General features: G+C 37.5%; 5 protein-coding genes across 6 annotated transcripts; 1 reads left to right on the top strand and 4 right to left on the bottom strand.

Moving 5' to 3' along the window:
* Positions 1-5,059: 5,059 nt before the first annotated feature.
* On the bottom strand, positions 5,060-5,452 carry LOC149402053 (uncharacterized). Its single transcript, XM_089608228.1, has one exon. The coding sequence runs from the start codon at positions 5,450-5,452 to the stop codon at positions 5,060-5,062; it is 393 nt and encodes a 130-aa protein (XP_089464354.1).
* A 20,705-nt stretch (positions 5,453-26,157) lies between these two features.
* Positions 26,158-32,346, top strand: IDD5 (indeterminate(ID)-domain 5). 2 transcript variants are annotated; one of them, XM_089609210.1, is made up of 5 exons: positions 26,158-26,952; positions 27,114-27,510; positions 29,620-30,077; positions 30,576-31,144; positions 31,838-32,346. In XM_089609210.1, exons 1-4 carry the CDS (start codon positions 26,781-26,783, stop codon positions 31,133-31,135), a joined length of 1,587 nt encoding a protein of 528 aa, XP_089465336.1. In that variant the 5' UTR covers positions 26,158-26,780; the 3' UTR covers positions 31,136-31,144; positions 31,838-32,346. The 2 variants fall into 2 exon arrangements, with proteins under 2 accessions (XP_089465336.1, XP_089465335.1); XM_089609209.1 differs by having other exon boundaries at positions 26,158-26,958.
* Positions 32,347-39,933: 7,587 nt separating this feature from the next.
* On the bottom strand, positions 39,934-44,818 carry LOC149402051 (protein indeterminate-domain 6, chloroplastic-like). Its single transcript, XM_089609550.1, has 3 exons — positions 44,041-44,818; positions 43,431-43,827; positions 39,934-41,278 (listed from the first exon to the last, which is right to left on the bottom strand). The coding sequence occupies exons 1-3, from the start codon at positions 44,219-44,221 to the stop codon at positions 40,159-40,161; spliced, it is 1,698 nt and encodes a 565-aa protein (XP_089465676.1). The 5' UTR covers positions 44,222-44,818; the 3' UTR covers positions 39,934-40,158.
* Positions 44,819-55,551: 10,733 nt separating this feature from the next.
* On the bottom strand, positions 55,552-56,700 carry LOC149402050 (uncharacterized). The gene is made up of 3 exons (XM_089608226.1): positions 56,397-56,700; positions 56,218-56,288; positions 55,552-56,130 (listed from the first exon to the last, which is right to left on the bottom strand). The coding sequence occupies exons 1-3, from the start codon at positions 56,698-56,700 to the stop codon at positions 55,552-55,554; spliced, it is 954 nt and encodes a 317-aa protein (XP_089464352.1).
* A 3,292-nt stretch (positions 56,701-59,992) lies between these two features.
* LOC149402049 (uncharacterized) lies at positions 59,993-61,175 on the bottom strand. Its single transcript, XM_089608225.1, has 4 exons — positions 60,548-61,175; positions 60,499-60,502; positions 60,332-60,419; positions 59,993-60,229 (listed from the first exon to the last, which is right to left on the bottom strand). Exons 1-4 carry the CDS (start codon positions 61,173-61,175, stop codon positions 59,993-59,995), a joined length of 957 nt encoding a protein of 318 aa, XP_089464351.1.
* Positions 61,176-72,089: the final 10,914 nt, after the last annotated feature.

Genomic DNA, 72,089 nt, shown 5'->3' with positions numbered 1-72,089 from the left:
ACCCAACCATGAAGCACCAATCTAATCCAAATGTTTGACCAACCAACTCAACTACTCAACTACATCGCACCCCAAATCAACTTAGCTACTCATGATTAAGAATAAACAAAGTAAAATTGAAATAAGTAAAAGAAGTAAAGCAATACAGAACAAGACATTGAATGCTAATCTCAACAACCAAATTAAGATTTCATTAAACTCAAGCAATACTTCAATATTCCACTTAGATAAAGCAATAAAGTTAATATCACAATATTCAATGCTCAAGAGATAAAGGTAGTCAACAAAAACTCAAATAGAATACTTGAAAGCTTAAAATGTGTTCAACAAAGCAATAAATGAAGTAAATAAGTCAAGAACAATAAATAAAAGAGATACAGTTAAGGATGAACAAATGGAGATGATGAGGATGATGAAGGTTGTCACTTCTCCCTCTTCTTCTTCACTCCCAAGCTTAAGAATAAAATGAGAATCAAACCCTAGCTTTCTCTCTCTAACTCTCTCTCTCAAGTGTTCAAACAAAAGTAAAAAGTGTTCTATGATAAAGATGATTTTTTTCCCTTGAACAAGTGTATATGAGGGTTTAAGAGAGATTTTCGGAGCAAATATGGACCTTTGGATGAGATCCAAGGGCCAAAAATTATTTAAAAGACGAGCTCCAAAAAACACCGAAAAAGTAACAGGCGCGGCGCGCCACTCGTAAAATTTTGAAGTCGCGTCGCGCCTCTCTCGCGCGTCGTCTTTTTGAGCTCTCTGTGTAAACTTTAAGCACCAGAGAGCGGCGCGCCATCGAATAGGTGCAGCGCGTCAACATTGAAACGTTGACTTCTTTGTTGACCGTCGTTAACTTTTGTTGACTTGATTTCAAAAGGCCATAACTTCCTCGATTTAGCTCCGATTCAGCCCATTTTCGCACCACAGCCTTCTCTCACTCTCTTTAACCTGTAAACATAATAAAAACTACAAAATAACATCAAAAACACTTAGAACAAGTTCCGATTCTTATCTAAGAGCCATAGATAAGTGTGAATGAATCTGACTTATCAAACCCCCAAACTTGAACCGTTACTTAAACAAGACACAAAGCTATACCAAAGAATAAAAGAAGTTATGCTACGCTAAACTTAAAAAAAATGAGTGTTGAAAGTGCTATGGCCTTGGTTTCGCATGAACTTCTCTCCTAGACAAAATCAACTCTATAGTAAGAAAAATCACATGTAAAGCTCAATTAATACAAGTCTTCAACCAATTCTCGTGTGGCTTTACCTAGCTTGAGGCTTCCCGTGTAAAAGTTTTCATTGAGTCGAAGTCAAGTATCTTCGGAGTTTTTCCCACCTTTTCCTAGCATGCAAACTCAATAAGGATATTCAATGATGAATTAGGAACACCATAAGGCTTTCACCAAACACTCTCCACTCGGTTTAGGAGAGTAAGCATAGTCCAAAGGTCTTTCAAGGCTTGGAACGTTAGGCTTGGGTCAATGGTAAGATATGGAGTTTTTAAGTGACTAAACACGCTACCCTAGCGACTCATACTCACCAAAAGACCAATATTCACAACTTTATTTTACATTCCTTTCTTCATTAGCACTAAGCTTCACAAATACCCCCAAACTTAGACTTTTCAAACTCTAGTCTAGATTATGTGCTTGGTTGTCTAACAAGAAATGTTGCACGGCGCCAAATACAAACAAAAAATAAATAAATAAATAAAATGTAAAAGAATATATGAATATGTACATCTCTTTACTAAGCAAGATTGTGCCTTTTTTATTATATTTTCTTTTTCTTTTCCTCTCTTCTTCTTCTTTTTCTTTATTTTCTCTTTTTTTTTAATTTGAAGAAATAAAGGAAAATAAGAATTTACAAGAGTATATACAAAAGCCGGCGCGGCACAAATTTCGACAAGTAAAGAGAGCACACATTCCACAAGATATAACACACACGCTCAAAGAGTCACTCAAGAGTCGCTAGAGCACGGAGTTCTTTGTGGGAATTTCAATTCATTGGCTAGATTTCTTTGTGACTAGGTAGCAAGAGTTGATTTATGTTCGGCTTTATGTGAATAGGGTTCTAAGTGGAAGTAGAACGGGTTGGCTTTTGGCTCGATTGGCTATTCCTATGTCTTTTTCATCCTAGCGTTCCTCTCCTATGATCATTGAGCATCGAGGAAGGATCAAACGGTTCTAGTGTTCTGAGATGCATTCTTGCTAAGGCTAGACATTCAAATCTCCTAAATACTCTCTATGGGCTCGAAACGTGCAACGTGAGATGAAGATTCATCGGGTCACTAAAAGCTAAGCAAAGTCACCATAGAGTTTTGGTCAAGCACAAGTCTTGTAGCGCAAGAAAGATACATTGCTATTACTCCTAAGTCTCAAGACTCTATGGGTCATCAACATTCATATTCTACAAGCAAAACCAAGGCATTTCACACATCCAAACACTAAAAAAAAAAAAAATAATTATTATGAAATTAAACTACTTAAGATCAATATTCACTAAAATTATGGAAAACCTAAAAAAATAACTAGGTTAAACTAAAAAAACACATAACGCAACAAACTTAAATTATCCAAAACCAAATATGCTACGAAAGCGAAAATAAAGCAATAAAACTTAAATTATCCATAAAAAATGAGAAAAGAGAGCAAATAGAGTACCGACAAGCCCCTGCAATTTGTAGAAACACCCCCCCCCCCCCCCCCCCCAAACTTGAACTCGACATTGTCCTCGATGACGCGCATTGGAGGGGGCGGAGCTAGGTGATCACATGGCGTTGTCACCATCGTTGTCCGGTGGTGGTGTGCTGTAGTAGCTTTGGTATCTGTAGCATGGCGAGAACAGGTCGAAGAAGCCGCCGGGGAGACTTGACAAGGCACCGGATCCACTTGTGTCGGGGTAGCTTCCGAGGCTCCTCCCGGAGTCCATTGGTTGTAAGCGTTGTAGCCGAACTCCCCGTGGTCGAGAACCACGAGTTTGATTCTCGACATAAGTAGCGAGTGAGTTGTGCGCCTCGCCGAGTTGATCTATGCTCCACTCGAGTTGCCCAAATCGAGCCTCCGATTGCTCCTACCTTTGGTCTTCTACACGACGTCGTTCCATCTCCTCGCGCATGAATTGAGAGGTGTACTCTCATCTTTGATTGTCTTGTTGGCGCGCTCGGCTTCTCGACGCGTGAAGTCATCCCACCTTTGGTCCTCGACTTTGTACCGCTCTTGAGAGGCGACACCAAGGTTTTCTATCATTGCAAGCACTTGAGCGTATTGTGGCTCATTGATGTCGGGCTCGGGCATAGGCGCTTCCGAAGCCGCTTGTTAATAGTGGACGGGTTCCTCGGGGTCGGGAGCCATGTTGATGAAGCCCCTTCCATTCGCCTCCGCTAGCCCGGCCATTTGAGGAAGACCGTTGATGAAGGCGGAGTCGATCTTATTCCCTTTCAGCGCCCTCTCTTCGTCATCATATATCTTTACATTGGCCTTCTCACACATCTCCGTGATAAGCCCGCCAAAACCGAGACCGCCGGTTGTTGAACACTTTGCCGCATCGAACATCTTTGCTCGAATTATTTTCCCGACGTTGACACTTCGCCCGGTGATGATGTAATACAAGAGCACTGCTTTAGAGATTGGGAGGCCATGGGCGTACGTGCTTGGCATGATGTTTGAGCTTATGAAATGAGCCCAATTCTTTGCGTACTTGCTCATGTGTGTCGTCTTGAGCTCGAGCGGGTCTCTCGCTTGATTGCGCTTCCACAACGCTCCGGGGCCGTACAATGTAGTCAAGATATCGTCGAATGGAGGGTTGAGGGCTAAGTTGTGGAAGTCGTCATTGGATATGTTAGGGAGGCCGAGATTCTCATTGACTGCCCTCGACGTTACGCTCACGAGAATCCCATGAACCGTTACCGAAGGGCTTGTTTCTTTGGAGGCCCCAAGGTTCGCGTAGAATTCGCGAACAATATCCATGACAGCGCGGGTCTCGATGGTCACTAATTTGTCCATCCGCGCTCCTTGATTTGAGTTTTAAGGCATCTGTTGTCGGGGTTCGGTATGAATTTCCTCTTTGGGATGAAGTTCTTTTCTATAATTTTTGTCCATTTTACTTCGCCTCCTTCGATAAGCCTCAACAACGGAGTACCACGGGATGACGCTGCTCTCGCTTGCTTGCTCGGTGCCATTCCTGAAAATATAACTCGGTACGACATTAGATTCACAACGGACCACGGCGTCTGGGAAAGGGTCATGATATGGAAACATTAAACATCGACCAAACGCCCAAATATTTCTAACCAAAACTCATGTACCACACCACAAACTTACATGAAGACACTTACTATCACAAACGAGACCTAAACACAAAAAAATGTCAACAAACTCTCTCTCGGGAATTTTTACGAACACCTAGAGTGCATAAATTTTACTATGAAAATCACACTATCCTAAAATTTCGATCACCCAAACACATCTACAAACATCCTACACACATTATTCAACCAATATCCAAGCTCAAAACGTACATTAAACTCATAAAAATTCGAAATCACACTCACCTCAAAAGTTGAAATTCGGGTGAAAATATGCCAAAAAGAGTCAAAATCGAAGATGAAATCCGAAGTAAATGCACAATTGATGATGTTGTATGCAAGATTTTGAAGAGATTTTGTGTTTGGAATGAGAAATTTCGAGCAAATATGTGTAGGGTTCGGAGAGAGAGGGACAAAGTTTGAAAAAATTTGAAAAATGAGTGTTTTGGGCCAATTTCGGGCTATAAACACAAGTAGGCGCGCCGCGCCACTTATATGGAGCGCCGCGCTCAAATTCAAAAATGGGAAGGTGCGTCGCGCCGAAGAGCGCGCTTCAACGCGCTAGCTCCCTATATCTTTTTTTTAAATGGTTTCAATTGCGCGGCGTGCCAATGTAATGGCGCAACGCTCCCTGTCATGAGCAGCCTTTTTTTATGAAAAACTTAAGGAAATGAAAACAACGAATGAATCGTGGGTTGCCTCCCACAAGCGCTTAATTTAACGTCTAGAGCTCGACGGGGTACCGATTTGTTGTTCATTGTTCTGGGGCGAGGAGAGTGACTACCCGCTCACTTTCGAATACTCCGCCATAGTATGACTTCACTCGTTGTCCATTCACTTTAAAGGTCGATCCATTGGCGGCCTTGAGTTCCACCGAGCCGTATGGGAATACTTGAATGACTTTGAACGGGCCGGACCATCGAGACTTCAATTTCCCAGGAAAGAGTTTCGATCGAGAGTTGAAGATAAGAACTCTTTGTCCCACTACAAACTCTTTTCGCACGATATGCTTGTCGTGCCATGCTTTAGTCTTCTCCTTGTAGATTTTAGCGTTCTCGTACGCGTCGGTCCTTAGCTCGTCAAGGGCATTGAGGTGAAGAAGTCTTTGTTGCCCCGCCGCTTGGTAGTCAAAATTTAGCTTTTTCATTGCCCACAAAGCCTTGTGCTCAAGTTTCACGGGTAAGTGACAAGTTTTCCCGTAAACAAGTCGATATAGGGACATACCTAAGGGCGTCTTGAACGCGGTTCGGTAGGCCCAAAGAGCATCTTGGAGCTTGTTGGAACAATCCTTCAAGGGCCAAAAATATGGACCCTTGGATGAGATCCAAGGGCCAAAAATGATTTAAAAGACGAGCTCCAAAAAACACCAAAAAAGTAACAGGCGCGGCGCGCCACTCGTAAAATTCTGAAGGCGCGTCGCGCCTCTCTCGCACGTCGTCTTCTCGAGCTCTCGGTGTAAACTTTAAGCACCAGGGAGTGGCGCGCCATCCAATAGGCGCGGCGCGTCAACCTTGAAACGTTGACTTCTTTGTTGACCGTCGTTGACTTTTGTTGACTTGACTTCAAAAGGCCATAACTTCCTCGATTTAGCTCCGATTCAGCCCGTTTTCGCACCACAACCTTCTCTCACTCTCTTTAACCTGAAAACATAATAAAAACTACAAAATAACATAAAAAAAAACACTAAGAACAAGTTTCGATTCTTATCTAAGAGCCATAGATAAGTGTGAATGAATCTCACTTATCAAACTCTCTAAAACATTCATGTTACACTTGATTCTTTTGCAGTCAAATCCGGACATTAATTATATCCAGTTTTCTTCGAGTTCGAGAAAAACCCACGGTAAAAGTGGCATAACTCTTTGCTCAGAATTCTAAATTTAATGATTCTTGAATCAAATGAAAGGTTTGTTTATCCTCTTTCTAATGCCGTTGGTTTTAGGTCAAAAGGATGTTGGAACCGCCAGTTCTGGAGATTTTACTCCAAGGTGTTCGACTGCTCCGAAAGTCCAGTTCTTTTAGAATTTTTGAATTCCGGATTTCGGACCCCACTCCATGAGTTATAGAACTCTAATGAGAAAAATTCCTTGAGAAAAAATGTTTTTCATAAGATAATAAACATTATGTGAAAGATTAAAATGTTTTGATTTTTGAAAAATTTACTTGAATTGAATTTCTTTAAAAACTAGTTTGATTGTTGAAAATCGTTTTGACTTTCAAAACTTGAAATTTTTTGTCATCCAAATCATTTATGTTTTTCAAAAATGTTTTCAAAACTATATCTATATCACATATGTTCAAAATATATATGCTCTTGAAAATTTGAGTGAGAGGTCTCCTCGAAGACAAGCCGAAAAAATAAAGATGTGTAATCTCAAACTTTCAGGTGTTCGAGTGAGTTGAAGTTCACACTTCCCTCATGCATTTTCCCGAATAGAAAATAGGAAAATGTCCGAGTACGTACCTTGTGCTTTTATGCACTAACACTGCTTTTCCTTGAATATGAAGATCTAAGATTCCTTTCTATAATTTCACTCTATCGCTCTATAATTAGGAAATGTGCCAACTCTAAAAACTAAGTGGGAGGGTTATACTTGTTGTTTACAACCCACGATCCCCAACACTAATGAAAAATGTAATTGTCGCCAGACTAAGAGTCACCCTCGTGGTCCACTCTTAAATGAGATTACTCAACAGCGCTTTGCTCTGATCATTGCTCAATGAGCTACGTCCGAGAGTGAGACAATGAGACAAGGCTTCCCCTCGGTGGATTGTTTTTTCAAAGTCGATCTTTTGGACTAAGTGGTTGGTTACACACTTAGACTCCATCCCTAGTAATCCTCCATTGAGGCCCTGCGAAAGGATGTGAGTGATCAAACGCTTTTATAAGGTGGCTAGTCAAATATGATGTATTGACATCTTGACTATGCATTAATGATGAGTCATTTACTTATGAAAGAAGACTCGTTGCGGCCTTCCCTCGAAGGAGTAAAGTGTCATTTCGTTCATAACACATTTGGATTTTCCCTGTCTTGTTCATCCTAAAAACTTAAACAAACTTAAATCCTAAACCAAAAGACTAATCATAAACTTGTTTCAACTTTTCAGCATAATGTCTCTCAACCCTCTCTCAACCATCCTTTCCTCGAATAAACTCGAAGGTGAGAATTACGTCGACTGGAAACGTAACCTCGACATAGTCCTTACCGTGGACAAGCACAAATGGGTACTCACCACCCCTTGTCCTCAAACGAATGATGATTCGACACAAGAGGAAAAAGATGCCTTGGCGGCTTGGCTCTGATCTGATGAGATTGCAAGGTGCTATATCTTGGCAACAATGAACAATGTGTTGCAACAACAACATCATGATATCGAGAGACATGCTCTACAATCTCCATGAGATGTTTGGAGGGCAAGGGCGTCAGGCAAGGTAACAAGCGGTCCGACAATTTATGAACTGTCGCATGAAGGCTGGGACTCCGTTAGAGACCATATGATGTTGATCATTAGTTATCTAAATGAAATGGAGATCCTTGGATCTGAGATTGATGGTGAGACCAAAATAGATATGATATTGGAAACTCTCCCCGAGTCTTTTGATACCTTTAAGCTGAACTACTCCATGAACAAGCTAGAGTACACTGTTACCGAGCTTATGAAGGAGCTTCACACCGCCGAGGGTCTCACTAATCACTAAGAAAAAGAGGACTCAAGGAGAGGTACATGCTACTGCCTCCACTGCAATGAACCTGGTCACTGGCGTAGGAACTGTCCTGCCTACCTCAAGACTAAGGAAAAAGGCATTGTACTTATTACCGAAGCTTACTTAGTAGCTGATAATGTATCAACGTGGATTCTTGACTCCGCTGCTACTAACCATATTTGCTGCTCCTTGACTGGTTTTAGGAAACACAAAATCTTAGAGGAAGGCGACTTCTGCTTCAAGTGGGGTGATGGGAGCTTAGTGTCTACGAAGGCTGTGGGATCCGTCACGTTATCTTTTGAAGACCGCACTTTAAATTCGAATAATGTTTATTATGTTCCTTCCTTTGGGAAACTGTTACTTTTTGAGCAAGATTATTGTTTAAAGTTTTTAAAGAATGGAATTCGTATTTCTTTTTCAAATAAGAATGCTCTCTTTTACATTTATCCCACGCAACCTTCTCTTTTAGACACTGAAATAGATAATGATCTAGTTAGGGAGCCAAAGAGGATCAAACTTTATGATTCCTCCGATCTAATAAAATCAACATATCTCTAGCACTTAAGACTTGGTCATATCAGTCTAGACAGGATTAAGAGACTTGTGAGGGACGATCCACTCCAAGCCTCTGCAATAGGTTCACTACCTACTTGTGAATCTTGTATAGAAGGATAAATGACTAAGCGACCTTTCACTGGTAAGGGTCGAAGAGCCACTGAGTTGCTGGAACTTGTACATTATGATGTATGCGGTCCGCTCAATACACAGGCACGGGGAGGATACGAATACTTCTTTACCTTCACCGATGATACTCAAGATACGGTTTTTTTATTTGCTCAAACACAAATCCGAGACCTTTAACGTATTTAAGGTCTTTCGGGCTTTAGTGGAAAAGCAAACTGGCAAACAGATCAACACCCTTCGATGACTTTCTTAAAGAATAAGGTTTTGCTTCTCAGCTTACAGAACCTGGCACACCTCAACAAAACGGAGTGTCAGAGAGAAGAAACCGAATTCTAATGGAGATGGTGAGATCAATGATGAGTTACTCATCGCTCCATATTTCCTTTTGGGGATATGCCCTCGAAACAGCAGCCTACATTCTGAACCAAGTTTCGTCTAAAACGGTGATCGATACTCCTTATGAACGATGGACTGGCCGTAAAGTAAATCTAGACCACATGTGCTAAGGCAAAAGACTAGCAAGTTGGCTAGTAGGTCAGAATTGTGCCTGTTTGTGGGATATCCAAAGGAAACAAAAGGTGTCACATTCTATAGTCCCGAGGACAACAATTCTTTCGTTAGCACGAACGCTCGTTTCCTTGAGGAGGACTTTATGAAAGATGTAAAACCAAGAAACAAAATTGGGCTTGAAGAAAAGTTGGGTGAGGATGCTTCTACCTCATCTGTAAGAACTGTTCTTACCCCAACTGAAACACAACCTAACTCATCAGAACTTCGTCAAGTAGTACTTCGACGTAGTGGGAGGGCTACTCAAAAGCCTGACAGGTACATGTCATACGGGGATACTCTCGTAGCCGTGTCTGACATGGATGACCCTGCTTCCTACAGCCATGCAACGGCTGGTTCTGAATCAAACCTTTGGCTTGACGCCATGCAAGCTGAAATGCACTCGATGTATGTCAACAAAGTCTGGAAACTTGTAGACCTTCCCAAAAGGATTAAACCCGTAGGGTGTAAGTGGACATAAAAGAAGAAAAGGGGTCTGGATGGGAACGTCGAGACATTCAAAGCACGACTAGTGGCTAAGGGTTATACCAAAAAAGAAGGGATTGACTATGAAGAAACCTTCTCGTCAGTCGCGATGCTTAAATCCATCCGTATGTTTCTATCCATAGCTGCAGCTCTCGATTATGAGATCTGGAAAATGGATGTCAAGACTGCCTTCCTGAATGGCAATCTTGAAGAGCACATTTATATGGCTCAACCAAACGGTTTCGTGAAAGAAGCTCAAGAGACCAAGGTTTGTGAGTTACTTAAGTCCATTTATGGATTAAAGCAAGCATCTAGGTCATGGGTCTATTAAATCAATCCGTACTAGAACTGATATGTTCTTAGAAAGAATTATAATTATATGCAATATTAGATTCGATGAAATTGTGAAGAGCTTCGGCTTTGAGCAGTCAATAGATTAACTGTGTGTTTACAAGTTAATACACGAAGGCAAAGTTGTGTTTTTGGTACTATATGTCGATGATATATTATTCATAGGTAATGATGTGGGTAAGTTATCTGAGGTTAAGATCTGGCTAGAAAAGCAATTTGATATGAAGGATCTAGGAGAAGCCGCGTACGTTCTGGAGATCCAAATCTTTTGAGATCGGAAGAACCGGACTTTGTCGCTCTCTCAAGCATCTTATATTGATAAGGTGATGGATCGCTTCTCGATGCAAGACTCCAAGAAGGGCCAAACACCCTTCAGGCATGGAGTCTCACTCTCTAAGGACCAGTCTCCCTAGACTACACAAGAGATTGAGGACATGAGAAAAATTCCTTACGCCTCAGCCGTAGGAAGTCTCATGTATGCTATGCTTTACACTAGGCCATATATTTGTTTCGCAGTTAGCGTAGTTAGCCGTTTTCAATCCAACCCTGGACCCGAGCACTGGATTGCTGTTAAGCATGTTCTTAAGTATCTTCGGAGAACTAGGAACTTGATGCTTACATATTCAGGTACTGACTTGACTATGACGGGATATACCGACTCCGATTTACAAGCGGATAAGGATTCCAATAAATCCACTTTGGGATCTGTGTTCATCCTTAATGGTGGAGCTGTTGTGTGGATGAGTATTAAACAATCTTGCATTGCTGACTCCACAATAGAAGCAGAATATGTGGCTTCTTGTGAAGCATCCAAGGAGGCTGTATGGCTTAGAAAATTTAAGTATTTTGAAGTTGTTCCAAACGTCGACGAGCCCATGACCCTTTATTGTGATAACAGTGAGGCTGTTGCTAACTCAAAGGAACCTCGAAGCCATAAGCGCTCTAAACATATTGAGAGGAAATACCATTTGATTCGAGAGATCGTGCAACGCGGAGATGTAGAGGTGAAAAAGATCTCAACGATGGACAACTTGGCAGATCCATTCACCAAGGCCCTAGCGAACAAGGTCTTCGACCAGCATCGGGAGGGATTAGGCATGAAGGACTACTTACATCTTCTTTGAGTCAAGTGGGAATTTGTTGTCAATGGTGCCCACAAGAAGAGTAGTAGTCCTTACTTATGTACATTTGATGTAATAAAGTCTCATGAAGACTCTTTCTTCTAACTACTGAATCATTAATAAAAGTTGAAACGTTCATTCATTCTTCCTTGTCTGTTTGAAACTTTATGATTAACTATAGTCTTTAGTCCTTAAACAAACCTAACAACATATGAAGAGACAAATATATATTTGCATGAACAAACTCTTCATGGTTTGCTTAAAACAATATATTCGCAATCTAAGGATCAAAGGACTATTGATCTCAGTACGATTGTTAGGAGAATCAATGATGTATGATTATTGGGTATAGAGAGTTGGAGACTCTATAGTTCTTCTAGGTATCTTCTGAAGGTACTGAATTGACCAGTGCACTTCTAGAGACAGAATAAGAACAAACCATTTAACCTATTATGTCTCGAGGTCACTACGTATGAATTGCATCATGCTTACCTTAATCCTGAAATGAGACATGTCATTTCATAGCTTACTTATTCTCATTTGAGAAAATCAGAGTTTGGACTCACTATGTGATTCTCAACAGGACCTATTGGTGAAATACTAAGTTATGAAGATGTCATGAGTAACTTTGTGAAGATATCATAGATATGGAATTCATGTACAAGATTGTTGAAATGCAATGTATATCACCTCATGCTTTGTTCCTTGGAATGTGAATAAATGAACTGGCCAGTGTCCAAATTGAGTCATAACTCTTTTGGATGAATCAATGTGACTTGTTAGCTCCTCGTCAATACATTGTTTCTAACTTATTCACAAGCGACAAATGAGTTGAGGAAATAACAACTAGAAGGGTAAAATGGTAATTTTGTAAATCTCATCTAGCTGATGATATTCATGAAGGGTAAACATAGATAATATTCAGTGGATCCACTCATCACAATTAAGTTTAATTATTGAGTAGAAAATAAATTCATTTGAACTGAGAGATTCTCAGTGTCAACTCTTTAGTGGAGTCAGTTGACATTAAGCTAAACTTGGTAAAGGTTTGTGAACTTTTGAGTCCAAGTATGTTAGCTCAAGCTTTGTTCATTTGGATCCATGAGGTCACTATCACAAGTCATTTCGAGTAGGATTAGTTAAACTAGAAGCTAAGTCAAAACAAGAACTAGACAAGTTTTACGAAAATTGTCTAAAGGGTATTTGTCTTTTTGGACATAGGATGAAATGAATGTCAATAAATATGTTTTTTGACAGAATTGATCCACACGGCCAACTTAAAGAATTTGGGCCTTGAGAAGTGATTTCATTTCATGAAATTTTACTTGAAAATTCTTAATGGGCTTTTCTTATGTTGTCATGAACAAATGAAGAAACATCTAGAAGCTCCTTCTAGATGGTCTTGCACGTCCAACCCAAGGAAAAAGAGACTAATTTTGTGCATTGATGTATGAAGATACTTGCCAAAAGAAAAAGAGGAAACAAATTTCCTCTAGATAGAAAGAGGATGGGTGGCCAAGGCAAGAGAGGATGCAAAAGAGGAAAAAAATCCAAGGCTTTCTAGAAGCTTACTTGGCCGTGTGACATGAGGAAGGGAGGGCAAATATTTGCTCATGAATATGTGAAACTCGTCCGTCGGGCTCATCAGGCAGCTCACTGTCGATATTTTGCTGCTTCCCAAGGTGCCCTTGCTCGTCGAGGTGGACTAGTATCGTCTCATGGCCCAACGATCACCTCGGTAAGTTTGTGAGAGTTTTTAGGAAAGGCGGACTGAAAAATTTGGGGATTTTTGTTTAGATTTTGGAAAAAGAGGAAACTACATTTTGAAGGTAATCCTCCTCCTATAAATACCCCACCCCATTCTCATTGTTTTTCATCCCAAAATTTTAGAGATTGAGAGCTTTTCTCTCTAGAATAGCCCCCTCTCTCTCTCTTTCTCTCTCTCTCTCTCTCTTTCCTTTTCATTTTTGTTTTGGCACCTAGGTCCACATTTGACCTAGCGTTTGTTTTAGCTCTTCGACTCTAAGACTTGTTCTTGAGTCGTTGTGTTTAAAAGTGTCCACACACTAATTCCTTCTTACCTCAAGTGATTTATGTGATAGAAACTTTCGTGGTTACTCGAGTTCCCGAATGACGAAGAAAGACGAGCTGCGTGGGGAGACGAGCGATTCAACCTCCACAAGCGTCTCAACGATCAAGCTACACAAAGGTTAGTAAACGTGTAATTTCTCGTAGATAGTTTTAATTTTAAAATAACATGTGCTTGCTCTTTGTCTAGGTTAGTAAAAATCGTTTTTTACTTGTTTAAAGAAAATTTTTATTTTCTGCCGCTTGCTAGAAGCGTTAATTTTTTTTTTCTTAACCCTAGATCAATTCCAACACCTTGAATGGAGCTTGAGCGTTGAGAAGCCTTAGGAAAGTTGAATCGCCCGTCTCCCCACTCAGCTCGCCTCCCACTAGTCTTCTTGAACCTGTGAGTAACCACGAACGTTTCTACCACTAGAGTCTTTCGAGTATGGTTAGGATTTAGTATGTGGGCACTTTTAAACACTATGACTCAAGAACTTGTCTTGGAGCCAAAGAGCTAAAACAAAACACTAGGTCTAATGAGGACCTAGGTGCCAAAACAAAAGAACAAGAAGAGAGATAGAGAGAGATGGGTGGCTACAAGTCTAGAGAGAGAAGCTCTCAATATCTAAAATTGTGTGTTGTAAATTGTGAATGAGATAGGGTATTTATAGGAGGGGGTTTTGCATTGAAAAGGCAGTTTCCTCTTTTCCATTGAATATCACATATTCATGACCAAATCCTTGTTTTCTCTTTCTCCCCTCTTGCACATCCAACATGCCATCAAGGCACTTGGATTTGTTTCCTCATTTGCTTTGTCTCTCTCTTTGGCCGCCCAACATGTTTCCTCTTTAGAGGAAATTTGTTTCCTTTTTTTCTTTTGGCAAGTATCTTCATACATCAATGCACAAAATAAACTCTCCTTCTCTCTATGGTATGGACAAAAATGAGCTTCTAGATGTTTCTTTATTTGTTCATGACAATATAAGAAAAGCCCATTTAAAATTTTCACATAAAATTCCATGAAATGAAATTCAATCCTTAAGGCCCAATTTCTCAAGTTGGCCGTGTGACTAAATTCATTGTCATCATATGACAATGTCAAAAAACTTATTTATTGACATTCATACCATCCTTTGTCCAAAAGGACAAAATTACCCTTTAGACAATTTTCGTAAAACTTGTCTAGTTCAACATTTGAACTTGTTTTGACCTAGCTTTCTTATTTAACTAATCCTACTCTAATGGCTTGTGGTAGTGACCTCATGGATCCAAATGAACAAAGCTTGAGCTAGCATACTTGGACTCAAAAGTTCACAAACCTTTTCCAAGTTCTAGCTTAATTTCAACTGACTCCACTAAAGAGTTGACACTGAAATCTCTCGGTTCAAATGAATATATTTTCTACTCAAGAATTCTACTTGATTGTAATAGTGGATCCATTGAATATTATCTATGTTTACCCTTCATTAATATCATCAACTAGATGGGATTTACAAAAATTACCATTTTACCCATCTAGTTGTTATTTCCTCAACTCCTTTGTCACTTGTGAATAAGTTAGAAACAATGTATTGACGATGAGCTAACAAGTCACATTGATTCATCCAAACGAGTCGTGACTCAATTTGGACACTGGCCAGTTCATTTATTCACATTCCAAGGAACAAAGCATGATGTGATATACATTGCATTTCAGCAATCTTGTACATGAATTCCATATCTATGAGATCTTCACAAAGTTGTTCATGACATCTTCATAACTTAGTACTTCGCTAATAGGTCTTGTCTATATCACATAGTGAATCTGGAACTCTGACTTTCTTAAATGAGAATACGTAAGCTATGAAATGACATGTTTCATTTCAGGATTGAGGTAAGCATGATGCAATTCATACATAGTGACTCTGAGACAAAAGATGTTAATTGGTTTGTTCTTACAATGTCTCTAGAAGTGCACTGGTCAATTCAGTACCTTCAAAAGATACCTAGGAAGAACTATAGAGTCTCTAACTCTTTATGTCTCATAACCTGACATCATAGATTTTCCTAACAATCATACTGAGATCAATAGCCATTTGATCCTTAGATTGTGAATATACTGTTTTAAGAAAACCATGAAGAGTTTGTTCATGCAAATCTTTATTTGACTCTTCATTTATTGTTAGGTTTGTTTAAGGACTAAAGACTATAGTTTATCATAAAGCTTCAAACAGACAAGGAAGAATGAATGAACGTTTCAACTTTTATTAATTATTCAGCAGTTATAAGCAAGAGTCTTCGTGAGACTTTATTACATCAAATGTACATAAGTAATGACTACTACTCTTCTTGTGGGCACCATTGACAACAGCTACTTTTACTTGCTTTTTGCATTTAATATTTTTATGTTTGAGAAAAAAAAATGCACGAAGCTTCCATTAGACATAGGGTAAGATATCATCGAATACAAGAGGATAACAACTTACAAGGCACACCAAAGATATAAGTCGAAGTAAATCTAATACGGAGTGCAAGTAATCGTCCATTTTGTGCATGCTTCAGACAATGGGAAGAACAAAAGACACATTAAAAATCGAGCACAGATAAAGCTCTTTAAAAATACTCAAAATAGTTGGTAGATAAATCCATTCAACCGAGGTCCGATGACCATGAGGAAGATAACTCTTCAGCCTGTATAGATTTATATCTAACATGAAACCCAAACTAAGATGAGGGATGACTGTTAATTCGTCTCCCATGAAAACTAGACCTAGAAAAATCCAATAACAAAATAAAGTGTTCATCAACACCATATAACTGAGAATATAGACCCATAAAGCAACAAGAAAAACAATCAAACATAAAATTAAAAGTAGATCCCAATAAACATTGGTCGTCATGATCCAAAACCCACCTTAAGTTCGTCGCCAATCCACCTCCGGTCTTTTACGCTCCTCGATGGGGACAAAAGTTCAATCTTTGCAAAACTCCACACCATTTTGGGCAGTCACTTCCTACCGCTTCGTGAAGATGGCAACGCCGAGAAAGAGCACGGAGTCGCTGAAGTAAACCACCACCGACCATCCAAGGCTACATCTAATGGAAACTCGCGCCATCATCGAGCAACCGGCCGCTGCAGCCACAACGAGGATCTTAAGATCAGCCGGGAAAGGTTCGCCGGAGAAGACGATTGATGGCAAAGAAATATGAGAAACCGGAGGAGAATCGAGGGGAATAGACCCAGAAGGTGGGAGAAAGAATGAGCGATCAAGAGTTGTCCCCCTCCTAGGTCGGAGCCACGTCGGGCTTCCGGGACCCAGGAGGGAGCACAGCGGCGGCGGTTGCTGTAGAAGAGAAAATTATTATTATTTTTTTCTCTGGACAAACGTATCACTTATTTATATGTATTATTGATGGAGGTTTAAGAGGCCTAATTTTTGTTGGTTTTAACTTTTGCATTTTAATATTGTTTCAACTCAAAAACACAAAACTCCATTTTTTTCATAGTCATATATGAATATTTAAACTAGTTTATGCAGAATACTAATGATATGTCTAAAATTTTGAAGTAAAAAATAAAATCATGTATTCCACCAATTAAAAAAAAAACCCATCACTACTTGAATTATTTGTGTCCAATCCCCTAGTGTTTTTGTCATGAGAATCCCAAGACCATTTGGTTCTGTCATATTTTTACGTTATTATTCCACAGCGATGACTGATATATTTATTTTATTTTTTTTCTATAGATAGGTGAATATTTGGTAGGGGCCCAACTTTATCATAATTGCAATTAAAAAAACTATTATTCATGTAATTCTTAAAATATATAAATGTATCTGCGGGGAGAGTACATTGAGTTGAATGTCATTAACATGCAATTACATTTTTCTATCCCTAGAGAGTTGGCTGGGATAAAGGTCAAAACCTTATCGTTGCCAATTACTTTATGGTCAACAATAATTTGCTAATTACCTTTTAAGCTTCGAAAAATTATATCTATTCCTTAAGAGCTAGTTTGACAGAGTATTTTCTTCTATTGTTTCATGCCAAACGAATTAATATATATATATATATATATATATATATATATATATATATATATATATATATATAATATATTATATATAGCCAATTACTTTATGGTCAACAATAATTTGCTAATTACCTTTTAAAGCTTCGAAAAATTATATCTATTCCTTAAGAGCTAGTTTGACAGAGTATTTTCTTCTATTGTTTCATGCCAAACGAATTAATATATATATATATATATATATATATATATATATATATATAATATATATATATATATATTATATATATAGTATATATATATATATATTATATATAGTGGGGTTTCTTTTACATCCAAAACTCAATATTTTTATTCTTATGTTTGAAATTTACATAATCTTCTTCATCAACTTTTGAGATCAAGTAAGGAATGACTTGAATCTCCATATAATATTTTAAGGGCGTAGAAATGGTTACGGACTGATATTATATTGAATTTTCTCGTTTTGCAAGGTTTGCTGATGCATTGGAGATAATGTCTATTGCTTACCATTGAATGTGAAAGAGGCTATCGAGGTAAACATTATCACCAGATTTGATTCGTATGTAAAATTCTCTAATTACTCAATATATGATTTTATTATTATAAGTAAAGTTAGTCATATAGAACTCGAGACATGAGATCCTCTGATCTCGTTCCATATTTTGCGGAAATTGGACTCTCGGAAGCATTTTTCACGCGATCGGGATTTTTCGATACCATATCTTACCGTTTAAGGAGTCACATATTTTCATTTTCTTTTAGTTTTTTTTTTATTATCTATTAATTATTTCAGTTAAAAAATAACTTAGATTAGTAAAATATATTTATAAATTAAAAAAAACTAATACGGTACTAAATCTAACCGGGGATCCTAATTCCGTCCCAGCTCCTGGATGGTACCTGGACAAAATCCCGATATCGTACTTTAAAATATGATTTTGTTTTTTTTCTATTTACTACGTGGGATCCAACATGATCCAATGTGACCAACTTATAATTTATAAGTAGTAGTTTCTTGTTTACTCAATAAAGTCTTAATTTCTCATTAAAGAGTTCATTTTCCGACGTGAGTTGGCCGCAGTCATGTTTTATTCGGTATCTCCTCTTACATCCCAAAAACAAAATACAAGAATTTGTTACAACTAGTCATTTCTTTACCTCTTTTTAAGATTTTAGCCACAATTTCATTTTGTTAAAAACACAGTCCACCGTAGTAAATTAATTAACTAAACAATAAATTGAATTTACTCTTTAGTTAATTACTTTACTGTGGGCATAGTAAAATATTTTTTTTTTATACAATGAAACTTGTGCTATTTTTAAAAAGAGAGTAGACTATTGAGCTAATGACCTAAGTGCCCCAATAAAATAATTCATGTAATAATTTTTTAATTATTATAAAAAAGAGATACGAGATAAATGAAAATTAATGGGTGACGACTTGATATACTTTAATCGGAGAAACATACATGAAGACATGAAAAAGGACAAAGGATTGTGTTCCTAAACTAATTATTTCTCAAAACTCTAAATATTTGACCCGCCTTTTTGTTTCATTTTAAAAACATTGCATACATATTATACTTCATCAAAGATGAGAGCTTCGTAATCGTCTGCGGCTTAGGTCCGTGGAGAAAGCAAATTTAGGAACTAAATTGCAGTCTCATGATGATGGTGGTGAAGAAGAAACTCATTTGTAGCAACAATAGAAGAAAACCCAATAAATAACTTTTTTAAAATAAACTTCAACCTCCTCCTCCAAAGTTGAGACATAAATTTTGTCTTGTTCATGGCTCCATAATCATTTAAATAAATAAATAACCCAATCAGTTTTGATTTACCTATTCTATAGAACTCAATCACAATAGCATACAAGTCAAAATAAAGGTAAGTAACTCAACAAAGATACATGCTTCCCTATAAGAAAATTAACAAAACGTTGTACTAGAAAAATATACCGATATATCGGTCGTTTTTTTAAGTTTGTGTGTAACATTCTTTCTAGACAAAAGTAAACAAAAATAAAATGAAGTTACTTTGATAGTGCAATTAAATGAAATTTTTGGTTCGTGGCTTGATTTAGATAAATTTTTTTAAAAGAAACAATAAGAAACTTTTATTTGATAAAGGGTAAAATACCCACAAATACATATATTAAACACCAATCACAAAGAAATAGAAGACTTTTCAATTAAATAAAATTCAAAACTAGAATAGATTGATGGCACATCGTGTGTGTAAACAATCGCTATGTTTCGAGCAACTCAACGACTCATTAATGAATGAATATAAACACTCGAGGGTCACCCCACCACGAAAAATGATGTCTGAGTATCTATACGACCAAACCTCAAGTAGAAAAATCCGAAAGATGACAAATACGTATTTGGGATATAAACCCACAATTGAAATATGAAAAAACAAAACAAAAATTTCAACACAACAACATATATTTTTTAAAGAAAAACATAAAAAAGCATAAATATTGTACTTATTGAAGACGAAAGCTTGTAATTGCCAGCGGCTTGGGTCGGTGAAGAAAGTAATTTTTGTTACAAAATTGCAGTCCCATGACGATGCTCGTGAAGAAATGGTGGAAAAGAACCCATTCATTTAACACAACAAATGAACAAACTTAAAAAAATTTATTTAAAAATAAACCTCAGCTCCCTACCCCAAAGTCGAGACACAAAGGTCTCCAAGGGGCGAGGTGGCGTTCAAAGCAAAAAAAAAAAAAGTCTGGTAGAAAGAAAAAGGGAGAGAGGAGTGAGAAAATGTCAAACATCAAAAAGTAGGATCCAGTAGTTGCTTGATTTAGATAAGAGAAATTACCCAATTCGTCACCAATTTCATAACATTTTTCCACTTTCCACCAAAAGACTAATTTGACCCAAAATGCCACCGATATGTCAACAATGTTGACATCAAATAGTGAATGGCAAAAATAGATGTCAACATTGTTGACATAGATGGTGACATTTTGGGCCAAATTAGTCTTTTGGTGGAAAAATGAGAAAATGTTATGAAATTAGTGGCAAATGGGGCAATTTCTCTTTAGATAATTAGTTTATCATTTGTTTGGTTTATATATTATGTGAAATAGTTTTGTCAAGAGTATTCCTTCCCAAACAAATCTCTCTTTGTACTCTATTTTTGTTGCGTTAAACAATATCTTAATTCTAAGAGCGATGAAGGAAAATAGTCAAATATTTTTTTTTATTAATTTTAAAGGGTATTGAAATTCTGATTAGTCGCGAAGACAAGATGTCGCACACAATGTGTTGACAATGTGTCTGACAACTTGCTTGAACACAGATTATGGATAAAAAACAAACAGTTCAAAAACAAAGTACACACGATATGGTTACCCAGTTCGGTGAAACACACCTATGTCTGGGGGCACTCTGCCAGTGGAAAGGATTTCACTATCTTGTAGTCAATAGTACACGCAAAGTTTATATACGATTACAATCATCAAATCGATAAAACCTAGAGACTATTACCACCAGTGAATACCTAGTCAGGGACTCCCCCTGAATTTGAGCTCCGTCTCAATTCCACCCTTCGAGCAACCGCCTGGCTCGGATGGCTTTCAGTCTTCAGCTGTTCGTGAATCTTCAATCACGCGAACACAAAACCCAACTCTCACAGACACTCAATCTTTGTGGAATAGTGTTTGAGAGATTTCACCGCAATCAACAAAACACAAAGCCTCCCAGTCCGTCGGTCTTACACGTCTAAGAGCTCTAAGTGTTTTATCAAAAGCGTCAAAGCTGCTAAGGGGGAGCGCATGGCTTTTATAGCAGCTTCACAAGCCTGGAAGTGAATCTAGGGTTTCCTTACGTACCCAGTCTCATACGAATATCTCATAATCAAGTCACCAGCGAGGCAAAATGACAAAACTGGAAACTTGCCTGAAATAAAGTTTGCACACAGGAGAAAATATGTCACACCGAAAGTAGAAGCATAACGAACAACATCTTTCCAAACAACTTGCACTAAAAAATAAAGCCAACATATAACGTAACAACATGTATAATTATGAAACTTTTACGTAAATATTCTCTTAGTCAAATAGATAAGACTAAAATATCGTTGATTTAATATGAAAACTATTAAAAATAAAATTAAAAGCTCGTAAATTCTAATAAGTAATTTCGAACTAAAAAAACAACAATTCATACAACATAAAATGAATAAAATTCAAAATAAAATATCGATTTCGAAACTAATTAAAAGTAAAAAATATAGGAACTAATTACAAAAAAAAAAAAAAAAAAAAAAAAATCAGATTATGATTTTACAGCAACAAACACCTTCGTTTGTAAACAAACAACAAACAATTACACTCACTAATTTTATTTTTTAAAAAATTAATAACTGTATGTATAAACAAACAAACAAACAAAACACAAGTATTGATAAAAGATGGTTATTTTTAATCAAACAAACCATTAAACAAACACTTCGTTTCGTTTTCAATTTATGAGTATTAAAAGCTTTCTAAAATAAAAAATTCAAAATTTAAGATATTAACCTCATCCTAATTTCAAACACCTTTAAAATAAGAAATCGGTTGTTTCTTAAAAAAAAATTGCCAAGAAAAAAATGTCAACTCTTTTTAATTTTATATAAAAAAAAATAATGCCAATTAATTAGTTTTTAAAAAAGTACCAATTAAAGAAGGATAAACAATAAATTGAAAAAGTGTATCCGCATATCTATTACTAAACATGTCATAAAATCTAATAAACTTGTCATATTCTTATCACATAATCATGTTTTTTATTTATTTATGATAAAAGTATGCTTAGAGTACATGACTTGGCACATAAAAAGATCAACACTGAAGGTTATCACGAAGGTTTTTGATAATAAATAATGAATTGAACAATGCATGATTCTAATTTTTTTATAATTAAAATAAAAAATGCTCTTTCTCTTTTTTTTTTTAACTTGTCAAAAATTCTTATAAATTCATCACAAAAGACTTTTTTTTATAACAATTTTTTTGACAAGTTTGATAAGGGATGTGTCAATTATTATTATTATTATTATTATTATTATTATTATTATTATTATTATTATTATTTATTTATTTATTTTTTGTAAAAATAATTAAATATAGTAATAGTAATGCCCAAATCCCTAGTTATACATATACTTTAGAATTCTAAAATAAAATAAAAAACGAATCAGTGATTCTTCGAAAGAGACACACAAAAGCCCTGAATTTAGCTGCAATGCCAAAAACATGGATTATACTCTTCATGGGATTGATTTTTCTGATCTGTCAGTGGAGCAACATATATATATGACTAATGGTTTATATAGATATATGATAGTCTTACACTTTCAAACTCAATATGAAACAAAGTCTTTATCTTTTACGATCAAGCCACGTATAGAAAATTTTGGCCTATCACTTTTGCTTATTAAATTCTTACTAGATCCTCTTCATCTATACATGCTTAGTATTGCAACACCAGATTTTAATCCTCTATCTTTGTCACGCTCTAGTTTGCAAGCATGCCTCTTTGAGCAAAAAGATAAATGAATACATTCATATAAAAAAGGAAAAAATTATACATACCTTTTATTTGGTTTTTAATTAATAAAATTTTAACCGATTCATTTGGTGTAGCACTTGTCCAAATAGAATGTTCAAAGCTAGCCTTGTATTATGTAGTTGGACTAATTGACTTTCCAAGTTTTCTTATCAGTAACCTACATACACATATATACTGCAACCACTTCACCATATATGTGTATATACATATAAACTTGTTTCTTCTTCGTGCGTCATGATGGTACCATATCCACTCTGAGGCCCTCTAAATTTAAATGACGCACATTGCCTTACCAATTGCTACCCCGTGAATTGTTAAACCTGTTTAGCTTTTTGTCCTATGTATATATATATGTGTGTATGTGTATGTTTATATATTTGTGTATTGGATATTTTTTTTCCAATATATTTCCTTCATATATGCTGTACGTTTTATTAACACTAAGATGAGGCTGGCTTTGCCGAAATTGCCAATATTTTGGACCACAACTTCTACTTTTTTTAAGATCCCTTTCTCCTAAAAAATTCAGGCCATTAGATTCCTTTTCCCCAGGAAAAAAAAAGTTTATGTTGTTCTTAAATACAAAAGTTTACTTCTTGCCTAAAGCAGTAAAAAAAAAAAAAAAATTAAATACAAAACTAAGACCTTACTCAAAGCCCATCGTCGTCTTCATCATCGTAATAAACTTAAGTTATAGTTTCTTATATTTAAATAATTAATTTAGTTAAGGGCAAATATAAAGCAATGGCATGTGAAACCCTTTCTCTATATATGTCCCGTTCCAAAGACCGTCGTAGGAAACGAATTGACCTAATACTCCTATTCCATATGAATTATAAACTAGGTAGAGTTAGGGAAAAAAAAACTTAATATACTTATTCAAAAACTGTTGTTGATAAGAGGGGGGTTGTAGGGAAATTATAGGAAAGTTGGTGGGCTTCTCAGCAAAATTTGCGAAAATATTTGCTACCGTATGTTGAATAGAAGCGTGTCCGTGCCTAAAAATCATCGTCTTCGTGTTAGCCAACAGATTGTGCATTGTTGTCATTGTTGTCACTGTTTTATCAGTGAATGTGCTCTTTACTATTATTACACAAGCCCTAGACTTTTCTCTCTTCTTTTTATAAAAAGAAATAAAATAAATTGGTTTCTCGGTGGGAGCTTCAAATTAAATGCGGGGTTTTGACAACTTCCTCATGTAACTGAAACTTTTATTTTTACAACTCTTACTTGAATTCTAGAGCTTTGATGATGTAACTTTTAGTGTATTTGTTTTTCTTCTTTGATTATATCATCATGCCTCCAGGTAGTCCAAAGTACACGTTGTTGTCCGTGTGTGTGTATATATACATGTACATACACATATTCTATATACTATTTATGGTTTAGCAATAATCTTTATGATATTTTGGTTTCTCTAATTTGTTCTATTTGGAAAAACAGTACTAGTTTCATTAATTTAATAACCAAATACGTTGAAATACCTTTATAGTATATAGATATACTAGTATATTTTTTCAATATCGCATTAAATTAATTCTACAATGTGTCATTTTCATAAATAATAACAGATATATAATATTATGAATATGTCGTGGGATCAAATTATCTTATAAATAATTGAAAAGATGCATATATGATTCAAATTCAGCAATATATATATATATATATATATATATATATATATATATATATATATATATATATCTTTTATTTGATTTAGTCTCACTAAGTGGAGTACTTTTTCCAAACAGAAAAATCCAATTATGGAAATATCGGCAAGAATCCTTTGAAAATTTAAAAAATATGATACATATTGGAAGTATAATTGAGTTTATGATATATATATATATATATATATATATATATATAATTATGTACATACAGAACACGTTGTTATAGTTATGCTGTCATTGTTTTTGAGAATGACTATATAGTATATAGCTGATCAACTGAACTCTATCTTAGTAGAAAAAGAAGAAATAATTAACGTTCTCGGAAGGAATAAAAACTGTCATTCAAACTTTGAAAATAAAAGGGAAACAATTATAGGTATTATAATTAAAAGGAAAACGAAAGCTGTCTTAGTCGAGTATTCAAATTCCAGAAAGCAAAAACTGCAGTTTACTTAATGATGACACCATATATATATATTAACTTGAGTAATTAATCAATGGTGGAGTAATTAATATGGCTTTAACTAATTTTTGTAACCTTGTAAAATGCTGACTGTCTGTGACTAATTGCAATTGTGTCACAGAAAATCATATAGTTGGTACTGATAGAAACAATTAATGAAATTAGGATGCAGTACTTTGCAAGGGCTCAAAAATTAGTGTGGGGATGCTTGTTTATCTATAGTGGTTGGATTAGGTCGTTTGATTGTGATATATGTCTAATATAAACTCCTTCATAGCAAACAAATAATAATTTAATTTCTATTTTTTTCATACTTTGATGTGACTGCAAATATGTATTGCATTTGCATGTAACTGAACCAACCAATATTTTAAGCACATCCCCAGCAAATGAGTCTGACCCCATTTTAGTTCTCTGTCTCTCTCTCAATCTCTAGCTATGTGTGTGCATATATATATATACACACACATTGTCGTTGCTGACCCAAAAAGAAAGGCTCTCAAAAAGGCTAAACTGTGCATATACACTGTTCTTACATTAAGCTAAAGTCTAAGCAAATAAGAATTACTCTAGCTACCAATCTTCATGTGTCTTTTAATATCCATACATAAGTAAAGATCAGTGAGCACATCTTACGTACATTGCTAATTTTTTTTTTTTTTGGTGTGTGAATTTTATTTGATCAATGTCCAATATTATATATTTATGTATATTCTCTACTGGCCTTGTTTTGTTTTTTTTTAATTTATAAGTTTTTGTTTTACCGGGAGGCCCACTTGGAAACGGTGATGCAGGAAGGTTTGTCTTGAAGTGAAAAGAAAAGATACGAAATGAGAGAGAGAGAGAGAGAGGTTTTATTTTAGCGCTGCTCTTCACACACACCACTCCATGTCGTTAAGTGCAAGGATTGGGTCCACCGACCTGAAGGCCTTACCGTCTCTCTCTCTCTCTCTCTTCTCCTTGTCCAAAATATTTTTTATTTTTTTTTTCATATTTCTAAAATTTATTTTGTATATCTTATTTTAGGTAACGAAGAAACTAAAAATGAAATAAACCCGCAAGGAATATATCTCTTATTGAGATAAAATAGATATGGGAATATATATAAATAAGCATAATATATAAAAGGAAAATGGTGAATATGTGTTAAAGTGCCTGCATGACACCAAATCTCATTTGGTTTCTCTCTCTGCTGGCTAAAAGTTTTATCACTTAAAGCAAAACAGAAAAAGAAAATAGAGAGAAGAGAGAGTTAAGGCATTCAAAATATGAGTCCTTTACCATGGAGTTGATTCCTTTTCCTCTCTGTCCCAACCCAGTGCTCTTAATTGTTCTTTCATCTCAATCTCTTTAAATCCACTTAGCTTTCTAGATTTCCTCATTACTCCCCCTCAAAAAGTTTGTAATTATCACAGCCAGCTTTTTGGGTTTTGTTTTTGTTTTCCTTTTTTCTTTTCGATTTTCGGGATAAGATTTCAATAGAGAGAGAAAATAGAGAGAGAGAGGGAGAGAGATTAGCTAGCTAGAGAGGCTCATAAAAATAGATTTTTTTTTTTTTTTTTTGCATGTGGGGTTGTGTTAGTTTCTCTTTAGAACTCAGGATTTTTTGCTTTGGTGGCTGCAGAAGAGGAAAAGGAGAGAAAAGAGTGACATAAAAGCAGAGAAATCAAACTCAAACAGAAGAGAAAAAGAGAAGAAGTTTAAGGAAGGAAATATAAAAATATAAAAGAAGGTTTTTTTGGTCTTCATAAAAAAAGGCGAGAAATATGGCGGCGGCGTCTTCTTCGTCGGCGCAAATATTCGGAGTCAACAGAGAGCTCGAAGACCAAACTCAGATTATGAAACAACAACAACAACATTCCTCAACTCCAACAAACTCATCCTCAGCTCATCAGCCACCGCAACAAAAGAAGAAGCGAAACCAACCCGGAACACCAAGCAAGTGTATCCAAATTTCTGTTTCATCTCCATCCCAATCCAAGATCTATATATATATATATATAATCCCCAATTTTCATTTCTCTAACCCTAGTGAATACACATGATTCCCAAAAACCCTAACATGTACTACATCGTGTGTTTTTCTTGGCGTTAATTAGATCCGGATGCGGAGGTGATAGCGCTGTCCCCGAAGACGCTAATGGCGACGAACCGGTTCATATGCGAGGTTTGCAACAAAGGGTTTCAGAGGGAGCAGAATCTTCAGCTCCACCGGCGAGGCCACAATCTTCCGTGGAAGCTGAAGCAGAAATCGAACAAAGAGCCGAAGAGGAAGGTCTACCTTTGCCCCGAGCCCACTTGCGTCCACCACGACCCCTCGCGCGCTCTCGGAGACCTCACGGGAATCAAAAAGCACTACTCTCGAAAGCACGGCGAGAAGAAGTGGAAGTGCGAGAAGTGCTCGAAGCGCTACGCCGTCCAGTCCGACTGGAAGGCTCACTCCAAGACTTGTGGGACCCGCGAGTACCGATGCGACTGCGGTACCCTCTTCTCCAGGTAACAATCATCATACTAAGCTAAGGTGATATTTGATACATGTTGTCATCGTGGTGTTTCTTTTTTTTTTTTTATCTCATGTGATCATGTTATTTGTGTTTGGTTTATGTTTTGTGTCATTTTTTTGGAATTTTGGGTGGTGATATGGGTTTTGATGAAAGAAAGGAGGAAAGAGAGACAAGGGCACATAGTACTTAGTACCAATCAAGTGGTTTGCTTGCCTTTCTTTGGCTTAGGGCTTATCTAGTGGCTTAGATTCCTTCCCATCTTCTTCTCTCGTTCTCATGTGTTTGTTTCCGGGGATTTTTTTTATATTTTATTTTATTTATTTTTTTTACTTTTCTGTTTTCTAACAGATGGGATTTGTTTCTTGGAAATTTAATTTAGTTCGTACGGCTTAGAATGAAAGAGGGGGAAAAAAATTAGCAGATAACATACTCCCACGTGAATAATCTCTGTAAACTGCCATTGTCGAAGAGGTTTCAGATTACCCTAAAAAAAAAAAAAAAAAAAACACCCGTTTTCTCTTTTATTTTTCGCTTTGTTGATTATTTAAAAAAAACAAAAACAAAACAAAACTTCTCTCAATTCATTTGCCTCGGGAACACCGTCCTTTTTTTTTTTCCTCTTCCTTTATTTTTTCTTCTCGGGCCTCACCTTCACGTGTTGGCATGCCATTTTAGAATGGTGTAAGATTTGTTATTTATTTTTCTCTTATTTTAACCGCGATTTGTTCTCTTATGGGTTGGCTAGTTGTGATTCAGTAGTACTGTGGTCTTTGCAGCTATATTTCTTTTTCATGATAACATCAAATCTCTCTCTCTCTCTCTCTCTCTACCGCTTTTCTCAGATATTCTTTGCTGTTCATAACATATATGTGTGGTTCTTGAAGAGTTTCCAAGTCCCGTGGTGACACAGTTCATTATTTGGTATTAATTTGGGAATTTTTTATTTTTTATTTTTTACTTTGGAATATCTCAAATTGACGTTTCACAAGTTTTGCATTCATGACGATGATGACCAAGAGCCAAGAAGTTTTACTTTTAGTTCTTTCTTTATATTTATATTTTTTACTATTTCTATATTTATATATTTTTTTTCTTCTTCGTTGGCTTGGTTGATTGATTCCCCACATAATTATTTTCAACGTCTTTGAGTACATTCCCTTGTTGCATTTATTGAACCCCAGTTCCTGAAAACGGCACTTCTCTTCCTTGATTGAATAATCATCTTTTTTTCCGAAATTCAGGGTTGTCATTAATTCTCACATTTCTCTCCTTTATTATCTCCCTATCTTATTTTGGACATTTTAATTGAGCCTTTCTCTTGCACAAGTTCTTACCATTAATTGTCCGGTCGCTACTAAAGTTCCTATACCACTGAAAACTATTTTAATGCTCAATAATACCAACCTTGCCCTTAGATTTTTATATATTTTCGTTGTTTGAAATGATTCTATTTAGTATTTACTATAAGACTTAATTAGTAACGTTAAAATTTTAGCATATACAATTTCTGTTCCAAGAATTTAGACTTTAAATAATATTTCGCAAAATAATTAATAATTTAGCCTCTAGGAAATTAATAATATATATAATCCATTTAAATTTATTTATATTTCGAATAATAATTTATATCGCCAGACTATAATTATAAAAAAAATCATGATTTATCATTGATCTCAAGAAAAAAAATGAACAAAATTTAACCTATATTCAGAAAAACTTCACGTACCTGAGTTCAGCAACAATAATATCATCATTGATAATCACAAACAATGATGTGAATTTGTGCTTCCCAATCCCATTATATATTTCCTTGCCTGTACATGTACATATTAGTGGGTCCATCAATTCGTTGGGGTTTCAAAAGGTACATCGAACATGATCGCTCACAAGCAGTACTTTGTGAGTTAAAAAAAAAAAAAAAAAAAAAAAACTATTTCATTCATATCTCACTTCCGCTGAAAAGTCCTTGCCAAAACACCTTGATCATCATTATATTTTCATGCGTTTGTACGTACATTCAGTGAAAATGGAATTTATTCATTCATTAATTCATCTAGCCTTTATTTATTTTTTTATTTTTATTTTTTGAATGAATTGGCAGGCGTGACAGCTTCATAACCCATAGGGCGTTCTGTGACGCGTTGGCTCAAGAGAGCGCTCGTCACCCTCAGAGCTTGGGTCAGATCGGAAACAGCCTGTACGGATCGTCCAACGCCACCAATCTCGGCCTCTCCCAGCTGGGCCCACACCTCATCTCCTCCCTCCAGGACCAGTCCGCCGGCGCCGGCGCCGGAGCATCGGCCGCCGACATCCTCCGCCTCGGAAGCGCCGGAGGCGGGCCCCACCACCGGCAGTTCGAGCACCACATGACTTCGTCGTACCGGCCTCAGCCGCCGCCGCCACCTCAGCAGATCCCGAGCTCGTCCTCCGCCGGATTCTTTCTCCCGGGGCCCGGCGATCCCAACCCCTATGAGCACCACCAGGAGTTTCTTCCGAACAAGCCTTTCCATGGCCTCATGCACTTCTCTGACCTTCACTCCAACAACCCTCCCAATTCCGGTACCAATATATTGCCCATCACCGTATTTTAGTAATCATATTTTCACATAATATACTAATAATTATACGCACATTGTTAATCAATGAATTAATATGGATTTGCTAAATTCCAACAGAATAATTGTCTTACAAAGATACATTAATATATAATATATATGATATCTTCATGTCTGTCAACCACATGAAGTCAATTAATCTAACATGTTTATTTATTTTCGTTTCTAAAAAATCTCAGCACTACTGATTAATTTCCAATAATTGATTAAATGATATCATTATAATTACATGCATGTACCTTGTTAATAAATGTATTAACATGCATTTGTTTAATTTCTTCAGAATAATTCTGTTTCAATGATATATTAGAATAGTCTATCACGTGATTTGTGGACCATTAAGAATCTCACCCCACACACAACACAACAGAACAGAAGATCATGGATTACTCCTCTCATTATCAATTAATTTTTATTTATTTTCATTTTTTCGAAAACTCAGGCCTATTGATTTCCAATAACTTCGTGGGCGAAAACGGGGCATCCTCGGAAGGTCAGGCGGCGGCGGCGGCAGCAACGAGCCTGTTCTCGGGGAACCACCACGGGATGGTGGGACAGGAAATGGGCGGTGGTTCGTCAACGCCACTCTACGGGTCGGCGGCGGGGTCCATGGCCCACATGTCGGCCACGGCTCTCCTCCAGAAGGCGGCCCAGATGGGGTCCACCACCTCCGCCAACAACGGCTCCGCCTCTCTCCTGCGGTCCTTCGGCGCCCCTTCCTCCTCCTCCTCCGCCGGAATCTTTGGCGCCGCGGAGGATCAGAGCCACCTCTTCGCCGCCGGCTCGTCCATCTTCGGGATCGAGGATCAGAATAAGCTCACCAGGGATTTTCTCGGGGTGGGTCAGATGGTGAGAAGCGTCAGCGGAGGAGGCTTCGCTTCCAAACGCTCGACGGTTCCGCCGCCGGCGAAGGCGGAGCAGCACCACCGTCGAGAAATGCCCGAGGCAAACGCTGCGCCTTCAAGCCAGTCTTATGGCGGATCAGCCGGGAATTACCAGTGAAAAACCCAGGTACATATTGATATAATATACTAGTAGTGGTTTTACTACAAAAAGAACGTGGGTGGGTAGGTACGTGAAAATTAGGGACGTACGTGAGTTTAGAATAATAATGGTTATGCGTGATAAAAAGTTAGTGTGAGTTAGTTTTCTTTGGTAAATGTGCATTACGTCGTTTTTTTATTATTATTTATTTTCTTCTTATTTTCCTTTTCTCTTTCTGAAACTATTCCTTGAAAGAGAAATTGGAAATATTAATATCTGACACATTGTCTTAGATTGGGGCAGTCACGCCTCAAGGCCTGGAATACATGTAGGGTTTTGTCTTTTTTCTATTCCTTTTTTCTTATTTCAATTTTTTTTTTTTCGGCACTTCAGTTTTTTTGTACTATCTTTTTCTTTCTGATTTTCTTTTATCTTGAGGACTGGCAGAGTCACGAGAGTGTTTTCATCGGTTGTTGTGGGATGGTTGATAAAATATCTCATCAGTAAATAAAATATTTGTTTACGTATACATATGCTTAAATTACAATATGGAATATTCTTCTTCTCTCATCCGAGGGTTAGAATAGCAAGAAAAATACACGGTCAAAAGCTATTATGAGCTTTTTATCTCCCATTTATTACTTTCCTTCTAAGTCTGTCATAATCATTTATTAAAGATATTAATATTTTCTAACTTCCTTGTTTTGGCTTCTTTTGCAGGAATTTATACTTTGTTAAAGAATTAGAATATCATACTCGCCTCAAACTCCAACAAAGAAACCAATTTCTTTGTGACCAGTACATGATAAAGAAACTTTCGAAACTCTTTCTGCATTTGTGGAGTTTTTTTTTTCTTCAACATTTCAAAGATGGACCAGAAATTCAAAGCCATGACATGCCCTATCTTGAACATTGGCCGCGCCTAGCTAGCTACAGCTTTCTTTTTCCTAGTTTTTCTTTTTATTAATTTCCTTTTTTCCTTTTAGAAGACAAGAGTCTTTTTTTTTCTTCTTTCCCGATTTCATGTTGAATCCTTGTTACTTTATGCATTAGTTGTTACAAGTAAACTCCAAGCAGATAGGAACTTTGCTAAATTCCAAATACATCCGAATGTCATGTCAATAGAATTTGAAGAGAGACCCGCTGAAGTTTTTGTCAAATAATTTAGAGGATATAACATGTTGATGGAAAATAAATGTCCAAAGAAAAAATTAATCTACTTTACTATTGATTTTTGTGTGTGTGTGTGTGTATATATATATATATATATATGTATGTACATATAATAGAGCAAAAGATTAGCTAATTGGCATAAAAATATTGCAAATCTTTTCTATTTTTATTTTTTATTTTCTACCTAATATTTTAGCCGGATTTTTAAATTTTTTTTTATTGTTGTGCATTTTTTTTTTTGTTATTCTTTAGCTAATCTTTTATCTATAATACATATATATATATATATATACACACACACATATATCCAATGTTTATATTACATGGTATGTTTATCACAAAAAGTTAAACCTCGTTGCATGTACATGTTATTATCACTACAACAAACAGTGGCAACAGCCACAGTTTTTATTCTCGGGAATAGCCACGACTAGTCGTGGCTAAATAGCCGCGACTTTAGATGCTACAGCCGCGACTTGTCGTGGCTGTTGCTATTTTCAGCTTTTCATTAGAGCGGCCTTATTTTCGCGCTTATTATTTGGGATTTTAGTATAGCCACGACAATTGTCGTGGCTAAATACTCTACAGCCTCAACAATAGCCGCGACTTGTCGTGGCTGTTGCTATTTTCAACTTTTTATTAGAGCGGGCTTATTCTCGCGGTCATTATTTGGAATTTTACTCTACAGCCTCGACATCAGCAGCGGAAAGTCGCGGCTATTATTAGGTTTATTTATTTTTAACTTTCCTTCTCTTCTTTATTTCGTCTGAAACACAAAAACGCTATGAAACACAAAAACGAGCACCCTCTGTAACTATCTCTCTCTCAACCTCTGTAACTCTCCGACCCGGCCCTCTCACAACAAAAAAGCTCAGCTCCGCCATTCCATCCCTCTCCACCACGACTCTCTCTCACCCTCCGTATCTCTCGACTCTCTCTCACCCTCTGTAACTCTCGGACCCTCACAACCAAAACGCTCAGCTCCGCCATTACAAATCCACCCCCAAATCCAAATCCCCGACCATGACCAGACCACACCAAATCCAAATCACCCCTAATCAGTTCAAACCCCACCAAATTGAAGTGGAAAAATCTCACGTTGGTTTGTGTGTGTGAATAGATATGTGTTTATATATCAGTTGAACTTCTGCACTTAGTGCCAATTGGTTTTAAGATGAAATTTAACATGGTATCATAGTCTTATCCATTCACACAACTTGAATTTGGCCCGGCCCATGCGAAGCGCGGGGGGATTGTTACTCGGCCTAGTCACGCTACGAGTAAGAGGTAGTATTGAAGTGGGAAAGTCACACATTGCTTGTGTGTTTATATTGACATGTGTTTATATATCAGTTGAGCCTCTCCACTTAGTATCAATTGGTTTTAAGATGAAATTTAACAATTATTACTTTCTTCACTCATTCAAGTATCGTCATAATTTGTTACATAATCACGGGCATACGATCGGTATCAGAGCTCCGATTCTGACGTAAACCACATCTGGTCGTTAATAGACCAGAAGATTATGATAAATAACAACGGGAAATAACGTCCCACTGGAACCGAAATTTCCAATTCCTAGACCGGAAATTCTGAATCTCGGTCATACTGCATTTTAATAACCGATTCAACGTAAAACGACATGAATCTTAAAATAAATAAAAATTAACGATCTTGAGCGACAAAATGTAAGAAGATGCAATATGAGACGTTAGATTTCATATCAAATAGTCGAGAATTAATAAATAAAAAAAGAAACACAAAAGGTATTCTGTGGGACCATTTTCGTTTTCGACAGTCTCGGAAGTGTTCCTTTTGATATCGTCTGTTATTGGAACAGTACTTATGGTGGCGTAAATTTAAGTATCGGAATTGAAATTTATGATCTGTTCTAGTTCCAATATCCAGGAGTGTTATTACATTCTGTTTAAAATTTATGTTATATACATATAAATATAGATATAGATATATATATATATATATATATATATATATATATATATATATATATATAACATATTTATGTATATATATACACACACACATAACCAAATGAGTCATGAAAATAATTGATATTTTGCAAGATTTGAGCCATGACAGTCTCTTAATAAAAAACGAATTTTCCTTTCATGATAAGAAAAGTAAAATGAGTTTTTAGGACTGCCTTGGATACCATAACCGAGTACATGTTACAAAAAATAATGAACAACAATTATTTGTTTGTACATGTATCCATGCCAGCAAGTACTCCAAGAAATCCAACAACTAATGGACAAGCTAATTTAAAGAATAATATTGACTGATGAACTGTAGTGCTAAATTATTATATATTTGAGGGATCTATCCAGTTTTATAAATTTAATTGAATGATCGGTACATAAATTACTTCGTTGTATGTATGTATAAACATATCATTTTAATTTTGACCGACCGTACGTGACATGTGACATAGTTACTCATACTTTAATCGATTTTTTAGCTGCTATTTCAAATCTTCTAAAAATGAGTGTTTTTCAAATGGTAAACAATTATTTTTCTTTTAAATTAAATTTTAAACAGTAAATAAAATTCTAAATAAAATTGAATAGAGTCTTAAACAGCAAACAAGTTCTATTTTTTTTTTTAAAATTGTAAACATCAAGAAAAATGACGGTTTATAATTCTTGTTAAAAAACACTATTTTTCATAATAACATATTACTTTTATGATAAATTACAAAAATAGCTATCAAAACAAATTCCACATAAACCAAAGAAGAGCATATAAGTATCAGGAGATACGCCAGCTAATTTTTTGTAACTTTTTTCCGAAGAAAGCTATTGAAATCTTACCACTTTGGGGAAGTAGCAGATTTGTAATAGTTATGTATAAGTAAAGGCCCAAAAAAAAAAAATTAGGCCCTTAGCAGGCTCGGGACTAAGCCCAACCCGGCCCAATAATGAAGGTGTCTTGGTCAGCCCAACCCAAAGTAGAGAACTATCAGGACCAGCCCGAGCCCAGGCAAGGCCCTCTGAGTCACAGGTCGGACATGCTCTTGGGCCGGGTCTGGGCTTGATTTTGGACTTGGTCTTGGGCCTTGTTTGGGGTTTATTTTGAGCATGTTTTAAGTTGTTTTGGGTTTTTTTAAGGGTCATGTTTTGAGCTCTTTGTTTTTTAATTGTTTTGGCTGCTTAAGGGCTCATTTTGATTGATTTGTATTTGTTTTTCATATAAAATATGGATAAATTGTAACAAAAAAAAAATTCCTAAAAAAAAAAGTTTATTTGATAAATATAAAAAGAATTACAATTCTTAACTGCCTTCATTAAAAACTTTTCTAAGTAAAACCCGGGGGATCATGATAAAAACTTAGTGAAGGAAAAGAGAACGGTTTGAATAAATAAAAAAATTAGGCCTTCTTGCATCCTCCCAATCCTTCAAACACGTTAGGCCTTCTAGAATATCCGGACTCATTGCTGATCTTCTGTCCCAAGAACACGGTTGGTTGCACTAAATGCTTGCTCTGACGCAACACTTGATACCAAAGTGGCAAGAATGTATCGGACAATTATGGACAGTGTCAGAAAACGCTCTTGTTTATTTTTCCACCTTTCTAGAATATCCAATTCGTCCGGATTCTCTGTGTAAAATTCACTGTCCAAATAATTCACAAGCTTGGAAGATGATGTTTGATAAGATGATGACGACAAATGATGTCTCGAATTATGAATCAAGTTCCATGACGCGTTGGTTGGATTTGATAAAGAGAGAGAACTTTTTTGTTGTTGTGGTTGTCGTTGATCTCCACCTGTGTCAAAATTTTCACTGTACAACACAAGAAATTGTTCTAATACAAGCGATTGTTAGTCTCAAATCATCATTCAAATTTTTGGCAATACCTTTTATTAAACCATTAAGACTAACTAATTGACATATAGGATCTAATAAAGTTGCAATGACATATAAAAGCAGTACTCCTTCCCAATAATTTGTAAAAAAAATTCCATAGGTAACAAAATTGGCTTAAATAGATCATATTATCTATAAGTAGCAAAAGCGTTTGATAATTTAATAATTCACGTAATGCAAGATGAGCAGTTAGATAGTATACACTTACAATACTTCTGTTGCTTTGCAAAATACTTCTAAAATACAATATGAGCAGGCTGTCGAGGACACTCTTTGCTTTCACGCCTTCAGAATCTTCATCATTAGCCTCTCCAATGTTGCAGATATCATCCACGACGGCGCGCCTATCTCTACCTTTCGTGTTCTGAGCCTCCTCGCCTTCTTTGTCGTCGTTGTCATCGTTGTACTCTGCTTCCTCAAGAAGAAAACGTTAGTCATCACCATCCCCACTGCTTTGTTCAGACATCTTCGATGGGGATTACGATTTTGATGTTCGTTTTGTGAATTTAGGGTTTTTTTGATTGTCGACGGTTTGAGAGTGATTTTTGAGGATTCTTTGGAATGTCGAGAGTTTTAGTTTTATTCTCTTTTATATTATTAAATCTTATTTACATATTAATTTAATTTTCCAAATAATTGTAAACAAAATACAAAACTAAGAAAAATATTAGTTGTTCAATCTTGGCCGTTCATTTTCAACTTAACCGTGAAAGTTGTTACGGCGCCACTAAATATTAACATGTGGTATTTTTGCCACATAAAAAAAAGATTGAGTATATGAGTAGTGTTTTGACTAAACATTGAGTATTATCGCCTCCATTTCCTGTTAATAAAATCATTCTTATTCCGTATTTAATTTAGCTTTCTTTACTTTTGAGTTTGTTATTGTTTCTATACGACGATACTCAGAGATTTACATTCTAAATCTAAAACAACACATACACTTTCTCTTGTATTTCTTGTGATTGTTGAGCCTCGAATCCGACATCAAACCCATACTTCAAAACTACCCACTGACGTCTGACTCGAGATCTCTCTGAATCTGAGTCCCCTCACTTCCACTCAACACACTTACCAAGTGGTTGACCAACGTTTATAATTGTACGTGATCTACAATACAACGAATGCAAACTCAACTCTGTCACTCGCACGAATAACGGCGGAAAAGAAGAAGACATATTTAATAAAAAAAATCGCACAAAGAAAAAGTTATTTCGGTCAAAGATTCTTACGAAAAACATTAAGTGCGCAACCAAACTCCTATGGGCATACTTTCTGTTTTATAAGAGTTGAACCCTAGCATTAGATTTCTAACTAGGGTTTCCATATTGATCGGCTTGATCTTATTCGGTGTAGACAAATCCGGAAGCGTATCAATAATAAAATCAAACTTGCGCGTAATAATATCAAAATCGGATTTGTTACGATCTTGCCAAGTAGCACATGTTTTTCCAAGATGTCAGGAATATGTTGTAGAATATCTTAGAGACAGTAATGCCAAACTACAAAAGAACCAATCAACATAACAACACAAAGAAAAACCTATCTTCCTAATCTTTGTTACTTGAGGCGTTGTAGCATCCAACGGTACCTCGATTAGCTTTTAACTTGTAGAAGCAAATTAAGGGTATTTGGAGGATCACAATAGTAGAGCATCATCCACAAAATAACTAAACCGACCATGACTTGGTAAACATCCGGATTCAACTTAGTTGTAGCAAAGTTGAGAGAGATTTGAGGGTAGAGATGATGAACGGCCGGGCGAAAATAAAATATCGCAAGCCACGTGAAGTATCAGGGCATTTAGCGTGACCATGCCTCATGAGGGGGCGTGGGCATCAAGTAGGATTTGGTAAACTCATTTAGAAAGACGAGGAAAGCTTAATTATGTTCGGTATGCTGACATAGAACTCTCCCTCAACACTGATTGAAATAATTTGGCCAAATAATCTATCGAATTTTGCTCCAAAATAGCCCTCAGATCCCGTGGCCTCCCTAGAACTCGCTATGGATCGAATTTTATCGAGCATCACATCTTGTTAAACCTCATCTTCTCAGTCTTCTACTAAATCACCTCCCCGACTAGAGCAGGTACAAGATTCGAAAAAAAAAAATTCATCATTTGTCCTACATATAAGACTAGGAGGGTTAGAACTCTTCCAATCATCACTAACTTTGACTATTTTAATTTTTCCCTTTTATGGGGCAAGATCACGTTGTAACGGTTTGGCGATGACCTAGCATTCCCATCCATGAGAATTTGTATTTTCCACTCTTTAGAATACATGAAATACACTTTCTCAATGGTATACAGTTGATATAAAAATTCAAGATCCTTAACGGGTCGAAGATGAATAGAATGCCTGCCAGAATCTCAACATCGACCTCCCTAATAAAAAAAAACTATTATTTTCTTTATCCGATGTCTCCAATATACCGAACTTGTGAATAAATTTGAAAACATCTCAAACGCATGAATACACACTATAAAAAACCAAAAAATAGACATCTAAGAGGCAAAAAGCAGGAAGAAAAACAAGAACAGATAACAACAACAAAAAATCCTTAAAGGAAATGTGAATAAGAGATGCCAGTTTCGTCATAAAAAATTTCTTAAATCTTTGAATCTCGTCGTAAAAAGAAAAGCAACACAAGAGAACAGTAACACGATTTTGAAAATGAGAAAATCCGAAAGGAAAGACCTATTTATAGGGAATTTCGTTAACGGTTGAGATTAAAGGTTTTCTAAGAAGCCTCAGAATCTACGGTTAATACTAATCGCTGCATCCAATCAATGTCAAATCACACCCATAAATGCGTAATCATAAAAATTACACAAATTCCTAGAGAAGCGACGCTTCGCATTACAAACTATTCGAGATCTATTCGATCAAAACGATGAATCAAGACATACAAAACACAATTTGGTGCACCGATTACATTTAAAAGTTTCTTAGATAATCAACGTTTTCATCGGTGTATGTTTCTGAAGCACTTAGCATCTAATAAATGTCTCTCACTATCCTAATAATATACTATGAAACTCATGGGTAATGTTATACAGTGATTTTCACCTGATACCGAACTGGCAACAAGAGGTTGTTTGGTACCTAATAACAAGGAAGTCCGATCCATAAGTGGGTCGACGACAATAATGAAATGATCAAAACCATAAAGTAAGGTCCAGGCTCCACCGAACATAATCGAGAAGATAGTATAAGTATTGGGATAAAAGACTAGTCATATACTCAATTTACAGGATGAAGGTCACATCCCACCACATGACAACCTATGCCACAAGACAGGGCATTTATAAGTCGATATATATTCAAATAAAAGAAACAATTATTATATGAAGGGTATGAGAAGACGTGGAATAGCGGATATAGATATAACCGCAAAAAACGTGGGTCTGTTCAACCCACGTTCTAGGTATTCGGCGACTATAAAAGACAAGGAAGATGGCTAGACATCACACACACACACACATATTCGTAGCACATTTTTGCAGTTCATTTAATTTACTCTTTGTACTCAAGATACGTATCGTATAAGAAAAACTCCGTCTAAATAATTAATCATTTCTTGTTTGATCATATTTTCAATCATAAAATTATTGTACAGATTTCGACATCAACCCATATAACAATTATAATAATTTTTTTGTCAATTCATATATTACTATGCCGAATCATATCGATTAAAATCATAGAAAAGTAGATTAATTATTTATCTATGTACTTGGTATATGTAACTCAGTAAAACGTTACCAACCAAATTAACCGAGCCTCTTCAGGCTTTCAACCATACCACAGATGCATTAATGTGACGATATAGTATAATATAGTAATACAAAAGTTAACAACAATCGAACTAAGTGCTAACAGTGAAATAACGGTTCTATTTCACGTAACAATATATATATATATTATTAAAATATAGTCAACATCACAGTCTCATCATCCGCCTCTCTTCGTCGATCATTGCAACGTACCGGTCCCACCAAAAAGTTGACTCTGCTGCGTTGACTTCAACTGTGGGTCTAGATTGCTCATAGCTCCAATGCCTCCACCACCTTGCATGTTTCTAACGATCTCTCCAACGCCAAGAAAATCCAAAGTCAGTTTGTCAGAGCCTCCAAAGCTCACATGGTTACCCAAACCCTGATGCATTTTGTTGGCCGTCCCATCCATATCACACACACCTCGATTTTCGTGACGAGGCTCCATAGAGACCCCATCTTCGCTAAACCCTCCATAAATACTGCAATGGTTTGCATTATTACCAGTATTGGCCAGGGAATTCATTAGCCCTTGCAGATTGTGGTGGTGGTTTTGGTCGATATTGCTCGGAACGGAGCTTCGAAGGCTTCTCAGAAAAGATGATGTGTCGCCGAGGTCCAAGGTCGTCGAATCTATCTGATCCGCCTTTTGAAGCAGCGACGAGGCAGACATGTGGGGTGAAACTACGTTACTACCCTCATTCCTTGACGAGAGGCCGTTACCGTTATTGTCGCCGTAGAGCGGTGAAGACGACATGCCGTGAAACATCATTCCCTGGTTCGTCTGCCCCGACCCGTCCCCATCGACTCCACCGCCCGAGAAGAATCCGAGGCTAAAGAGGTCGGCCGAGGAATTATTATTCGCATTGCTGCTCGGTTGAAGGTCGGGGAGTTGGGCGAGGCCGTGCATCAACGGCGGCTTGCTCAAGAAGTGTTGGATATTGTGAGGACTAAAGAGGGACTGGTTGTTATTGGGGCCGCCGGAATCAGAGATATTGAAGAAAGCCGAGGGATTGTTGTTGGCGAAAGAGGTAGGGTTTCCAAAGCATGGCATAGGGTTTGAGGATGAAATGAAATGCTCTAGTTTTGGGGTGGTTGTTATCCCAATGTTGCTCGTGGTAGTGCTTCCGAGCCTTAAGAGGCTTGTTGGTGGGTGATTTTGTAGCGAGGGATACTGGGAAAGCCCTAAGTTTATGTGGTTGTTGGACCCGAAAATCTGGTGGTGACCGCTGATCGAGCTCAGTCCTGTTATCGGATGCCTCACCGTCTCCTGAGCAAGCGCGTCGCAGAATGCCCTATGTGTTATCAGACTATCACGCCTGCAAGAAAAAGTGCATAATTTTTAGATATATTAGCAAGCTATATAACCCATTATGTAACGGTAATTCTATATTATATATCATATACGACAGTCCAATTATATATATATATATATATATATATATATATATATATATATATAAGTTTCCTCTTTAACCGGTTATTTGGTTAACATTTAAATTATGCCGAAATAAATCATATAAAAGATAAAAGCTGTAATTAGCTGTACATGTCCCAATCCTACATTTCAACAACATTTTGATTTTGACGAATAATTATAGGTTTTCTCGTCAAAACCTGATATAAAAAAGAACAACTAACATACGCGCTTGCTAAAATCAACTAGTAAGAATTTCTGATCGAATGCATGAAAAATAATTGGTATTGTACGGATAACTGTAGAATCTGTGAGTGAGCACAAATTATATATGTGAATGGATTGTAGACTACGATGAAGTAACTGAACCCCCTATTTTTGATAAATTAGTCACCAAAATCTAAGAATTGCTAAATAATCAACTTTTTGTAAATTTTTTTATAAATAGTCACGTCAACTTATTTACGATACTAAAAAAAAAGAAAAAATACCCAAAAGCATTCCCGTCTATTTAGGGTTTTTTTGTCTTTTTTAGTATCGTAAATAAGTTGAAGTGGTTATTTACAGAATTATTTACAAAATTTTTTTTGGCTATTATACAAAACGTTATAAGTCAAATGGCTATATAGCTAAAAGACTTTTATGAGTATAGAGTGCTGAAATTGAATCTAATATTTATATGTCGGAACCTTTGATATGTTGGCATAATATTACTGCAAGCTTACGAAATGATATATATATATATATATATATATATATATATATATATATATATATATTGGATTTAAACTCGATTCAGTAACTAAATATAACAGCTAATTTTTACAACAGGTGAGTGGTCAATTTTTATCCTGTTGGCATTCACATTATGTTTAGACCTTCTCGTGAGGTTAAATTGGTTTTTAAGTATATTCCAAATAAGACTATGTTTTAGAGATTCAAAACGCGTGGGCCCAAAATTAAAGTTCTTTAATGGAGTCGTTAGCGAAGGAAGGTAAAAATATAACATGAATATGGTGAGCAGATACATGGAATTTTTTTTATATATAAATATATATAAACTAAGAGCACTACACTTAAATTAATAACGTAAATTTAAAACACAGGATGTAGAAAATTCTTTCTCCGCTAGAAATGAAAGGGTCAGCGGTCAGGGCTTTTTCAATGGTAATGTGTTAGTTTGACGTTTTTGAAGAACTAGTACGCTAAGTTTTCCAATCATCATAAAACGTGAACTCGGACTTAAAGGGTGAATTCTTACAGACTCACGAGAGAGAGAGAGAGAGAGAGAGAGAGAGAGAGAGAGAGAGAGAGAGTCTAAAGCGAAGACTATCCTAAAAATATTTAATGCTCAAGGAACTGAAGTACTAAAAGAGCTCAGACCCGAAAAGATAATTAGTAGAGAGCCAATGAAGAAAGAAACAAATACAGTAGAATGAACATGTCCAACGCATATGAAAACAAAAGCCAGCAACAATATGCTTCCTTTTTCTCACCATATAAAATACACGTGAACGCAAGAAAAAGATAAAAGAGAGCGTTGTTTTCGAGGTTAAGAGTAAAAAACTGGATAGAAATATTAAAATGATGATGATCATGATGATAATCATCATCATCATCATCATATGTGATTTTCTTGTCTTCGTTCATGTCCCCCCAATTTTCTCATTTTCGAAATTCAAAATCACAGCACCAATCAAATGTTCAACTCTCGTTCACACAGATTAGATAGATAGATATGAGAGAGAGAGAGAGAGAGAGAGAGAGAGAGAGAGATTATTTTTTTTCTTCAAAACACTGCTAGGAGATGAGTACGTGCATATCAAAGGATCCAACATATAAAATGTGTCAAAAGAATTCAGAATTTGTATATAATTCAAACAGAAAATCCAATTGATCCTACTCATTCCATGTAAGAAAATTCGTAAATCAATTCAAAACATACCGGAGCTAGCTAGCTATATGAGTAATAGAATCGTTTATTTTTAGAAAAAGTAATAAATATTCATATTCATATATGTATATATATATATATATATATATATATAATTTACCTGGAGAAAAGAGTACCACATTCACATCTGTACTCTCTAGTCCCACAAGTCTTGGAGTGAGCCTTCCAGTCGGACTGGACGGCGTAGCGCTTCGAGCACTTCTCGCACTTCCATTTCTTCTCGCCGTGCTTTCGAGAGTAGTGCTTTTTGATTCCCGTGAGGTCTCCGAGAGCACGCGAAGGGTCGTGGTGGACGCAAGTGGGTTCGGGGCACAGGAAAACCTTCCTCTTTGGTTCTTTGTTCGATTTCTGCTTCAGCTTCCATGGAAGATTGTGGCCTCGCCGGTGGAGCTGAAGATTCTGCTCCCTCTGAAACCCTTTGTTGCAAACCTCGCATATGAATCGGTTCGTCGCCATCAGGGTTTTCGGGGACAGTGCAATGATCTCCGCATCCGCATCTATTGACCATAAGAATTGAAGAAAGAGAACTGTTAGGTTTTGTTAATAGGGTTAGTCTCAGATATATTTGGGATTTAAGTATATCTGACCATTCCTAGTTTAGGTATGTTGCTCATAGGTATCGGAATATAAACTTGAAGAAAAAAGGAATAAAATGAATAATACGTTTTCTTAGATTTGATCGATTGGATATAGGGTTTAGAGATACTTACTTGATTGTGATTGATTCCTTCTTTTCTTTGGAGGAGCTGAGGTTGAAATAGCCATAGATGAGGAATTTGTGAGGGTGGTTGTTGAACTTGAAGGTTGTTGCAGAGTTGAGCTCATTTGATTTTGAATCTCTTGATGATCTCTTACTCCGAAAAAAGGAACCGATGATGAAGCCGCAGCCATCTAAATTTTTCTTTTCCTTCTCTCTCTACTGTGAAGATCGATTTCAGAAAGAAGAAAAAAAGAAGAAGAAAAGAAACCCTTCTTGAGAGCTTTGGTCTAATTTTGTTCTATCTAGTTTTTGTACTAAAGCTCAAAGCACTTATTGAAACCTAACAAAGAAAAGTCAAGTCAACCTTCTCAGCTTTTATATCATATAACTGAAAAGCCAAAGCGAACAAATTGGCTATCTGAGGAGACATGGAAACAAAGAGAAGTGTAGAAAACAACAGTTAGATAACCTAGATATTTTTTTTTTCCTTTCTCTCGTGCACGCGTTTTCTGATCTCTCTTTTGCTAGCTTGCCGTTTTCTTCATAATAATGAGTATGAGAAACGGAAATGAAAGGAGAGAAAAATATCAATAATACTGAAGCAAAAGACACATATGAGAGTAGTCTTAGTTGTTCCTGTAAAAACAATCAATAATTCAGTGTCAGCTATACAAACAACATATGTGCGTGTCTACCAAAGGTACCATGCACACCCATCTCTCTATCTCTAAAGATAATTCAGTTTTCTCTCTTCTCTGTTTGTTTCCAGTAGTGGAAATGTCTTAACAGACAATAATGTGTATATATAAAGAGAGGGCATATAATAATAAGGGTAAGAATAGTAATAATAATTAATAAATAAATAAATAGCGATATATATAAAATACATCGATCGATGAGAGGGAAGGCGCTGGGGGTCGCTGTTCATGCAGCTACATACGCAGCGACCCTAACTGTCGTCTTCTTAAGCAAATTGGCCTCAGATGGGCCCCACAAAACAGCAAGGCTCTCTCTCTCTCTCTCTCTCTCTCTCTCTCTCTCTCTCTCTCTCTCTCCTTCGCTAATTTCGTATCCTCTTTTGCATGCTCCAAGACAAATCCCTTCTTCCCTCAGCTGCGCCCACCATATGGTAGACCACCTTGGCGCCACGTTAGATTAATCACTTTCTCTCTATCTCTCTCTCTATATATATATATATGTGTGTGTGTGTGTGTGTAAAGTATGGTAACTTTTTGCAATAATATATATTCTATAAATGTGAACCTTTTAGTTAGGCTATTGACAATTATAGCAATTTATAAGTACGATCGACTGGCATCTGCATTCTTTTGCAATACATGATAAAGGGTTCTCGATGATAAACGTAAATAGTTTTATCTTTCATTCCAGTAATGAAATTTCAAAGTGTTTGCCGTAAACTCTTAAATCAAAAAGCAGTTTCTTAATATGCAAATATATAAGCTGTAACGCCCCCGCTTAAGGGTTCCATAACCGCGAACTCGTGGCTCGTAGGCAATTAGAGATGACAAAGAGTAGAGTCTTGTTAGAGTCCTATAAAACTATATATTACCTATATAATTTTTTAAAACCATACCCTATTCATATCTATTTATTTTTAATGAGTCTGAATAATCTGAATAAAATCCTAGAGAGTACAAGGTAACTCATGGGTATTTTTTTATCCATTTAATATTATATTTATTAATAAAAATTAAAATATAATAAATAATTAAATTAATAAATACGTACACTAAAATTTGCTTAAAATTCATAAATGTAGTAACAATTTTAAACAGATAGGGTATGAGTAGAGTATTGGGTAGGATACTTAAAAACCATACACTACCCATACCCATATAATTTTTATTGGATAATACTCATACTTTATCTATTACTCATTTATTTTGTTAAGACCCTACCCATGGTGACTAGGATCTTGTGGATACGTGGGTGCATGGTTAAAGTTACCATCCCTATAGACAACTATATGTCACTATAATTCTTTTGAAAAATTTCATAATTTAGATACCCTAAGTTAGGAAATATTAAGATTAGACTTCTTACTTACAAAATATTCAAAAATTAATTATTGACACAAAAATAGACAAAAATGCCATTTCAAGGCATTTAAACTGAATTAAAAAAATTAAATTCTATTATTATAAAAATATTAAATTTCATCGTATCTTGTCGTAATTTAGAGGAATTAATAAAAAAAATAAAGATAAATTGAGAAAATAGCGACTATTTTTTTGCAACAACGACTACAAACAAGAGTCGTTGCTGCTTGTATTCAAATAAATTTCGATAAAATACGATGATTTATGATAATCTTTGAATATCATCTAATCATATAAACAACGATATATAAGCCTTCTTAGCATATTTTCTGCTCACTCACATGCTTTTCATTAAAAGTTAAAACTTCCAAAGAGGTCACCCAACTTGAACTACTCCTCTAGAAATAAAGTATTTGATGTTGGTAAAAAACTAGTTGATGTGGGTAACTTTTAGAATATTATATTTAGATTTAAAAATATTAATGAACATGTTTACAAGCCGGAAATTCACAAAATTTATTTATTGTAACTAACAAGTTGTAGAAAATCATAAAAAAAAAAAAAAAAAAAAATTTGCAATTTTACGTATCAAGATATATTACACGTACTACAGATGATACAACTAACCCACATGTTGGAATTACGGATCATCTTGATTGCTGTCTATATGCGATTCAAACAATATTCAACACCACCGAGACAATCACGAATAGTGCATCAACACTATAAACTCAAAAGTAATTTCATACGAATTTCAATGTAGGCGCGCTTTAGTGAATAATGCGGCTTAAAAGCAAATTTTTAAGCCACCAAAGCACGATGGTTAACTCGGCCAAAAAAAATAAATACATTAGTTAGCTCCCTTTCTCTTTCCTTGACCGATATACAAAAAAAAAAAAAAAAAAAAAAAGAACCATTTTGAGCTCGTACAATGTGTGATGGTATCCAACCTATAAGCATCTTTCATACACCACTTTGGCTAACTTCCACCTCATCCATATCTCATCTTGCACGGGGCTAGATCTAGAAATCATGTTACTGTTGATGTCGATTTCAGGATCGCCAACAATCACAAATTATAATATGATAAAATTTGATTTATTTAAATATGGGTCTCAGAAGACTTCGTGTAACATACAAAAGTGGAATAAAAAGAAATGAAAAAAGAATTTAATATCTTTATTGATGATCAATTGTGTTACAAAGAGGGGCGAAGTGTCGAACTCTAGCAGGCGAGCTAAACAATAAAATAGCAGAGAAATATTGAGAATAATTGCATAGGCTTGTGTGTGTAAAAATCAGCATATCGACTTCTATTTATAGCAAAAGAGAATTCGTCGCAGAGGACACGTGTTGATCAGCTCGGCTCTGTCACGTCGCTGATCGAAGTCATCTCGGATCCGGTCTTCGCGACGAGGTCTTTTATCTGAGGAAGACTGAATCCTTCGATTAAGTCAACACAGTCGACTTATCCTTCTTTGGCGACCTGGGTTGCTGACTGGGCTTGGGCCGGCCTTCAAGAGTCGGACTGGGCTTGGCCAGGCCTTCGAGAGTCGGACTGGTCGGTTGGTGGGCTTTTGATAGAACTAAAGCCCAACCAAAATGATTGTGTTTTAGAAAATTGATTTTTTACCCCCACAATTAGCCCCTGAATATTTTTTTTTTTAAAATATTCAGAATATTTTTTGAAAATATTAGAGCGAAACTTTCAAAATTTCCGAAGTAAAAAGGGGGGGGGGGGAATAATCCGATTTTTTTTTTTGGCGCGTGGCACGCATATCCGAAATATTTTTGACACGTGGCGCGATATCAGCCGCGCTTCGATGGTCAAAATCGAAGAGTCGAGTGTCAGTTGAGATTTTAAATTATTTTAACCGACATAATATTTGATTTGATTCGTAATCATTAGATTTTATCAGAATTCAGTTTAATATAAATGGTTATAAATAAGAGTAATTCGAAAAGACTTCTTATTCCATTTATATTTCGAGCGACTTCGGTGAAAAGGTAACTTCTCTCTTCTTTCACTTTCTTCGAAATACTTATTTCTTTTCTCTCTAAGACTTTCAGCTTTTTCGTGAGTTCGACTTTGAATGTCTTATAGTTCGACCAGGAACTTGAACAAACCCATAGTTTTAAACACTTCTCCTAAGTTCGGCTAGCGAACTCAAACAAACTTCAAACCGTCAAACACTTTAATATTTTTTCTTTGAATTTAAATGTCTGGGTCCGGGGTTCCTCAGTCGGGATCCAATCTTTGGGTAATGAGGAGGACATCCCCATGCCTTCGGCTGTTAAGAGCTCGGACCTAGTAGACATTCGTCGTAAATATCAGATGGCCCCCGAGATCGATCTCCTTCTTCCACCAACGCTCACTACAGCGGAATCTTTGGTTGAGGGGTACTGCTGTATTTACGAAGTGTGGTTGGAATCGTGTGGGCTTCGATTTCCAATCCATTCTATTCTTTTCGATTTTGTCGAGGCCTTGGGGTTAACCCTTCCCCAGATGTGCCCCAATTCTGTTTGGATGGTTATGGGTCTTTTAGTCGTGGCCCATGAACAAAAGGTCGACCTCGCTCTGATGGACTTAGTCCGTCTTTGCGTGGTCAATGCGAACTCAAAACATGACCCCAAATATTTCTATCTTTCGAAGGCCGCGGACCGGGGAGTGATCTCTGATCTCCCTTCGAAAGATAAAAATTGGGGACGGCGTTATTTTTACTTCACCGTTAACGAACAATCCCTAGAGAGCCAAACTCTCAATTTCTCAGCGAAGTGGGCGAGCTCACCGAGTACGCGGATTTTCTTGTGTCTTAAAATTTTAATATTATTTGGTTGATTATATTAACGTTTTTCTTTTTTTTTTGTATAGGAAAAATCAAGGCTCCTTTGATCGCGGAGTTTACTGCCAAGCTCGCCCTAATTCAGGAAGGTCGCGGTGATTGGTCGAGCTTCACCCCGGAGCGTTTCACTTCGGCCAGACTTTGGCCATCTTCTCCGACAGTTGTTCTTGAAGAAGGTTAGTTCGGCCGAAATTTATTCTTCTTTTTCTATCTCTCTTTAGTCTTTTGACTAAGAATTCTCTATCTTCCCCTTTTTTTATAGATATCGAGGACAGCATGAACGTGCCTGTCAGCGCTTGCGATGCGATGCATAACAAGAAGGCCGCCATGGATTCCTCTTCGACTGATGCGCCCTCGGGTCCTTCTCAGGACCCCGAAGTCGAGGTCACCGAGGAGCGTCTTTAGGCCGACATCCCGATTATGGATGTCAAGGCGGTCCCCACAGGGACCGGCGATATGCAGGGCGATCAAGCCCTTGGGTCTGTTTCGGCCGTGACGGCTGGGCAGGCCGACAACTCGGCCTACGCCGCGGCGGCTCCAAAAAAAGGAAGCTGTCAGCGGGCTGGAGAGGGGGCCGAAGTTAGGAGGATGACGCCCCTCGTGAGGGCGAGTTGAGGAAGAAGAAGAAGAAGAAGAAGAAGAAGAGTAGGTGCAACGGGGGTAGGGACCCGGAGCCCGTGGTAGCTGCAACCAGGTCGGAGAGTAGAGCCCCCGAGGCCAAAGTGCCTCAGGGGAACAAAGGGGAGAAGACCCCGGCCGGTGGGAGCGGTCCGGCGAGGCCTCGCGGCGGTCTGGCGAGGTCTCGTGGAGGTGACCTTGGTGCCTCTTCTTCGAAACCGAAGAAGGCGCACTACGTCAACTTCCACTACAACCAGAACCACCTGCTTTGCAACGATCTCTACTCGTCCGTAGGTTTTCTCAGGCAGCTGACCATAGAAGGTCACGAGCTGCCTAAGGTCCCCGAGCTAACGGAGGTGGACTGGTACCGCCGTATGGTGTCAACCATCACCGGGGTAAGTTCTCTTTTTACTATCATTTTTATTACGAGGTCGAACTGGGATACTTAGCGATATTTTGTGTGCAACTGTCGACTCAGTTCAACCGAGGGGTGTACTGGTACGAGAAGCGCCTCCGGAAGGCAAACACTGCTCTCGCCGAACTGGCTTCGGTGAAGAAGGGGACGGAGTCCCTTCAGGCCGAGCTCAAGGAGGTGGGCGGCAAAGTAGCTTCCCTTGAGGAGGGCATTGCTGCAAAGGACGCCCTCTTGGAGAAGTACAAGGTCGCCCAAGTAGATCTAGTGGCAAAGATCAAGGCTTTGGAGGCTGAGGTCGAGAAGAAAGAGACCACGATTGAGCAGTGGGGCATTCACTCGGCCGAGCTGAAGAAGAAGCTCGAGTGGCCGAGGCCAGGGTGAGGAATCAGGACAGGGACCTGGAGGCTGCTCGGGACGAGGCGGTGAAGCTTAAGAGGTCGGCTAAGGCCGAGAAAGAGAAGGCGGTCTTAGCGGCGAGTAAGGCGACCTCGCTGCGGTATCGGGAGCAGATATTGAAGTATCGTGCTCAAAAGGAGAAAATAGACGAGGCTGTCCTCGTCCTAAAGAAGCTCGAGCAATGTTAGGGCAACAAAGAGTTGATCTCGGAGGCGTTGAAGGGAGATATCTCAGACTGGGCCGGCGAGCTAAAGGACACTGAGGATGACATTGCTCAGTACGAGGTGGAATACGCAGCCATCGCCGTTCCCAAAGTTGATGATATCCCCTTCACGCCCTACGCCGACCGCTCCCCTTCTGAAGCTCCGCCTCCGACATTCCTGTCGAGGTCCCAGAGCCAGAAGCTCCTCCGTTTGATGAGCATGCATCAATGATGGGTGTGACGGACGAGGCCTTGAACCCAATTCCGGAGGGCAACGAGGACGCGCTGCCATTTACCCCGACCCCATACCACCCCGATGCCTAAGCTCGAAGCCTCGCTCTCCACGACTCTTTTTTTGTTTTGCTGTTATGATTATTATCTTTTTGTTTTTGGGGCCCGCTTGTTTCGGACGAAGTTTCTATTCTTTTGGAACAACTATAGGGGGCTTCAGTACCCCTATTTTATTTAACTTATTCTTATTATTTTATGCAATTTCATTTCTTAAATTTAGCTAAGTCTTTTAGCTCGCCAAATTCTGGGGGCTTCCTTCAAATGTTACTTAGTCAGAGTCTTAATCAATTCGGGTTTTCTAAAATTTGTTAAGTCTTTTAGATCGCCGAGATCCAAAACAATTCCCTTAAGATTTTAGGCCGAAGTCATATAATTATATTTTCAAATTCACCAAGTCTTTTAGATCGCCGAAATATCTAAAACGTTTCCCTTAGGCCAGAGTCACGTGGACATATGTATTTTATATTTGCTAAGTCTTTTAGAACGTCAAATATCCAAAATGTTTCCCTTAGGCTGAAGTGATCAAAAATGAATTTTTCCCAGATGTTGTCAAGTCTTTTAGATCGTCGAGATCTAAAAAGTTTCACTTTATTTTTCTTGGGCGAGGTCGAACTTGTCGAGGTGCGGCTTCTAATTCAGATGTCACGTGAGATGACGAAGTGAGATTTCGGATCTCGCCTCGATTGTGAGGTGTTCACACCGTAGTCCTAATTCGAGGTCTGGACCTCTCGGACGAAGTGTGGGCTCCGGAGCCCTATTATCATTTTTTTTTGTAGTTTTCTCAAAATGAGAGGTTTCAGTATTTTTTTTATTAAGGTGGGACTGTGCCTTTGCAAAGAAAAGCTGCCTGCGTAACCTTATATAGGGATCAAGTCGGACGTAGTTCGATTCTTACTGGTTTTAGCAGTAGTACTTTTTAAGGTTTGAGACGTTCCATGACCTTAATTTTTCGGGATGTGTTTCAAGTTCATAGACGCCGGGATGTGTGATCTTGATGACTCTATAAGGGCCTTCCCAATTTGCGCATAGTTTCCCAGTATTATTCTCGGCAGTGTTTTGAAATATTTTCGGAGGACTAAGTCTCTTACTTCGAATTTTCTAGAGCTTACCCCCTTATTATAGAATCTGGCAATAGATTGTTTATAGTGGGATAGCCGTATCAAGGCCGACTCCCACTTTTCATCTATAAAATCCAAGGCATCATATAGAGATTGATCATTTTCTGGCTCATCCTCGTGTGCGTGCATTGTCCTTAGAGTCTACACTTGGTGTTCGACCGGGATGACTGATTCGACTCCATGTACTAAGGAGAACAGAGTTTCCCTTGTCGGCCTTCACGGGCTGGTTCGGTAAGCCCAGAGCACACCTGGTAGTTCCTCTACCCATCGTCCTTTTATAGCCGTGAGCCTCTTTTTGATGGATTTTACGATGGTCTTATTTGCTGCATCTGCATGTCCGTTTCTCTGAGGGTATCGTGGTGTTGACATCCTCAGTTCCACGTTATTATTGTAGCAAAATGTTTTGACTTTTTTGGATATAAATTGTGACCCATTTTCTGCCATGATCTCGTGGTGAGTCCTGTGGCGACATATGATATTTTTCCAGATGAATGCTTCGACATCGACGTCTTTGATCAAGACGAAGGCGCCTGCTTCGACCCATTTTGAAAAATAATCCGTTAAGATTAACAAAAATCTTAGTCCACCTGGGGCGGCCGAAATTGGTCTCACGATGTCCATAGACCATTTCAAGAATGGGTATGGAGCCAAGATAGAGGACAACTCTTCTGCGAGTCTTTTTATGTTAGGTGTGTGGCGTTGGCATTGGTCGCAGCGGCGCGAATGTGCATTCTGCCAACATGGTCGACCAAAAGTAGTCTTACCTCTTTATTTTGATGGCAAGCGCTCTTCCCCCTGCGTGACTTCCGCATTCTCCCTCGTGTATGTCTTCTAGGATTCATTTTGACTCATCCGTTCCGACGCACTTAAGGTATGGTCATGCGAAGCTTCTTTTGAACAGGTTTTCGTTAATCACGGAGAATCTTGCACTTCTTAGTACGAGTTTGTGTTTCGCCATCTTATTGGACGAGACTGTACCAATCGTGATGTAATGTGTATGATTTCATCTTTCCAATCCCTCATTCTATAGTTATGACTGCAGTAACAGTGATGGCTATGGAAGGTTGTTTGATTGTTTTGACTGGTATGATCCTTTTAAGGTCCGGATCTGAAGTGGACGCTAAAACGGCCAGCGCATCTGCCGAGGTGTTCTCACCCCTAGGGATTCGCGTTAGAGAGAATTGTTTGAACTGCGTCGTAAGGTCTTTTACGACCTTCAAATAGGCTTCCATTCGCACTTCCCGCAGCTCGTATTCGCTGGAGTATTGATTTGCTACGAGCTGAGAGTCGCAAAAAGCTTGCACTGCTTTGCTCTGATGGCCGTAACCAATCTTAGTCTGGCTATTAGCGCTTTGTACTCGGCCTCATTGTTGGATGCAATGAAGTCGACTGAATAATTGCTCGATGATTTTTCCGTGGGGGGATGTTAGGTGTATTCTTACTCCTGCCCCTTGTTTTGACGATGCGCCGTCCACTTTTAGTGTTCAGGTGCCCTCGTCTTTGGTCACAACGTGGTCTTCTCTTGGGAGTTCGACAAGGAAGTTTGCTAAAACCTGGTATTTAGCGCACGTCCTAATTCGATACTCGATGTCATATTCGCTCAGTTCTACGACCCATTTGGTCAATCAGCGGTTGGGTCGTCATTACTATTATGGAGTGGGATTGGAAGTACGGCAGGAGCTTTCGCGCAGCGGAAACAACAGTTAAAGCCATTTTTTCCATAATAAGATATCGAGTTTCTGCATCCACTAATGACTTACTTACATAGAATATAAGTCGTTGGTCCCCTTGCTCTTCCCTGAAGAGCACTCCTCTAACCGTTGCTTGGGAAACGGTGACGTAAAGGTAGAGTGGTTCTCGAGCCACAAGCTTTGCTAGGATCGGGGGTGTCGATAGATATTCTTTTAATTCTTTAAATGCATCTTCATATTTCTCGTCCCATTCGAGTTTCTTATTTCCTTTGAGGAGTTGGTAGATTGGGAGACACTTGTCCGTGGATCGAGAGATGAAGCCATTAAGGGCGGCGATTCGGCCTATCAGCCTCTGCACCTCGCATTTGTAACGAGGTGATGGCATCTCTGGTAGGGCATGTAACTGATCTGGGTTTGCTTCAATTCCTCGTCGGGTGACTAAGTACCCGAGGAATTTCCCGGAGGACACTCCGAATGAACACTTGGCGGGCAGTTTCATTTAATACTTATTCATTACCTCGTAACATACCTCCAAATGTCCTACGTGGTCATTTTCCCTTAGGGACTTTACGAGCATATCATCGATATACACCTCCATTGTTTTTCCTATTTTTCTTTGAATATTTCGTTGACTAACCTTTGATAGGTGGCGCCAGCGTTTTTTAGTCCAAATTGCATGACCTTGTAGCCATATGTGCATCGGTCTGTTATGAATGCCGTTTTTTTCTTGATCAAGATTTGGTTATATCCTGAGAATGCATCCATAAACGAGAGTATCTTATGTCCCGCGGTTGCCTCGACCAGTTGGTCAATATGCGGCAAGGTGAAGCTGTCTTTGGGGCATGCTTTGTTCAGGTCCGTGAAGTTAATGCATACCCTCCATTTTTCGATTTTTTTTACGACGACGGTGTTTGCTAACCAATCCAGATATTTAACTTTGTGGATTGAATCGGCTTTGAGGATTCTTTCAACTTCGTCGTTGACCACTGATGCTCTGTCGGGACCGAGCTTGCGTCTCTTTTGTTTTACTGGTTTGAAACTAGGATCAACATTAAGTTGGTGAGACGTAACGTCGATACTAATCCCTGTCATATCTTCCATCGTCCAGGCGAAGGTAGATTTGTTTTGTTTTAGGAAACAAATAAGCTCTCGCCGTATATTTCCATTGAGCTTGGCTCCGATCCCTACACACTTGGAGGGGTCGCGGCCATCGAGTTGTATTTGTACTGTCATCTGAGTAATTGGCGAGTCTTACTCATCTAATTTAGAGCTTTCTTTTTTAGCTGGCTCTACGTTCATTAATTGCTATTGTTTCTCGTTGGCCTCTTTAGTATTTCGCTTGTGGCTAGTAAGATAGTAGCTACGGGAGGTTGCCTGGTTTCCTCTGATATCTCCTATCCCTCCAGGCGTGGGAAATCGGATACACTGATAAAAGGTTGAGGGAACAGCCCTCATCCTATGTATCCATGGTCGTCCCAAAATGATGTTGTAGGGGGAGAGACATTCCAGAACCAGGAATTCAATTATCTTGTTTATCCCATTTGTTTTTACGGGCAACTTAATGGTCCCTATTGATGGAGTAATCGATCCATTGAAGCCTATTAATTGGGTCTGTTCCCTCTCGATCTCATACTCTCCAATCCCCATCCTTGTGAGGGTGTCTTTGAAAATGAGATCTACAGAGAGCTTCCTCCATCGATCAAGACTCGGGCGACCTCGCAGTTAGACACGTCGATTATTATCACGAGTGCGTCGTCATGCGGGTCTGTTGTCCCCGAGGCTTCCTTTTCGGAGAACAAGATTTGGATATCATGTTTTGCTCCGATCTTGATGGTCTTATTCATCAATTGACGTTGGATGAGCTTTAATCGAGTTGACGGAGCTGTTTCAAAATTTTGAACCGCCCATCATGAAGTCCACTCGATGTTTTGCAGTGGTCGACGGGGAACCAGGTTCTCCTTCGTCGCTGGGCCTGGATCTCTTAGCGAAGGGGTTACCCCTCCCTTGGTTGTTTCTGAAGGCCTTCTTTTTGGGCGGGGGACCCAAATCGACGTTTTTTAGTTCCCCATTTGCATATTTTTCGGCCAAGACTTTACGCATAGTTTCGCAATTTATCATGACGTGGTCGTTGGCCTGATGGAAATCGCAGAACGCGTTCGGGTCCCTTGTCCACTTTTTCGCTTGGGGACCTCCCTCCTTGCTTTCATCTCCTATCTTGAAAGCGAAACCCGGAGGGGCATGCTGCTTTCTGACTTGTGGTCCGGCCTCCTGCGGGTTGGGCCTTCGGGGATTGCCCCCAAAGCTTGCGGGCCGCACCGATGTGTTCCCTTGTGACTTCTTTTCGGTCGTACGCTGTTTTGCTGAGGAGGCAAAATCCTCTTCGGCCTTAGCATAGTTTGCGGCCTTGTGGATCGCATCTTCCAATGTAAGGGGACGGTTTACAGTCATCTCTAGTTTGAATCTCGACTAATTCCACAGACCGTTTCTTAGAGAGGTTATGGTAGATTCGGGATCAATGTTAGAGATTTTTGAGAGAACATCCATGTAACAGACCATGTAGTCATTCAGGCACTCGTTCTCCTTCTGCTCGACCCCCCACAGATTTGCTATCGTGAGTTCGTCATCTACGAACATCTAGTAATATTTTAGGAATGCTGTCGATAGTTTGGCAAAACTATCGATATAGTTAGGCTCAAGTCTGGAGAACCACTCCAAAGCAGCTCCAAACAAACTTTCAGCGAAGAGTTGGCTGTACCCCGCCTTTTGTTCTCCATCTGTCAGCATAGCCTTTCCCATTGCAATTCGGAAGGACATGAAATAAGCCTTCGGATTCGACGTTCCATGGTACCGAGGAAGGCAGACCTTCCCAGCATCGCCGATGAACACGTCGGTGATATTTTTAACGAAATGAGTCCTTCCCGTTTTTGCGAAGAATCGTTCTATTTCGGGGACCGAGCTGGTCGTACTGTGAAATTTTGAGTGGACTGCTCTCAGTTCGGCCGTCACCGATTCCTTGAATCTTTCGAACTCATTCATGCTGGGTTCGCCCTCTTGAGAGGGGCGAAGTCACATGCGTACTGGGGTGACTGTAGTGACTTCGGTCTGATTGTACTGTGTCTGGTTCTGCCTGCCAAAATATTGGGGGGTGAACATCCAAGAGGTCGTCGAAGGGCGAGGTCCGAGACTTGCTAGGAAGGATCCTGGGGGTGCTCCTACCGGCGGGGGCGGGGGCAGTCCGGCTGGATCGATTGTAGCTTCAGTGGCGGCCTCTTCTGCAGTCCCTCCGAGCCGGGAGCTCAGACCCGGGGACTGATCTATCCATTGGGCGACCTGTATCCCGGTAAAGTCAAGGCGGACTCCAAGAGGAAGAACCCGCCTCATCTGTGTGGCTGGCGCCGGTTCCGAGCAGATTCTGAGGCGGTCATTTCGCAGGATCCCGCCTGGGGATCCGAAGTATCCTGAGGGATCAAGGGGGAATCCAACGGAGCATTAAGAATCCGGTTGGTTTCTTCTTGACTTTCTATTTTTTTGTTCAGCATATCCAGGATTTCCCTGATCCCTGCAGGGATTTCCTCTCCTGATTCATAATGAGTCGGAGTTGAAGACATGGTGTTTTTTTGTGGTGAACTTGCGTCTTTCGAGGTTGGTCTTTCTGAAATTTCCCACAGACGGCGCCAAATTGTTGATGTCGATTTTGGGATTGCTAACACTCACAAATTATAATATGATATAAATTTGATTTATTTAAATATGGGTCTCAGAAGTCTTCGTGTAACAAACAAAAGTGGAATAAAAAGAAATGAACGAAGACGAATAAAAGAATTTAATATCTTTATTGATGATCAATTGTGTGACAAAGAGGGGCGAAGTGTCGATCGAACTCTAACAGGCGAGCTCAAAAATAAAATAGCAGAGAAATATTGAAAATAATTGCATAGGATTGTGTGTGTGAAAATCAGCATATCGACTTCTATTTATAGCATAAGATAATTAGTCGAAGAAGACACGTGTTGATCAGCTCTACCACATCACTGATTGAAGTTGTCTCGGATCCGGTCTTCGAGGCGAGGTCTTTTATCTGACGAAGACTGAATCCTTCGACTAAGTCAACACGGTCAATTTATCCTTCTTTGGCGACCTGGGCTGCTGCAGGGTTTGGGCCGGCCTTCAAGAGTCATACTGGGCTTGGCCAGACCTTCGAGAGTCGGACTGGTCAGTTGGTGGATTTTTTTTATAGAACTAAAGCCCAACCAAAATTATTATGTTTCAGAAAATTGATTTTTTTGACCCCCACAGTTACTCAATTGTGAGTTGACACGCTAGGATTTCATGACTTGGTAAAATCGTCGTGGAAAGTTTCCACGACAAACTTTTTGTTCGAGAATTCACTATCATGGTAAGTTTTTATGGCAGAAAATCTTTCGTGAAAAGTAGTTTAGACACAAAAATTATAACTTCAGTTCATAGTGAAAAGCCGTTTTTTCGCCAATTAATCCTCTTGAAGAGTAGTGACAACTCATTAATACTCTACAAAAATTCAAATAATGAAGAAATGATACATCTAAATGCGTAGCATAACAAGTAATGACAGCTCAACTTATTAAAACTATTAAAAAATTTCATATAATGAAGAAATTATGTGTAAATTTGTAGCAAAACAATTTGTAGTAAGAGTTAATAGCGACAAAAATCCTTAAAGTTTTTTCAAAACGATACTTATATACCTAAACTTTTTTTTTTCTGCGGCAAAAGTACTTGATGTTATGATTTCGTAGGGCCGTTAGTGCTTTGGACGTTATGTTTAACAGAATTACACGTGTAGGGACCTGGTTTTTTTAATTAATGTTACACGGATTTTTAAATTCAATAAAGGACACAAATAAATTATTTTGATCGAAAGTACTAAAATAAAACCAAATTTCAACACTGAATCCCTAAACTCATTGAAATCCCTAAACTCATATTTGGGGGTTAGGTTCGGTTTCTCTATGGCATCAAAAAATTCGTGTTCATCGTACGAGAGTCAAGTTCGATGGCGAGGCTCATCTTCAGCAACAACAGTGGACATGAACTCGGGTTCGATGGCGACACAACAAGGGAGATGCTTTTGTGACGTGCCTTGGGTTGAGAGGACGTCGTGGACGGATTTGAATCCCGAGAGGAGGTTCTTAAGCTGCTACAAGATATAAGGTAAGGTGAAGATCTTCTGTTTTTTCTGTATTGTAGGGTTTAGTTTATTATTGAAATCGTTTGTTTTTGCCTTCAGTAAAATGGGGGTTGCGATTTCTTTGTGTGGATTGATCCAGAGATGTGCGAAAGATCTAAGCAAGTGATTCCAGGCCTGCTTAGACGAATTAATCAACTACAAGTAGAGATTGAGGAAGTTAGAAACATTGAAGAATTGAGTGCAAACAATGAAGACTTGAGATGAAGTAGCACCATATTCGAAAGTTGTAAACTATTTGTATTTATGCTTGTGCTTTGTTTGTTGGTATTTTGTTTGGGTTTGTTATGTATGTAGAAGTAAGGTAATGTACTTTGTGCTTTACTGGAAGTGTAATTGACTCTTTTCAGATGATGTAATTGACTCTGTTATGTATGGTTATGGTTATGCTTTTCAGATGATGTAATTGACTCTTTTCAGATGATGTAATTGACTCTGTTATGTATGGCTATGGTTATGCTTTTCAGATATGTAATTGACTCTTTTTTGAATGAAATGGAAGTGTATACTTCAGGATTGCTTTGCTTGATTGACTGTGAATTTAGCAGGATTTTTTTTGCTTAATTTATGTAATTGTTTTTGTAATGTGAGAGTGACATATTTTCAGGTTCAACGAGACTAACTTCATTACATATTTTCAGGTCCAAAAAAGATTAATTTCATTACATATTTTCAGGTCCAAAAAAGACTAACTTCATTACATATTTTCAGGTCCAAAAAAGACTAACTTCATTACATTTTTTCAGGTCCAAAAACGACTACCTTAATTACATATTTTCAAGTCCAAAAAAGACACACACAACTATATTCATATCGAAGGATTAAACACAGTTAAACTTGGCTGAGATGCTCCTGACTGAGATGTAATTGGCTGAGATGAACTTTGCCTCATTTGTTGTCTCTTCCTTCGTTCGGCTCTCTTGATTGTCTCTGGATTAGGGTTAACCTTGACCGGTCGGCCTCTCTTTACTATTCTTGTCTGAAATGTTTAAATACAATTAGTAACAACTACTTTAATAGAACCAAAATTAAAAATATAACAATACATACCTGTTCTGCAACTAGATTAGGACATGTCAGCCTTGAATGTCTTGTTTGCCTACACTAGCTGCATCGATTCACTTGGCCTTTTCTTGAAAGTTTTGTTGCTCTTTCGGGGAACGGAAACCCAGGAGGTGGCTGGTCATTGGACTTGTTTCTCTTTTTCTTTGGCCTTCCAGGAAGTGACTGATCAGGTGGTGGCAGGATAGGGTTTAGGCCAACCTCTGGCCATTCATCAGGATTGGTCTTAGGCTCAATAATACCACTGTAAGCTGCAGTGTATGCTTCTTTTTTGTTCCACTCATCAACGAAGTCGAATACATCAAGATTTGATGACCATATACATGACAGTGCATGTGGACAGGGTATGCCACTTAATTGAAATGCCCTGCAAGTGCATACCTTGGCTCTTAAGTCAACCACAAACGTCTCCCTTCCCATAAATGCCACTTGGAACTTGCCATTTCCAGCAAAGCTTGCTTGACAGTACCTGTAATCACATACAAACCCACATGTGAGAACAATTATCTAACAATCAAATATAACATTATAGCATTTATCTCACATACCTTGCTGAACAATTATCTAACAATCAAATCTAACATTTAAGCAATAGACCGTTGCGATCCTTTTTGACGTTGGCGTACAAATGCCCCACACAAAACCTTATCTCTGCTCCACGATAAACATCAAACAATGCCTTCTCCAACCCTTTTTGTCTGTCGTTTATCATCGTGAATCTACTTGGATTCTGAACATCTAAATCCTCACTAAAAAGCTGCAAAAACCAAGTCCAACTAGAGGTGTTTTCTTTCTCCACCACAGCAAAAGCCACAAGATATTGTGAGTTATTAGGATCTATACCTATAGCGGCAAGCAACATTCCCTTGCAATACCCTTTTAGAAAACAGCCATCGAACCCCAACAAAGGCCTACAACCCTTGTTGAACCCATCTTTACAAGCTTTTAAGCAAATGTAAATCCTTTGAAACACTCTATTTCCATTCACCAAAGTAGTTTTAAGGAGGGCTGTTATACCTGGGTTTGTAGATGTGAGTTGTTTACAATAGTCATCAAGAATTGCATATTGGTCCTTCACCGAGCCTTCTAACACCTCTCTAGCTTTTTTCTTGGCATTATAGAATCTCATCTTCGACACGCTGCTGAATTTGGAACTAGCACCCACCTCTTTGAACCACTTATAATCCATGTTAGGATTAAGCCTAAAATGCTCTAGAAAATGCATCGCTAACCAGGGGCTTGTGACAAGCCTGTTGTCAAATACTATGCCACATTCATGCTTGTCGACCAACGTATTCACGATCTAACTGTCTTGTTGTCCTGAACCTTCGCATAAAGAATCCAGTTGCAACCCTTTGCTTTGCATTTAGCCCTTAATCTAGTTGTGTCATTAACCACGTACTGAAATTCCCTATCAGCCTTAATGAATACCTCTCTCAATACATGTCTCAAATCACCAATAGTAGGGAATTCCATACATAATATGAACTTGAAATCATCCAAACTTGAACGCGGGTTGAACTCCCTCCTGCTCTTCGTGATCGTCTGTTCCTCATCGTCACTATGCAGGCTGTCGAGGTCGCTGTTTGATCTCACCCCATCAGAATCACCATCACCAACGTCTCCATTATTGCAGACGTCATTCACAATTGAGCGCCAATCGCGTGTCTGGGTGTTTTGAACATCTTCATCTTCGTTCGATTCTTCCTAAGCATACTCTTCTTCTTGCAGACGAAACGGTTCCTCGTCGCCGTCATCGTCGCCCCCTTGTTGTTGTTCTAACGTCTTCTTCTTCAATCGAGTCCGGTTTCTGATTCTTGGTTTTAGGAAATTAGGGTTTCGATGTTCTCTTTTAAGTTTGGGAAACTAATTATAATTTATCAGTATATTTTCTAATTTAAAAAATATTAAATATTAATAAACAATAACAAAAATAATTAAAACCAACATATATTAGAAGCTTTACATCCTGGCGGTTCAATTTAAACTTAACGTCCAAAGTACTAACGGCCCTACGAAATCATAACATCAAGTACTTTTGCCACAGAAAAAAAAAATTAGGTATCTAAGTGGCGTTTTGAAAAAACTTTAAGGATTTTCGCCGCTATTAACTCTTATAGAAATTATAGCTCATTGATGACAGCTCAGACTTATAAGAAACCTAAGCTCTAACATATTTAAAACTTATTTCTAAAATGAGTTTTATATTTCTAAATGTCCATAAGCATAACATTTTACTTCTGTCTATTGTTAAGACCTCATGGACCCATGTGAACGACCATCGAAATATTTAGTCCATTATTTAGGACCTCACTAGCTCGCGAGTAAAATGAACACGATGCATTACAATAATACGTGTCTAACTTTATGATTGAGTTAAAGGACTACACGCATTTAAATGATTTTCTCTTTGAGAAATTACATTTCTCGAGCTTTATTTAATAACTGTATTTAAGATATTTAAGAGTAACTCTAGAGTCACAACTCTCTAAATTAATCCTTCAATCATCATAATTGAATGTTGTTTTATTACTAATAAAAAAATGTTTTCTTGCGATTATATATTTGACTCTTCATTCCTAGTGAGTTGCTTGAAAATGTAGACCTACGTTATCGAAATGGATATTTCAACTTTATTTACTCTTATTCAACATAACATATCAGTTTCGTATAGATATATAATATAACTTCTTTGCATATATTCTTAGGCATCAATATCAATAAAAATCCTACTTGAAGTCATATGAGATGCGAGTGATCAATAACACCATCAACATATTTGTATTATAGTTATTATTCATGTGGTATGTGTTATATCGTGTAGTTAAAAAAATATTTGATATGTCCATTAACATTTTTACGACAAAATATATAGCTACAATAATCGTCTCGACGGAGATAAGTGTATGTCTAATAGTCTCGGTCGATACAACAATGACTAAGGTGAGATTGTTATTCTATTAGATGAAATCTCAATATAAGAAATGTTAAATACACTAAAAAAAAAATATACGCGAATTGAAGATGGTGAGAATAATCTTTTTTGCCTCTTGATTATGTGTGTGTCTACAAGATTATTCTTGGGTACTATCTGCTTTTTATACTGATTGATAGGGGTAGATCATTGGTTGATCTATTCCCACGGTTGAGCGGTTATTCTAACAATCAATGACTTATTTAATGTCATGGCAGTTGAACTGATAACTGAGTTACTTAGTTGGTCTTATGGCCTCAATGGTAGAATCAGTCGGGGGCCTGGGAGGACAATTGTCTAAGGTGCTAGTGAAAGAGTTACCACTAACTTCTGTGATCTTCTCGATTTTGAAAAGAGGTTATTAGACTTAGATTATTGTCCTTTAGTTTCTGATTTGGTGAATCTCTTGTTGCTCGGAATCAGGATTTGGCAACTTGGTGTACATTTGGACATGTTAAGTTTTACTCTAAGAATGGACATATAATTAAATAAATTTGGATAGCCGATTAAAATATATATATATATATATATATATATATATATATATATGAGCAACTAAGCCACATCAAACTTATTGTTTGCTAATAAGAGATACTTTCAGAGATGCAGGACAAGGAGAAACTAGAGTTCACAGACTCTCTTCCATGATCACTTCGACTTCGCACAATCTTCCTAGTACTTTCACCTTTTTCGCGCTATAGGCGATGCATAAGGCTTCAACCACAACAAAAGTATCAGAGTTCTTATAGCAACCCAAGTATATCTAGAATAGTCATCCACACAGAAAAAGACATATTTCTTCCCTTGAAGACTTTTTACTTGCATTGGACCCATAGGATCCATGTGGAGTAATTCGAGCACGCATGACGTTGTATGATGTTGCACCATGTTGTGAGTCATCTTGACCTGCTTGCTCATCTGACACTCACCACCGCTCTTTTCTTCTTTGATCTTGAGCTTAGGAAGGCCCACAATATCCTTATCAGAGATGATCTTCTTCATGCTTCTCATATTCATATTCAAAGATGATCCCAACTTGGTTTCAACTTGGAAATCTTAACTGAGGGACCAAATGTAGCAATTGTCATGGGACCGAATTCCCTTCATAAGCTTGACCTATTGCTTGTCAGGCACAATACACTCATCATGAGTAAAGTAAAAAAGAAAGTCTTGATCACAAAGTTGAATAATTCTAATAAGATTAGCAGTAAGACCATCAACTATTAAAGCATCTATCAAATATGGGAGACCAGGGTAATAAAGCTGACTTTTACCAGTAATTCTAGCTTTAAAACCATCGCCGAAGGTAACATGGAAATTTAGTAAGGCTTTATGTTGGTCAAATAGCTTTTAATACTTGTCATGTAGCGAGAGCAACCACTATCAAAATATCAATCTTTATTGGTTGAAGCATGGAGAGAGGTATAGGCAATATTAGTCCGATAATCAGCTTTAACTTTCCAAACTCTGTGGTTGTTTGAAGTTTGCACATTCTGAGGTCTATGAGAGAATTGAAGAAATGAAGATTTCTCCCATAAAGATGATAGCAAAAAGGACGTATATAACTACAACCACCACAATAGTGACAGATCCAACAAGGTCTATTGATAGGAGACCTCATTGATCTAATAATAGCTAATGATGAAATTTGCGTTGATGCATGTCAGCGCCAGATGTCTGAGGCATCTTGGGAGGCATCTATCCAGCTCTCTTATGAGTAGGAGAAACAAAGGTGGTCTCGGAGCTGAAACCACCATGAGTGTAGCCAAGCCCTTTCATGTTCTTTGCAGGCTTGCCAACAGTGAGAATTTTATCAAGATTATCAATGCCTGACTTTAGCATTCTCACATATTTAGTTATCTTCTCAAGCTCAAAGTCAAGATGTCTCACTTCATGCTTCAAGTCACAAATAGTCTCCAAGAGTCTAGTCTTGTCCTCTGTGAGTGACTCAATTATTCATTTCTGATTTTTCAAAACCTGTGATTCTTCAATCCACTTAGAGTAAAAAAAAAAAAAAAACTTTGTAAGATTCTGCAAGAACTTCATCAGAAATTTCATCATCGTCATCAGTGAGAACATGATCATCAGCTAGATAAGAAGAACTGGCTACAACAAGAGAATCATATGTACTATGATTAATGACATAGAAAGTGAAGGCAATGAAATTGCTTATCTTATCGAATTCACTTTCTTCGGACTCATCATCGGACAGTGTAGCATTGTAGCCTTTCTTCTTCCTCCTCAAGAAGTTGGGGCTTTATTTATGTATATGTCCATACCATTCACATTCACGGGACTGAATTCCTTTGGATCTGTTGGAATCATTGAATTTATCACCATCACGCCCATTTATCTGAGAACTTCTTCCTTTCTGGTACTGATGTTGAGGTAAGTTGTCTCTGACAACAAGAGAGACATTCTTCACAGGCAGCTTGTCAAGTCTTCTCAATACTGTGTTATAATTCTTGGCAAGCAAAGCAATGATGTCATTAACTTAATCATCAGTTTCAGAATATAACTTCTCCTCTTGATCAGAATTAGATCTCTCTAGAGACAAGCCCTTGCTTTTCTTCTCATATTTGGGAAGAGATAATTCATATGTCATAAGAGACTCAATTAGCTCATCAACTTTCATCTTTGAGAGATCATGCACTTCTTCAATGGCTATGACTTTCATTCCAAATCTCTCAGGAAGAGATCTCAGAATTTTGCAAACAAGTTTCTCATCATTCATAAGAACACCAAGAGAGAAAGACTCATTAGCGACATCTCGGATGCGATTAAGCAATGGTATCTTCTATAAGCATGTTCATGCCCTCAAATATGGTGTCGAGGAGCTGGAGTCTTTGACTACGCACTTTGGAAGTACCTTCATGAAAAACTTCAAGAATCTACTAGGCCTCTTTGGCAGTATTACATGTGTTTATGAGCCTGGAAATATTCTTGTCAACACCATTATGTATAGCATTAAGAGCACGAGAGTAACCCAGGGCTGCTTCATCCTCAGCAGTGTCCCAATCTTTCTCATCTTTGGTGGACACAACAACGCCTTTATCAACTTTGACAGTGGGAGCTGACTAGACATTTATAACACCTTTCCAAGTCTTGTTGTCAATAGACTGAAGAAAGGCACTCATCCGAGCTTTCCAGTGCCCATAATTCGTCCCTTCAAGAACCGGAGGACGATTGACAGATCCGCCTTCCCTGGCATTATCCATCTTAAACAGAAAAGGTCTATAACACAATAAACACACCTTAAGATCTAGGTATTCGCTCTGATACCTATTGAAATTCTGTTTTTCAGAGACAAGATCTCACACACAATGTAGATTCAATGTATGCGATAATTTGTTCCGATGCAATGGATGGATTAAATAAGGCAGTGTGTAAAAGTAAATAACACAAAAAATGATAACTCAGTTCGGTACAACGTCACCTACTCTGGAGGGCAGTGTGCCCAGCGGAAAGGAAATTCACTAATCAATAAGTAGTCAATATTACAACAACGGACTTACATGAACGATCCCCGCTCCAAGGCCCCTTTCCTATTACTACCCGTGAATTCCAAATCAGGCTCATACCGAATCTGAGGTCCCCCTCAATTCCACTCTCAAACACTCTACCAGTGTTTGGTATTCTTTGATGTCAACGTTCGTGAAAACTTCAATCACGATGTTCGTGAAAACTTGCTTAAATTACAGTTTTGCGCACAGCGACCAAGATGTCTGATCAACATATCCTAGAGCTTATTGTAAGACATCTTGTCAAACAAACTTGCAGTAAAAAATAAGCCAACAATACACGTAACAACAAATTATCATTAATAAAATCGATGGTTAATTAACTAATCAACTAAATGTTAGCTATTATACAAACTTAAAATTTCTTATCTATAGAATTATAGAACCAATATATATATATATATATATATATATATATATATATATATATATATTGGTTCTATATTTTCTGTGGATAGCATCCTTTACTAGATATGTCTTTGTCTCCCTCTCTCTGTGTGTATGCCTATTAAGAATGTAAAGATAAATAAGGGTTTATGTGTTCTGTGAATATACAGAGGAATATATAGATATTTATTTGCGTTGAAAGGACCACAGAGTTGCCATGTTACCAACACTAGTAAGCGTCATGTGATTTAATTGCTAGAAAACTAAGGACGGGGAGTTCTTGTCTTATTTTCTGTCGTTGCACCAGCTTCTGAAGTATTGTTATTGCACCCTATATTCTGGTTTTTTTTATTTCTTTTTATTGCTTATGATTTTAACCGATATACATTTGTGCTGGTTAATCCGCGGTTACATATTTCATATTAAGTTAAACTTCTTTTGTTCTTCTTTTGTCCAATTTCAAAATTTATTTTGGAACGCCTTAGCAGACTTTTGAATTAATTTATTATATAATTAAATATTATGAATTCAATTTAACTATGGTCCTTTACACAAGATCGCCAAACACACACACACATAAAAGAAATGATGACTGATAGTGGAAAAAAATCGTGAAGGGAAAAAATAAAAAATAAAAACAAGGACTGAATCACATGTTTTGTTTGAGCAAAAAAAATAAAAATAAAAATAAAAATAAAAATTCACATGTATGCTTAAATGTGGTTGGTAGGACAAGACAGGATGGTGAAGTTTACTCGTTAAACTATTATTCTATCGTTTATTAGAAAACAAAAAGGAATATAATTAAAATGAAAGTACTTAAAACATGTAATAATCATTTTTAATATACAATCTTGAAGTCTCTAATTTCATATTATTCTTTTATTAGAAAACATAAAGGAACATAATTAAAATGAAGGTACTTAAAACATGTAAAATATTTATTTTTAATATACAATCTTGAAGTCTCTAATCTCATTTTCCTATGTGGAAGAATGAAAATGAATTGGTTAAAATATACTGTAAATTTGAACTATCTTTTTTAAATCTTTCCGAGATATCATTCAACTATATTCTTAATTCACCCGACATTCCATACTCACCTAGCTCCTGAACTATTTTGTACCAAAAACAAACTTGAAAGTGGATTCAACTAAGACTGATGGATTTCATGCTAGCTTGATCTTTCAATTAGTGTTGGTGATGAAGGCACTCTGAATAAATAGTTATAACTTACAAGCCATTAATATCTAATGAAGGAATCCAGAGGGTTGATGAAGAAAACTTTAGTTTCCGAAAATTATTTGCCTTGTTTTTCTTATTCTATAGGAACATATTACCATTTCTACAAAATTTAGAAGTGGGGATTTTATTTTAATGATAAATAAAGGGTGATTTGGCTAAATAGCCGATTTAAAGTTAAGGATTAGCAAATAATCAAGGTTTGTCTAAGATTGGAATAATGGTCAAAACGTACAGTAATACATTTTCAAAAATAAAATTAATCTTATGATTAATATTTTTTAAAATGATAAATTATTTGTAATAATTATCAAAAAATTTAATCTTGGTGCCAAATAAATATTTGACATTGAATGAGATGCAGATATGGTCAAGAAATTATCACTTATTAACATTAGCACGCTCATCCTTTATAATTCATTTTTTTGTTTACCCCGCAAGGTTCATTCAGGAGTAATAAAATATTCTTTTTTTATTATATCGAATCTATCAAATTAGCATGTTAATATGCTTTTGCTTATTCAGCGCTTAGCTGGCAGCATTTGTTCACATTTCTGGTTACAATAAGATTTAAAACTAATATATGTACTCCTATGTAATTGAGATGATATAATATTGTTGATGTGAAAAATCACCTTAAAGCAGTCTCGATTATTCGTGATAAAAATAAGTCGATTTAGATTTATAGAGATGTGCTTTAGAATTCTGTAACAATATTAAATCCAATTCCGAAATAATGAATTAAATGAACGAACGAAGTTAAATTGACAAAAGATGGCTCTAGGTCGTTTTTATCGAATATGAATGTTGAAGAACAATAGGTAAGCGATTGAAAGCTACAAAACAACGAGCTCGAGAACACATGATCAATATGGAAAGTATCAGCTGAATGTCCCATTCGAAAATATGTTCCACGATCTCGTATTTATAGTTGCAGGAGATGGTTGGTGAGCTCCGGTCTTGTAGGGCCACGTCGCGCGTTAAATGTGGATCTCATCGGTCTTCTCGAGGCCACGCATCATCTTCTGACTCAGTCTAATAGGGTTGAAGGGTTTGTGTTTGGTTGGTATGCGTTGTCCGAGTCTTCGGGGAGACGGCTCCGTTACCATGGATTCCCTACGCAACCAACCCCTCCAGCCCCCACACCATGCTCTTGGCTTTTCCAGGACGTAGGGTGTTGGGAGGCCACGTACAAGGGAGCTCACCTGAAAAATAATGGGCTGGTTTTCAAGGATGAGCAGTAACAGCCTATTCTTAGATCAGTTTCACTATAGTCAAAAGAGCTTCCATGAAAATGGGGTTAATGTTATTGGTTAAAAATCAGCCCATATAAAAAGGAGAAATGGCGACGGAATTCAAGGAATAGAATCATTCATGATCTCAGCATGGAGAGTCTACGACCAAAATTTACGAGACCTCTAGACTCTAAGCAAGACCCAGCCAAAAAGGGCAGGTCTCGCCAAAGGCACCAAAGCCAGGTCCCGGCAGCATAAGGTCTCGCCATAACAGGCGAGATCTCGAGAGCACCCAAGCGAGGCCTCGCCACCATATGGTGAGACATAGGCTGCCCGCGTGGCCCCGCCACATGGTCTTGCCGCACCTCGTGGAGACAACATCCCGTAGGAGATACCATCATGGTCTCGCAACCGACGGCGAGACCGGCCTCCTGCAGGCGACCCATTCCCAGTATCCACAATAATTATGGACGCCCTCATTCACAGCAAGTTAAGTCATTCACACCCTTGGAAAACCCAAAATTCAAACATTTAGTCCAAAATGCTTTCAATCTAGAGGACGTTTTCTTCTTCTCATTTCACATTACACTCATACTAATGTTGAGCGTTGGTGATGGCGCCGATGAAAAACTCTTCGCACCAATCTATGTTCATTGTTTACTTTCTCATAGGACTTAAGTCGATGAACTCTCGCTTGTAAGGTCGGTGATCCCAGACGTTCGACAACACCCAACTTACGTGCAACGTCATGTTGAGAACTCGGGTCAAACAACGGAAGGCTCTCTAGTGTTTGCCCAAAACGGAAGGCATTAGAGTTGTTGGGATTATTTTGAATTATGAAGATTCGCCACTTGGGGTTCGCCTTCTGCACAATGACCATGTTTGCCACAAACTCGGAAAACTTTGCCTCATTTACGAAATGTGTAACAATTTGCTTCGTCGCCGATTGTCAAGTATCTTTCGATGCTGAATGACCATCTTGGTTGGATTTTTTTAATTCATTTGTGGGTCGACATTGAGACTGTGCACGATGATCTCTTGGTCGATCCCAAACATAATGGCGTGAGTCCATGCACAAATTTCTTCGTGTTCTTAGTGTGTGTCCATGCAAAATTGTCTTTGACTTCATGTCATCTAGTAACACACGAGTGACGTCGACCTTCTTTTCGGGTCACTTCGTCCCATGTGCACAGCCTACTGAACACGCAAGCATCGCCGATTTCCAAAGGGTAATCATCAATTCAGAAAATTGTTCCTACCAACTTTCTGAGTGCTTACTTTGTCGCTTACTTCTTGGATGTAGTACTCTTAACATCTCGGATCGGTTTTTCCAATCGTCGACCACTAGTATCTTAGATTGAAAATATTTTATATGCTTCTTTGTCACCCATTATTGAAGGAAAAAATAACTTCTTAAAGCCATAAGAGTTCTATCGATACCAAACAACGTGACAAACTGAGTTACTAGCATAATACCTAAGGCCAATTAACTCTGAGTTAATCCAGGCATCGAAATCGGAATAGGACCGGAATTCTGGTTCTGATGCAACGTTTTATGCAACCAAAACATTTCTTCTAGTGCCGGGACATAAATGGAAGCAACCCTTCCATAGAATTGGCCGTTCCGAAAACTTCGACCGATTCATCCTAATAATTAGGGACCCTATTGTCTGTATCAATAGTTCCAACACTAGGGTAGACGAGCTTAAGAGGCAATTTTTATTTAACGAGGCCGTTTTCAATAATTAATTATTCATCATCTCACTTTTACATTTTAGTCCTTGCTTTAAAAAACTTTACATTTTAATCATTTACAAAACTATTAAAAATTTTGTGTGACAAATCTTCACACTAATCTCGATATCTCATTGGCACGGTTCGGCATAGTTTTACATTTAAAAAAAGTGCTTTTATTCTGCTTTTGAAAGAAATTGATTTTTTCAAAAGCCAAACAAGTATTTGATGATAAACTATTTTTAAAAACAGTTTTTGCTGATAACAAAAGAAGATTTATCGTTTGATAAAATATATATAATTATGATTAAAAAATATATCAAAATAGACATCTCTTGAAGTTAATAAAAATTATTAATATTTATATGTAAAAAAATTATAATTATTAATTGAAAGATAGAAATAATCATATATATATATATGTGTGTATGTGAGAGAGACTCATATTTTAGATGTTTTGTATATAGTATTAATATTAAGACTGATGCGATACATATATATATATATATATATATATATATATATATATATTTACTAATATTATTATCTCTGCATTTATAATCAGTGTCCAATTTAAAATAGATATATATATATATATATATATATATATATGATAATTTAAAATAGTAAAACTGTAGACTTATACATCTATGTAATTTACAACTCATAATATAATTAAATAAAACATTGTTATCTATCACCATTGACCACCAGAGTACGTGCACAACTTTATATAAGAATGAAACAAAATTTTGACATTTAATTTTGTTTAATGTTTAATAAAAAAATTGTGTTGAATGATTAAGGACGAAATCGTAATTTAACATAAAATAGAAAATACTTTTCCTAAAAACTACGAAAATCTTGCCTTTCATTTTCTTCTATATTTTGTAAAAACACTTTTCAACTTTTACTAAAAGCTATTTTACCAAACATTTTAAAACGGTTGAGATTTTAGAAAAAGCTAAAAACATGCTTAATAAACTAAGCCTAACACAACCATAAATTTATAGCATAAAAATTAACTGATAGTATTTTCCTTATAT

Source organism: Urtica dioica, chromosome 3 (genome assembly GCF_054948205.1).
Source record: "Urtica dioica subsp. dioica isolate 48M chromosome 3, U.dioica_male_clone48M_v1_H2, whole genome shotgun sequence".
NCBI lineage: Eukaryota > Viridiplantae > Streptophyta > Magnoliopsida > Rosales > Urticaceae > Urtica > Urtica dioica.
The sequence above is the reverse complement of the archived record's forward strand: the minus strand, read 5'-3'. Positions and strand labels throughout refer to the sequence as shown.

Excerpts from the sequence above, each read along its gene's own strand:
- LOC149402050 (XM_089608226.1), bottom strand. The coding sequence starts at position 56,700 with ATGAATGAGTTCGAAAGATTCAAGGAATCGGTGACGGCCGAACTGAGA. Across the intron at positions 56,289-56,396 it reads CAGCCAACTCTTCGCTGAAA|ATGACGAACTCACGATAGCA; the intron begins GTTTGTTTGGAG and ends AGATGTTCGTAG. Across the intron at positions 56,131-56,217 it reads AGTGCCTGAATGACTACATG|TCGAGATTCAAACTAGAGAT; the intron begins GTCTGTTACATG and ends CTGTGGAATTAG.
- LOC149402053 (XM_089608228.1), bottom strand. The coding sequence starts at position 5,452 with ATGAAAAAGCTAAATTTTGACTACCAAGCGGCGGGGCAACAAAGACTT.
- LOC149402051 (XM_089609550.1), bottom strand. The coding sequence starts at position 44,221 with ATGGCTGCGGCTTCATCATCGGTTCCTTTTTTCGGAGTAAGAGATCAT. Across the intron at positions 43,828-44,040 it reads AAGGAATCAATCACAATCAA|ATGCGGATGCGGAGATCATT; the intron begins GTAAGTATCTCT and ends TATGGTCAATAG. Across the intron at positions 41,279-43,430 it reads TGTGGTACTCTTTTCTCCAG|GCGTGATAGTCTGATAACAC; the intron begins GTAAATTATATA and ends TTTTTCTTGCAG.
- LOC149402049 (XM_089608225.1), bottom strand. The coding sequence starts at position 61,175 with ATGCATTTTCTAGAGCATTTTAGGCTTAATCCTAACATGGATTATAAG. Across the intron at positions 60,230-60,331 it reads TGGTTGACTTAAGAGCCAAG|TGGAACAAAAAAGAAGCATA; the intron begins GTATGCACTTGC and ends TTCGTTGATGAG.
- IDD5 (XM_089609209.1), top strand. The coding sequence starts at position 26,781 with ATGGCGGCGGCGTCTTCTTCGTCGGCGCAAATATTCGGAGTCAACAGA. Across the intron at positions 26,959-27,113 it reads ACCCGGAACACCAAGCAAGT|ATCCGGATGCGGAGGTGATA; the intron begins GTATCCAAATTT and ends GGCGTTAATTAG. Across the intron at positions 30,078-30,575 it reads CAACAACCCTCCCAATTCCG|GCCTATTGATTTCCAATAAC; the intron begins GTACCAATATAT and ends TCGAAAACTCAG.